Here is a 72089-nt window from a genome sequence, read left to right as displayed (position 1 = left end):
GATTTGAGGTGCAGAAGTGCCCCAAATAAATTATTTACTACATGTTGTTCTGTTTTTCATAGATTCTGCCATGTTTTGCGTTTTCATTGTTTTGCAAATCCCAAGCTTACTTTTTATTTGCAAAAACCTTTTGTCAATCATTAGAAATGGTACATTTTCATGAAAATCTTTATTTTCAGTAGGTAATGAATTATTTTATTAATTGTACTAACCACTCTAATTAGCTTATGACGAGTTTCGTATGAAGGGAGTTTTCAAGTATGCGATGGGAGATGATGAAAGAAGATACATGAGTGTCAAGCGCTCACGCTTGGGGATGCCCCCATGCACCCCAAAAAATATTTAGGGAGACTCAAGCGTCTAATCTTGGGGATGCCCCCGTGCATCCCTTTCTCTATCAACCATCATCAGTTCCTCCATCTCCATGCTTTATTTTTATCACTTCATATGTTATGTGCTATGCTTAGAGCGTCCCGCTCTTTACTTTTTAGTTTGTTTTAGTTTTACTTGATGGTCATAACAAGTCAGAACCTAACCTACCTTGTTTGGGATAGAAACACGCTCCATTCCACTCTAGAACACAACATATGTTTACATGCTTATCTTTTTTGTGTGTTCTTTATCTTTCCATAGCTACTATCATGCTTAGATCTTAGTTTTCATGCTATATATTTTTAAGATCTTTTATTTAGGTTGCTTTTGGAACTCTCGTTATCATGCTTATCTTGTCTAGAGAGTTGGCTTGTTGCACTCAGTTGTGTGTCTTGCATGAGTAGGTAATTAAGATTGCTATTTAAGTATAGTAGTAACTTGCAATAGTTTTGAGGTATTGATTTGAGTAATGTTTGGACTATTGGTGCCAAGAGCTTAAGCCTATTAGTGAGGTGTCGTATTTTGGGAAATCCTTGTGTTTTTCAATAACTAAAAATTAGTTGAGACCTCTAGCTACTAAATTGATCGCTAACCTCTGGAGGGGTTGGAATATATAGAGTACCCTCACATTACCATGAGTCGAGGATGCACAAGCATAACCAAACCCCCAAACACTCCTCCTCAGGGTACTTGTCTCTTTGTGAATTTCCTAACTAGATAGAGAGTTACCGATAATAAGTGTATGAGGTCTTCGGACTAATGTGAGTATTCGATTGTTGGCACTTCCACCATCCATATTTGCTAGCCTCTTCGGTACCGTGCATTGCCCTTTCTCACATTGAGAGTTGGTGCAAACTTCGTCGGTGCATCCAAACCCATGACATGATACGCTCTGTCATACATAAGCCTCATTATATATTTCCTCAAAACAGCCACCATACCTACCTATTAAGGCATTTCCATAGCCTTTCTGAGATACATTGTCATGCAACATCCACCATCTCATGACTTGATCTTCATGTCATACATGATTTTGCTTGATCGTAGAGCCGCATGATAGTTGGGCCTTGCCCATATTATTGCTACATGACGCGCTAGTATCATTGCATATCCTCGTACACCGACAAAGGCATACATTTGCATACATCATGATAGTTTTCACTTGTCTTTATGTTGAGTACTTCTTATAAAGTGTGATGATCTTCTTTTTATTCATGTAAAACATAGAGTGTTGCCCTTAAGTGAGGGAAAGATCCCAAAGAGGACAAACAAAAGATCCCAAAGAGGTCAAATGGGAGATAAAAAGAAAGAGCCAAAGAGGCCAAAAAAATAAGAGAAAAAGAAAAAAAGAAAAAAAAGAGAAGGGGGCAACACTACTATTCCTTTGAAAGATCCACACTCGTACTCCATTGATATATTGGTACTACATAGAGATTATCATTCATGCATAACTATGTGGGGACCCTTACACTACAGAACTTGGTTTGCATATTCCAATGATGATCCTCCTCAAATGAGCTCTAGGTCTTCATGAGCAAACAAGTTGGATGCACCCCCACTAGTTCCATTGGAGAGCTTACCTTAGCTCATATGTGCATCCATTACATGGCAATCCCAACTCCTCACATCATATCTATCATTTGGCTTTCTCTCACCTATGATTGTCCTCATTGATGTGAGCATTTCACACCTTTTTGTCTTCCTTCCCCATCATTATTCTATTTGCCATCCTAAGTGCCGACATATCTTGCTTACGCTCATCCATTGCATGAGTGCTCAAAGTCGAAAGGGAGAGGATCATTTTGACTTGTGCCTGACTAGTGGTCTGGGGACGAGTCAAAATAAGATTCCAAAGGAGACTAAGTGTGAAGTTTAGTAGATTGAGTTCTCAATTAAAAAATATATATTTTATGATCTCAACTCATCTCCCACTTCTTGCACGCAAACACCATTTGGAGACATTCGAGTCACGGACAGCGAGAGCTCTTGCACCTTTATGTTTTTACTTTGCTAAACTCAATACTAGATATAGACTCTTGCTTGTTATTCTCTTCACTTGAATTGCATATCTTACTTGCTTTACTTTGAAGTTCTTTTATGTGTGTTAGCATGTCACCACAGAAATTATTGTGTTATCATTTATCTACTCGAGAACGAGTAGAAATTAAGCTTGGGGGTGTTGATACGTCTCAAACATATCTATAATTTCTGCTTGTTCTATGATCTTTTGGGTGACATTGTTATATGGTTTGCTACACTTTTATATCATTTTACACATACTTGGCTAACCTACTAACTCAGTGCACCCAGTGCCAGTTTCTGTCTGCTGATGTCTATTTTGCACGGGCTTTTACCCAATTTTCCAAAGCCCGAAAAATCCCGAGAAAAACATATAAAAATCAGCGCACCAGAAGCTTCAGGAAGCATGAAAGGGGGCCAGAGGGGTGCCAGGGGCCGCCCTTGTGACCTGTGGGCGCGGCCTAGAGGCCGCCTGGGTGGGTCCCACGCCCTCTGGTGCCCTCCTTTAGCCTATATTTACCCCTTGACGAGGAAACCCCTATACGAGATCCAGAATCGCGAATTTATCCATCGTTCCGCCGCCGCAGCACTTCTGAGATCGGGAGCGTCACGAGACCTCTTTCCGACACCCTACCGGAGAGAGGATTGACCTCTAGGAGCTTCTCCGCCGCCATGGACACTTCCCGGACGTGCCATGAGTAGTCCTCCTTGGACCATGGGTCCATGACCAGTAGCTATGTGATGTATTCTCTCCAATCTTGTGCTTCAATGGTTAGTCCTTGTGAGCTGGCCTACATGATCAAGGCATCTATGTAATTCTCTTGCTATTGCTATGCTTGGTTTGTTGGGATCCGATGGATTATGAGATTATGTTCAGATTTTTATGAGTTATATATTTGATTATCCTTTTATATTATGTTCCTTAGTGATTCATGCATGTTCTCCGTTACTATTTATTGCTTTGGACGAGTAGTAGATTGTAACTCCAAGAGGGAGCGTTATGCATGATTGTGGGCTCATGCCCCTCGATGTCTAGCTTGAGTGACAGAAACATGAGACTAGGGGATGTGTTGTTGCCACTAGGGAGAAACCAACGGTGCTTGTGACCGCGGTTGCAAGGATTGTTTACCTTACGCATAGTTTGTTAATGCAGTTGTGCGTTGCTTTGAGTTTACACTTTGGGTGGGGCTCGCAACTTAATACCGACGAGATGTTTTGGATATATATCTCAAGGTGGATGATTAGTAAGTAGATGCTGATGAACAAATGGTCTACTTCTCTTGGCGTACTGCGCATTACTATTGAACCTCTAACTATCAAGTAGCATAATTAATTAGCATTGCGCTGCGTTCATAATTCTGTCAATTGCCCAACTGTAATTTGTTTACCCAAGCATAGTTGTTTATCGTCTTTTGGGAGAGAGACTTCACTAGTGAACATCATGTAACTCCAGTCCATATCACATCAATGTTTACACCTCCATCATTTACCGTTTTCATTTACTTTTCCGTTGCCATTACTATTACTTTTCCCGCTTGTGTTTTGATCCTTTGCAAACTACAAGGCCGGAGAGATTGACAACCTCTCTGTACTTGTTGGGAGCAAAGTTATTTGTTATGTGTGCAGGTCCACGTCTTCTGCTAGTGCCAGGGTGGGAGACACCTACTTGTTGAGCCTAGGAGTCCTCCTGGTTCGATAAACCTTACTGTCTCCGTGTAAGGGAAAACTTGCTAATGACTACATCTCAAACTTACACTTGGGGTAACCAATGAGGTGTGAGAAGTATATACATCATCTCTTCATCATTGCCCTCTTGGTCTTTTCTTGATTCAGCGGTATTGTTGGATTGAAGCGGCCCGGACCAACATTACTCGTACGCTTATGAGAGACCGGTTTCATCGACTAACATGCAACTTCTTGCATAAAGATGACTGGCGAGTGTCTGTTTCTTCAACTTTATTTGAATCGTATTTGACTGAGGCGGTCCTTGGAGAAGGTTGAATAGCAATTTGCATATCACCGTTGTGGCTATGCGTAAGTAAGATGTGATCATACTAGATACCCATAGCAGCCATGTAAAATTTGCAACAACAAATTAGAGGATGCCTAACTTGTTTTTGCAGGGTATGGATGTGATGTGATATGGCCAAAGACATGATATGATATATTAGATGTATGAGATGATCATGTTGTAATAGTTAAATATCGACTTGCATGTCGATGCTACGGCAACCGGCAGGAGCCATAGGGTTGTCTTTAATTATTTTTACGCTTGGTGATTCTTTGCTTTATCGCTAGTAGTAGATTTAGTAGTAACAACATAGTTAGTGTGACAACCTCGATGGCAGCACAATGATGGAGATCATGGTGTGGTGCCGGTGACGATGGAGATCATCCCGACGATTTGGTGATGGAGATCAAGAAGCACAAGTTCATGGGAATATCATGTCACTTACGATTTTCATGTGACGTTAATCCTTTTATGCACCTTATTTTGCTTAGGGAAACGGTAGCATTATAAGGTGATCCCTCACTAAAATTTCAAGATAAAATTGTGTTCTCCCAAACTGTGCACCATTGCGACAGTTCGTCGTTTCGAGACACCACGTGATGATCGGGTGTAATAAACTCAACGTTCACATACAACGGGTGCAAAACAGTTGCACACGCGGAACACTCAGGTTAAACTTGACGAGCCTAGAATGTACAGACATGGCCTCGGAACACAAGAGACCGAAAGGTCGAGCATGAGTCATGTAGTGGATATGATCAACATGGAGATGTTCACCATTGAAGCTAAACTCAACTCACGTGATGATCGGACTTGAGTTAGTGAATTTAGATCATGTGACACTCGAATGACTAGAGGGATGTCAACTTGAGTGGGAGTTCTTAAGGAATATGATTAATTGAACTTATTATCATGAACATAGTCAAAATGTCTTTGCAAATTATGTTGTAGCTTGCGTTGTAGTTCTACTGTTTTTGATATGTTCCTAGAGAAAACTTAGTTAAAAGATGATAGTAGAAATTATGCGGACTGGGTCTGTAAACTCAGGATTGTCCTCATTGCTGCGCAGAAGGCTTATGTCCTTAATGCACCGCTCGGTGTGCTAAACCGCGAGCGCCGTCTGTGGATGTTGCGAACATCTGACATACACGTTTTTGATGACTATGTGATAGTTTAGTGCATAATGCTTAATGGCTTAGCATTGAAGCACCAAAGACATTTTGAATGTCATAGAACATATGAGATGTTCCAAGAGCTGAAATTGGGATTTCAGGCTCGTGCCCGCATTGAGAACATCTGACATACACATTTTTGATGACTACGTGATAGTTCAGTGCGCAATGCTTAACGGCTTAGACTTGAGGCACCGAAGACGTTTTGAACGTCAAGGAACATATGAGATGTTCCAAGAGTTGAATATGGGATTTCAGGCTCGTGCCCGTGTTGAGAGGTATGGGACCTCCGACAAGATTCTTGGCCTGCGAAGTAAGGGAGAAAATCTCAATCGTTGAGCATGTGCTCAGATTGACTGAGTACTACAATCGCTTGAATCGAGTGGGAGTTGATCTTCCAGATAAGATAGTGATTGACATAGTTCTCTAAAGTCACTACCACCAAGCAACTGAGCTTCGTGATGAACTATAACATGTCAGGGATAGAGATGATGATCCGTGAGTTATTTGTGATGTTTGACACCGCGAAAGTAGAAATCAAGTAGGAGCATCAATTGTTGATGGTTAGTAAAACAACTAGTTTCAAGAAAGGCAAGGGCAAGAAGGGATACTTCATGAAACGACAAACCGGTTGCTGCTCCAGTGAAGAAACCCAAGGTTGAACCCAAACGTGAGACTAAATGCTTCTGTAATGAGGGGAACGGTCACTGAAGCGGAATTACCCTAGATACTTGGTAGATGAGAAGGCTGGCAAAGTCGACAAAAGTATATTGGATATACATGATACTGATGTGTACTTTACTAGTACTCCTAGTAGCACCAGGGTATTAGATACCATGTCGGTTGCTAAGTGTTAGTAACTTGAAATAAAAGCTACAGAATAAACGGATACTAGCAAGGGTGAGGTGATGATGTGTTGCAAGTGCATCTAGTGCCCCTTAGTGATTTTGGTGGTTTGAAGACTTATAGGTTAAGCATCTAATGTGTTTGTGAGTGTACACATGATCTATAAGTCATTGAGGAGTTTGAGATATTTGAAGAATATCGACCCCTAAAAATGTATGCCTTCAGTTGAAGAAAATGGTCTGAAGCTGAAGAAATGAATCGCGAGGAATCTGCGATAGAATTGATATTCCTCATGAAGATACTGATATTGAGAAGTCCGGTGTGTCCTGAAGAAAATCACTCTGAAGAATTTGAAGCATGAAGATTTACACTTTCTGTTTTACTTTCTTCGCATTTGAGTAATAGGAACACCGTACTGTTAAAGGGGGTCGAAGTTACACTATGGAATGAATTTCCTCATGATGCTCAACCCAAGCCTAATCCTACCAAAAGCCTCAAATGAGGAATACGAGTGACATGAGGACTCTCACAGTTGAGGGTTCCGACCGTTTTGATAGCCACGCCAAGTCACTGGTCTTATCCACTCCAATGGTCATATTACTTAAGGGCATTAGTGTCAAATCATGTCGGGATGCTCCGAGGCTATAAATAGCCACCCCCCACAACCACTAGCTGGTTGGCTGCTCCGTTAGAAACTGACACTTGTCATAAGAGCAACCCAATTCCTCAGAGCCTTCGAGAGTAATTCATCAGTGAGGAAATACACCATACATCGAAACCACAAACCAAACCTAGTGATTGAGCATCACTGAAGAAGTTGTTCCTGTGTGGGACTGAAGCCTTTTACCTTTGAGGACTGTGCATCCTCCAGACGGTTAGGCGTCATGGTCTAGAGCTTTCCAGCAGTCAATTGTGGATCGCCGAGTGACCAAGTTTGTGAAGGTTTGCAAGTCTGCCCTGAAGACTTACCACGAGTGTTGGGCGAGGACTGTGTGTCCTTAGCTCAAGGAGAATATGGTAGGGACTGTGTGTCCCGGGACTGTGTGTCCTTTGGTTTCAATACCAAGCCGCTCCAAACCAGATGTACGACTGTCACAGCAATTGGAACTGGGTCATCAACGACTGTCTTCACTGAGAAACGGGTTCTAATTCCTCAACTCCTTGCTTTCCTCGTATTATGTGTTGATGACTTTCACTGCGACTGTTTGAAGAATTTGTTGAAGACTTTCTCTGAATTTCCTCAACCCCAAATTCTTCACGTCAGTTAATCCTCATCTGTATTCTGTGTGCCTACTCACAGTGCAATCTGTTTTCACATTCTTCACTCTGAAATATTGTTGTTGTGAAAGTTTGCACTTCTGATCCTTTACTGTTTCCGCTGTAAGTTAGTCATCAGTGAGGAATTTCCTCAAAAGGAATTTCCTCAGTGATGAAATTCTAAAAATCTCCTACTCACCCCCCCTCTAGTCGATATAACGCACTTTCAATTGGTATCAGAGCAAGGTACTCCCTTGTTCTGTGTGATTTTGGTTTAACCACCTGGAGTTTTAGTTATGTCGACTGCAGGCATGTTTAGGGTGACTGCAGCATGTCCTACCTACGAAGGAAAGAACTTTACCTTCTGGAAGAACAAAATGCAAATGCATCTACAAGCTATTGATAATGATCTCTGGTATATTGTGGAACATGGTGTCCCCATCATCTCTGCTAGTGTCTCTGCTGCTGATGTGAAGAAATTCAAGCAACTCGATTCTCAAGCGAAGAACATCATCTGTGGCCATCTGAGCCCAGGCCAGTTTGGAAGAGTAAGTGCTTTGGGCTCTGCAACACTGATCTGGGAGAGACTGTGCAAGGTAAATGAAGGAGTATCAACCCAGCGTGACTCTCGTGTTGATATTCTTCGCAATCTCTTCAATCGCTTCAAGAGACATGACAATGAAAGCTGCCAAGGCACCTTTGATCGCCTCACTAACATATCAAATGAACTGCAAGCACTGGGAGCTCGAGACATCACCGATCACGAAGTTGTGAAGAAACTGCTGAGATCTTTGGATTCTTCATTTGATACTTTAGTTCTGATGATTCAAGAAAGACCAGACTACAAGATGCTTGATCGAGCTGATATACTTGAAAGGCTAAATACACATGAATTCCAGCTAGAAGAAAAGAGAGATCTATATGGACCAAGCTATTCGGGACCACGTGCACTGAAGGCTAGAGCAATTTCCTCATCTGAAGAAGAAGACACAGATGACAACATTTGTGACCCTGAAGAATTTGGACAGGAGCTTGCAATGCTCGTGAGGAAATTCCAGAGATTTACACGACGTGGCCAGTTCAGTAAATCTTCAAGAAGAGACATGAGGAAATCAGAATCTTCATCTGAGGACTACAAGAAACGAACCTGTCACAAGTGCAAGAAATCAGGTCATTACATTGCTGATTGTCCCCGTTGGGGAAAGGAATCAAAGAAGAAGGAATACAAGGATGACAGTTCTGATGACTCGAAGAAGAAGAAGAAATTTTCAAAATCCTCATCTTCAAAGCCCTCATCACACAAGAAGACTAGTTTCAGAAAGGCTCGGGCACTTATTGGCAAGGAAATGGACTCCGAGGCAGAATCAAACGAATGTGATGAAGAAGAGGGTTCTGATGAAGACTCAGAATCCGTACAGGCTAGTCTTGCACTGGCGACCACTTTCGTCAGCAAGTCAATCTTCAATCTTGAAGAAAATGATAACACCATCCATACTGATGACTATGCTGATGACTTCGCTCCAACCTATTGCTTCATGGCAAAAGGTTCGAAGGTACCAAATAATGCCTCCTCCTCTGATTCAAGTGACTGTCAACCTAATGATTATAAGAAACCCAGTTACAGTAAACTTGCTATCATTGCCACTAAACAACAAACTGCTCTGGAAAAGCTTCAGAAACTGCTAGATAAAAGTGATGATCTGTTGAATGATGAAATGAACCTTACCCAAATCCTCACTGATGATGTGAAAAGTCTTCAGTCTAGATTTGATAATCTTCGGGATCGTTATGATACACTCCTCACTGATCATGAGAAGCTTTCCTATGAATTTCTTCAAAGGAAGCTTGATCTTGAGAAGCTGAGGATGTCTCATGATGATCTTCGTATGGAAAATGATTCATTACTAGCTCAACAGATCAACGCTGGTCAAGTTGAATTTATTCCTCCATGTATTATGCATTGAACGCGAAACTGCTAATTCCTCACCAGAATCATCAAATGCTACCATTGCTACAAATTCTTCAACTGCACCTGTTGTGTCTATTTCCTCACTTGAGGAAAACACAAATGTTACTGATGAAAATGCAGGGTTGAAGGAATTGTACGTGACAGGCATATACAAAAGTCTCAAAGGACATCAAACCCTTTGTGATGTGCTCAAAAAGCAGATCTTGAACAGGAACCCGAGGAAAGAAGGAATTGCCTTTGAGAGGAAATGAAATGTTGATGGATCCTATTGGAAACCTGAGCAGTATCCCAAAACCTCATGGGTTGCTCCTACTGGGTCTCCTTTTGATCCATATAATCTAACTGGCTTTTCATGTGAATTATCCTATTCCTCAGATGAGTCATTTGACTCCAACTATAAACTGTTCAAAAATCAATCTGGTGAAGTATTTGCTCGATATGTTGGAACTAACTGCAGGAATGGCCCTCCCTTGAGGAAAATCTGGGTTCCCAAAAGCTGTCTTGAAAATCTTCAGGTGAATGTCCTCATGACACCACCACCGAAGAATCTGAACCCCAGATCAAATTCCTCAGGAGGACCAAAGTCTTCAAGAGGATCAAAATCCTCAACTAGTCAAAACTATGCTCGTACCCGTGCTAATGCATCTAACGTGCAGGGAAACTACAAGGAATATGAATATGAGCGTTACTCCTCAAATCATTATGTTCATAAATCCTCTAACCAGTTCTCTGCATATTCATATGAGTACTTTAACCCCCCTACTGTTAAGAGAAGTGCATTGGCTTCAATGCCACCTTTCTCATATGGTGCTCGCAGGATGATGAATGCTTTGCCACCCCTTCAGATGTGGGTGGTGAAGAAATCGAACTAATCACTTCTGCAGGTCAGGTCTCCAGATGAAAATCATCATCTGAAGAATTTGCTGGAGACCTGAGGAAATGCTTGATAGGACGCAAGCTAATGATTGATGAAATAGAAATATTTCACACGTCCTTCCATTTCTGTTATGATGAAATTACTGATCTGATGAAATTATTATCATATTCTTCAAATCTGAAGCATATGAGATGGTAAGCTGTACTAATTCATCTGCAGGATGACAAGCCCAAGAATACTGAGTGGGTTCTTGATAGTGGCTGCACACATCACATGACTGGTGATAAAAGCTTACTGATGAATATGCCACTAACTCCATCACCTCTGAAGCAAATCACATCTGCTGACAAAGGTAAAAGCAAGGTATTGGGACTTAGCAAAGTGGCTATTTCCAAGGATAGGCATATGGACAAAGTGATGCTTGTTGAATCCCTTGGTTTTAACCTTATGTCAGTCTCGATGCTTTGTGATCTTGATATGATTGTTATCTTTGGTAGATATAGATGTGTAGTCATCATGGAATCTGACAGATCCAAGTTCTTCGAAGGTGTAAGAAGAGGGGATTTGTACATTGTTGATTTCTCTACAGGTCCTCAACCAGCCACTTGCTTACTAGCAAAAACCTCAGAAGGATGGTTGTGGCACCGAAGACTAGGTCATGCAGGCATGAGGAATTTGCACACGCTTGCGAAGAAGAAGCATGTCATCGGCATCGAATCGTTCAAATTCCTCAAGGATCATCTCTGCGGTGCTTGTGAATCTGGGAAAATGACCAGATCCAAGCATCCCTCTAAGACTATCATGACCACTACACGTCCATTCGAATTGCTTCATATGGATTTATTTGGACCTACTCACTAACCAATGCAGCATCTTTATATGGCTTCGTCATAGTTGATGATTATTCGAGATATACTTGGGTACATATCATAGTGTATAAAACTGAAGTGCAGGAAATCTTCAAACGATTTTCTTCAAGGGCCTCGACGAACTTTGGCATCAAGATCAAACATATCAGGAGTGATAGTGGAACTGAGTTCAAAAACACTGGTCTTGATGATTATCTTGATGAACTTGGTATTACTCATGAATTATCTGCTCCTTATACTCCTCAGCAGAATGGTGTCGTCGAAAGGAAGAACAGGACTCTGGTTGAAATGGCAAGAACTATGCTTGAAGAATATCAGACTCCTCGTCGCTTTTGGACTGAAGCAATCAACACTGCATGCCATATCATCAACGGGGTATATCTTCATAAATTCCTCAAGAAAACCTCATATGAACTCCTTACTGACAAGAAACCCAATGTAAGTTATTTCAAAGTCTTTGGTGCAAAACGTTGGATTAGAGATCCTCACCATAGCTCAAAATTTGCACCTAAGGCACATGAAGGTTTTATGCTCGGTTATGGAAAGGACTCGCACACTTACAGAGTCTTCAACAACTATCACAACAAAGTTGTTGAGACTGTAGATGTGCGGTTTGATGAAACTAATGGCTCGCAAAGAGAGCAATTGCCTTCTGATCCAGATAAGTTGTCTCCTGAGGAAGCAATAAAGCTCAAGCCTACTCAAGACATTGTCCCTACTGAGGAAATTGGTGAAGAAACGATCCCCATCACTGATGAAAATCAAGAACATGCTCCTGAGGAAATTGCACCAGCACCACTTCCTCGGCCTAGACAAAATCCTCAACCAGCTCATCCAAGGATTGCAAACGAAGTAGAACTTGACAAAATCCTCAACGACATCAACATGCCAGGTCCTCTCACTCGCTCAAAAGCTTCACACTTAGTTAACTTTTGTGGGCATTTTTCCTTTGTATCCATCACAGAACCCTCAAAAGTTGCTGGGGCTTTTCTGGAACCGGAGTGGATCCAAGCTATGCAAGACGAACTTCTTCAATTCAAGCTGAATGACGTATGGGAGCTCATCAAACGACCAGATCCTCGCAAGCACAATATCATCGGCACCAAGTGGATTTTCCGAAACAAGCAAGATGAGGACGGTTAAGTGGTGAGGAACAAGGCACGACTTGTAGCCCAAGGCTACACCCAGGTTGAAGGAATAGATTTCGATGAAACTTTTGCACCTGTTGCTAGACTTGAAGCTATTCGAATACTACTTGCTTATGCTAATCATCATAACATCATCGTATATCAAATGGATGTGAAAAGTGCATTCCTCAATGGTAGGCTTGAGGAAGAAGTATATGTTGCTCAGCCCCCAGGTTTTGAGGATCCAAAGAATCCAGACAAAGTCTTCAGACTCAAAAAGGCTCTTTATTGTCTCAAGAAAGCCCCTCGGGCATGGTATGATACATTGAAGGAATTCCTCATGAAGAAAGGCTTCAAACCTGGTTCACTCGATCCAACTCTTTTCACAAAATCCTATGATAATGAGCTATTTGTATGTCAAATATATGTCGATGATATCATATTTGGCTGTATTGACAAACGATACAGTGATGAATTTGCCTACATGATGAGTGAAGAATATCAGATGTCCATGATGGGGGAGCTGAAATTCTTCTTCGGTCTTCAAATTCGTCAACAAAGCAATGGAATCTTCATATCACAGGAGAAATACCTCAAGGAGGTTTTGAGGAAATTCGACATGCATGAATGCAAAGGTGCCAAGACTCTAATGCCTACCAACGGCCACCTCGGCACTGATGAAAATGGTAAAGACTTCGATCAGCAGGTATATCGTTCTATGATTGGCTCTTTATTGTATCTATGTGCATCTAGGCCAGATATAATGCTTAGTGTTTGCATGTGTGCACGTTTTCAAGCAAAACCGAAGGAATCACACCATAAGGCTATGAAACATATTCTTCGATACTTAGCTCACACACCAACACTAGGATTATGGTATCCCAAGGGCTCCAATCTTCATCTGGTAGGATATTCTGGTTCTGACTATGCTGGTGACCGTGTGGATCGCAAGTCAACTTCTGGCACATGCCATTTCCTCGGAAGATCACTAGTTTGCTGGTCCTCAAAGAAGCAGAACTACGTATCACTCTCCACTGCCGAAGCTGAGTACATTGCTGCTGGTTCTTGCTGTGCTCAATTGCTATGGATGAAGCAAACCCTCAAGGACTACGACATCAACATGAAGAATGTGCCTCTCTACTGTGACAATGAGAGTGCTATCAAGATTGCATACAACCCAGTACAGCACTCGAAGACCAAGCACATCCAGATTCGTCATCATTTTCTTCGGGACCATGTCCTCAAGGGCAATATCCTCATCGACCATGTGAAGACTGATGATCAACTGGCAGATATCTTCACTAAGCCCTTGGATGAGAAAAGGTTTTGCAAGTTGCGGTGTGAGCTAAATATCTTAGAATCTTCAAATGTTTTGTAAAAACATGCACACATCCTAACACTTATGCAAAGTTGATGACTTAGATGTGCAACACATGATGAATCGATTTTCTTCAACTAATGAAGAATGTCACTCTGAATGTGAAGAAATTAACAAAGAAATTGATTCTCAGGGCCCTACGACAATTATACGCAGCGTCTGTAATCAACATTCTTATATGGTGGGTCACGCCACCGCCCAATGTGAAATTCCTCAAGTTGATTTTCTTCAAATGTTCTATTTCCTCAAAATGTGTTTTTCTTCAAAAACACTTGATGATTTATCACAAAATCTTCAAGAACACTTGATGACTTTTATTTGACTAGATAGACTGTGATTTCAAGTCCTCAACAGCATTCACTTATTGCTATTTCTTCAAGTTGATATTTCTGCTAAGTGAATGTGATCGGACCCTACTTTCCCTCTATGTTATACTCATCCAGTCTATTCAATTCTTCATATGCGTTCTACTTGAAACTTTGTTCAAAATCCTCACTGCGTCCTTGTCAGCTGATGATTTTGTAACGAAAATCCTCAAATCTTCAAAAATTGATTCTGTAAGACACAGTAACTGAACCCCACTTCCCACGATCGGATAACCACGATCTCCACTATCTCCACCGCATCGTTCGGGAGCCACACGTGTCGTGCGGAGACGTAGAGGCAGGGGCTGGTTGGTCCGAAATTTTCGCGCCAACAATAACTTTTGGCTAAAAATATGTCCTTATCCCCCTCGGCATACTCTTCTTCGCTCCATCGCTCTCCTGCCACAGCATACACCACCGAACCCTAGCGCCATCACTGGTAGTCTCGTCGCTGGTGAGGAAGAGCTTCACTGCCTCGACTTCTCCGTCGCCGGAACCACGCCGGAGTCGGACCATCTTCGTACGCCGCCGCCGTAGACGTCCTCTGTCGCCGGGTTAGGGTGCATTGGACACGCGACCGAAGAGCTTCTCCACACACACCTTTCTGTGTTCTTCGTGCGCACCTTCCAGGGTAAATAAATCCCATTTTTATAGCAAGTTAGATCTAAAATTTTACATCTTCTATGTGAAATCTGTTTTTCCTCAAGAAACGATAAGCACTTGATTCCTTAAACACTGCCTATCACCACATCATTGATGAACTATGATAAGCATCTAAGATTTTCACGAGATTCCTCAACTGTGCGAATTTTCGGATCTGTACAACTCTGGAACCCAAGAACAGTATGCTTAGGAAAATTCCTCAACCACTGGTTATATTCCTCAAACTGTCAAACTTTTTCATTTTCTTCAAATCTGAGAACGCATATGACCTCTCCAAATTCCTCGCAACTATACTCTGTTCACAAGTACACACATGTCAGATGATGAATCTCTCGATTCTCATCACATTAACTCATTTGCAGCGTTTCTGGAAGAAAATCTTGAAGTCTCATCAGAATCCTCAAGAGTTCAATCTCATCAGCAAAATCCTCAACTGATGAAAATGGAGGATAACAGAAAACAGAAGGGAGGAATGAAACTTGAGCAAAACACAGCTGTGGATATCCCTGAGGATATTTACTTGGACTATTGCACGCCTGATGAAAATGAGACAATGTCCAAGAGAAAGATACGGCTGCAGAAGATAGAACGCCGATGGGCGAAGGAATGGAAGGAATACAGGTTTGTGACTCCCAAATATGCGAAGAAATTTGCTCTGAAGCCCCCTGGCAGAAGGGCCCCACTTGAGGATCATCAAGTAGCACATCCCTCAAGCCTCATGACTATTGATGACTATCCAGATGAGAAGGAAAAGCATCTGACTAAGCTCAAGAAGCAGGTAGAAGCTGCAGTGAGGAAATTCAATGAATCCTCACCTGCTGCCTCAGCTGCTGCTATTTCCTCTGTCGCAGAAACCTCTGGCTCAGAAATTCCTCAAATGCATTATGTGCCATCAAAGCCAAGGGCTCCAAAGCCTCAAGAGAAGTCTGCTCAGGCTTCAGTCACAAAACCCTCAGCACCAAAACCCTCAGCACCAAAACCTTCAACACCAAAACCATCAGCGCCAAAGCCCTCAGTACCAATCTCCTCAGCTCCAAAATCCTCACCTCCACCTCCAAAGCCTCAAGAGAAACCAGTACAGAAGCAAGTCATGAAGCCTATGACCGCCAGCTCCAGCTCCTCACTCCCAGCTGCAACCAGCTCGGAGACAAAGTCTTCAACACCTCCTGCGAAGACTTTGGTAACTGCTGAACGTGCAACTCTGCCAAGCCCCAGCAAAATCATCACTGTCCCGTCTGCATCAGAGGGAAGTGATGAATTTGATGATGAAACCCTGCAGGCCATCATCAGAAACAAGCAGGAAAGAGTAGCTCAAGCATCGGGCAGTGTCATTCCTCTGGCAATGGACCCCAAGGTCCTCCTTGACTACATCAACATCTGGTATGAGGACCCAAACACTCCAGTTGATGATCTAAAGCTTCCCCCTGGCAGCAGCCATATGGTGACCACATTCATCAATGAAGCCAAGTGGAAAGAACAGCAGGCCAGGAAGGCCAAAGTTGCAAAGCTTAAAAAGGAGAAATTCCTCAAGCAGAATCTCCTCAAATTGACTCCTGATGCACTGGTGTCAACATAGGCAGAGCTGAAGAAATTGACTGACAAGTACTCCAAGTTGTCATATCGTAAGAGTCTCAAGAGCAATTTCATCAAGCTGGCCACTAAAGCTGTTGATGACTACAACAAGAAGGCCGCACCCCCAGCACCAACTCCTCAGCCCTTGATTAAGGAGCCAGCAGATGGATCTTCTCATGATGAGGAAACTCCTCAAGCTGAGGAAGTACACCAAGAGCGCCGTGTTGATGAACCGGCTATTGAAGAAATCATCATGGAAACTCCAGCTGATGAATTTGCTGCCGCTGATGAGACTGTCCCTGACCCAGCTGCTTCGCCAAAGCAAGCTGATGACTCTGTTCCAGCTGGTTCCTCAATACCAGCTGAAGAATCTATCAAGAGAACCCCTTCACCAAAAGCTTCAACGGTGAAGAAGATGACTCCGTCTGCATCAGACGTGAAGAAAACCAGGCTGCTGAAAAGGAAGCCAAAAAGAGAAAGGCTTCCTCGGCAGAAGAAGAAACAGAGGCAAAGCGCCTCAAAGCACTTGAAGAAACTGCTGCTCTGGACCCTGTGCCCCTGAATGTCGCTCCTTCCTATGAAATGGTCATCATTGATGATCCAGCAAAAAAGGCAGATGAGGAAATGAAAGATGCCGCCTCTGAGGAACACACTGACGAGGAAATTCAGATAGACGACAGTCCTCAGCCTTTCATTCCTTAGAAAGACAATGTCCAAGCATCAGCTGCACCAGCTGATGAAACTGCCTCTGCCACCAAGCTAGCTGAGGAAGAACAAACTGAAAATCCTCAAGCTGCTGAAATTCAACGCTCTGAGCAGAATCCTTAAGATGAGGAACAGGCTGATCCAACTCCTCCAACTGAGCAAGAAGAAGCAATTCATCAGCCTGAAACACAACCAGAGCAAGCACCATCTCCTCAGCCTGAAGTACCAGCTGCTGAAATTCCTCACCCTGAGGAAAATGCTGAGCAAAATGCACCTGACCAAGACAATGCATCTGTCATGCTCAACCCAGAGACTGCCATTGTTGTCTCCCCTCCTGTTCCTCAGCAAAATCTTCAGCCAGTTCAGCGTCAGCCATTCTCCAATCGTCCAAAGTTTCAAAAGGAAAATTTCTTTGAAGAACGCATGTACTTCATTGGAGAGAACCCCTATGACAAGCCTCAAATGAGGCATCTGAAGTTTTGGACTAGGACTCAGATGAATTAATATGCCTCTGTGCTATGTGGACGAAACAAGATATTCCAGCACACGCATATTCCTCATGTTGAACTTGAAGCAATACCGTGCCTGGAGCCAGTCCTCAGTGTACTCCATGATGCAGGTTTACTCCCAATGTGCTCCGACATATCTGACTGGAACAGCGAGCTAATTCTTCAGTTCTATGCCACTCTTCACATATCTGGCAACCCTGAAGACATTAACACTTGGGTGTTTGACTGGATGTCACAAAACACTCACTACAAGGCTCCTGCTACTAAACTCCTCAGAGAACTGCCTGTACCAATTCCCTCAGATGAGGCTGTGAAGCTTTATGGTGAGCGTGAGCTGCCAAATGGAATTATGGAAGTCCTCATGAAGCCTTTGGCTGAAGGAAAATCTCCGAGAACAACCTTCCTCGTCCACGAGCTCAACTACACACCCAGGTCTGTCTACAGAATCCTCTGCAGTGTGCTCGCGCCGATCAAAGGCCATGACGATGAAGAAGATGTTGTAGGCCTCATGAAGAATATCCTATTCAACATCATTCATGGTATTCCTATCAACATCCATGATTTCTTCTTGAGGACTTTGGCCGACAATGTTATGTGCCCTTTTGATCACAAGATATATGCCCCATGGATCATGAGATTCATGAGGACAAGGACAGGCATCAACTTCCACGCTGATTTCCAAAACCATGTTGGTTATATGCCTCCTATCCGGGTCAACAAGAAGACTTTCGAGTGCATTGAAGGAAAAGGCAAATCTGTGATTGAAGAAGGCAGTAGGCCCCTTGATGGCCAGTTCAGAGAGCCAAAAGCTTATTCTTCATGGGATGATACTGAGACTCGTCCGGCAATCCCCGTTCCTCCTCGCGTGATGAATACCAGAGAGCTCCTCCTCAGTCTTCACCAGAAGGTGGATCGCAACCACAAATGGATCAAACGCCAGTTTGGTGTCATTGTGAAAACCCTCACTGAAACACAGAACTCTGTGAAGCTCAACCATCACTATCTGCATGAGGTTTTCGATCGCACCTGGGCTACACTTGCACATCTGAAGACTCAGACTGAGCTTGAAGAAATGAAATTTGAGCGAGACTTCGAATGGTCGTGGCCTCCCAAGAAGAAGTTCAGGCCTATTCCAGTGTCAGACCTTGAAGACAGCTCCTTTTCTTCATTCCGCACTGCTGAAACTGATGAAGAACAGCTCGACACTGCTACCGGTCCAAGGAAGAAGACTACTCCCAAGAAGCATCACAGCTCTTCCTCAACCGCCAAGAAGTGAAGTCTTCACGGACGTTAGTCCTCGGTTTGTCCCTTTTTGTCACTTGATGACAAAGGGGGAGAAACTTGAGAGTTAGTCTTCAAGCGAGATATTTTTGGGGCTTATGAACTATATTTAAGTTACAAACTCTTGGCTCTTCTGAAGTTTTTCTGTAATGAGTTGTAACTTAAGCCCGATGGTACTCTGACGCTTTTGAACGTTTTTCTTCGCATGCTTATTCCTCAAGTTTTAATGCACGCATGCTGGAATTCGTCAGATACCATTTGTCATCATGCATCTTCATTTTCTTCATATGATATGTTACATGTATGCATGATTTATAAGACTCAGGGGGAGATCTCCATGATATAAATCATCAATGTGCATTTGCTGTAAAAAGCAAAATCCTCAAGATATGCACATCTTCACGAGGAGTCTCTATGAATCTTGATTTCAAATTCCTCAAATGAGTATTTACACTTCATATTTTTGATCCCTGTTGAAGACTTAACCTAATTGTCATCAACCACCAAAAAGGGGGAGATTGTAAGTGCATCTAGTGCCCCTTAGTGATTTTGGTGGTTTGAAGACTTATAGGTTAAGTATCTAATGTGTTTGTGAGTGTACACAGGATCTATAAGTCATTGAGTAGTTTGAGATATTTGAAGAATATCGACCCCTAAAAATGTATGCCTTCCGTTGAAGAAAATGGTCTGAAGCTGAAGAAATGAATCGCGAGGAATCTGCGATAGAATTGATATTCCTCATGAAGATACTGATATTGAGAAGTCCGGTATGTCCTGAAGAAAATCACTCTGAAGAATTTGAAGCATGAAGATTTACACTTTCTGTTTTACTTTCTTCGCATTTGAGTAATAGGAACACCGTACTGTTAAAGGGGTCGAAGTTACACTATGGAATGAATTTCCTCATGATGCTCAACCCAAGCCTAATCCTACCAAAAGCCTCAAATGAGGAATACGAGTGACATGAGGACTCTCATAGTTGAGGGTTCCGACCGTTTTGATAGCCACGCCAAGTCACTGGTCTTATCCACTCCAACGGTCATATTACTTAAGGGCATTAGTGTCAAATCATGTTGGGATGCTCCCAGGCTATAAATAGCCACCCCCACAACCACTAGCTGGTTGGATGCTCCGTTAGAAACTGACACTTGTCATAAGAGCAACCCAATTCCTCAGAGCCTTCGAGAGTAATTCATCAGTGAGGAAATACACCATACATCGAAACCACAAACCAAACCTAGTGATTGAGCATCACTGAAGAAGTTGTTCCTATGTGGGACTGAAGCCTTCTACCTTTGAGGACTGTGCATCCTCCAGACGGTTAGGCGTCATGGTCTAGAGCTTTCCAGTAGTCAATTATGGATCGCCGGGTGACCAAGTTTGTGAGGGTTTGGAAGTCTGCCGTGAAGACTTACCACGAGTGTTGGGCGAGGAATGTGTGTCCTTAGCTCAAGGAGAATACGGTAGGGACTGTGTGTCCTTTGGTTTCAATACCAAGCCGCTCCAAACCAGATGTACAACTGTCACAGCAGTTGGAACTGGGTCATCAACGACTGTCTTTACTGAGAAACGGGTTCTAATTCCTCAACTCCTTACTTTCCTCGTATTATGTGTTGATGACTTTCACTGCGACTGTTTGAAGAATTTGTTGAAGACTTTCTCTGAATTTCCTCAACCCCAAATTCTTCACGTCAGTTAATCCTCATCTGTATTATGCGTGCCTGCTCACACTGCAATCTGTTTTCACATTCTTCACTCTGAAATACTGCTGTTGTGAAAGTTTGCACTTCTGATCCTTTACTGTTTCCGCTGTAAGTTAGTCATCAGTGAGGAATTTCCTCAAAAGGAATTTCCTCAGTGATGAAATTCTAAAAATCTCCTATTCACCCCCCCCCCTCTAGTTGATATAACGCACTTTCATGTGTGTTGGAAGAAATTTCAAGGTTGGTGTGATCAAAACATCACACACTCCCTCTACCATCGGGATTAGTGTTGAACATAAATAAATGTTATTTGGTGTTTTCATTGAGAATGAACATGATTAGATCGTGTTTATTGCAATATGATTATTCATTTAAAGAGAATAATGGTTATTCTATTTGCTTTAATAAATACCTTCAATGGTTTATTGAATCTCGATCGTAGTGATACACATGTTCATGATATTTATGCCAAAAGATACAAAGTAGTAATGACAGTACCACTTACTTGTGGCACTGCCGCTTGAGTCATATTGGGATAAAACACATGAAGAAGCTCCATAATGATGGATCTTTGGACTCACTCGTTTTTGAATCGTTTGATCATGTGAACCATGCCTGTTGGTGTAAACGCATGAAGAAACTCCATGCAGATGGATCGTTTGGACTCACTTGATTTTGAATCACTCGAGACATGCAAATCATGGGTAAGATGACTAAAGGCCTCATTTTCTAGTGAGATGGAACAAGAAAGTAACTTATTGGAAGTAATACATTTTGATGTATGCAGTCCAATGAGTGTTGAGGCACACAGTGCATATCGTTTTGTTCTTACTTCACACATGATTTGAGTAGATAATGGTATATTTACTTGATGAAACACAAGTCTGAATTATTGAAAGGTTAAAGTAACTTCAGAGTGAAGTTGAAGATTGTCGTGACAAAAGGATGAAATGTCTACGATATGATCATAGAGATGAATATCTGAGTTGCAAGTTTTGTACACATTTAAGACAATGTGGAAATTGTTTCACAAGTCATGCCACCTGGAACACCATAGTGTGATGGTGTGTGCGAACGTCATAGCCGCGCCCTATTGGATATGGTGCATACTATGATGTCTCTTATCAAATTACCACTATCGTTTTTGGTTAGGCATTAGAGACAACTGCATTCACTTTAAAAAGGGCACCACGTAATTCCGTTGAGATGAGATGACACCATATGAACTATGGTTTAAAAATCTAAGTCGTCGTTTCTTAAAAGTTTGGGACTGCGACGCTTATGTGAAAAAGTTTCAGCCCGGTAAGCTCGAACCCGAAGAGGATAAATGCATCTTCATAGGACACCCAAAGTAGTTGGGTATACCTCCTATGTCGGATCCGGAAGCAAAGTGTTTGTTTCTAGAAACGGGTCATTTCTCGAGAAAAGGTTTCTCTTGAAAGAATTGAGTGGGAGGATGGTGGAAACTTGATGAGGTTGTTGAATCGTCACTTCAACCAATGAGTAACAAGGTGCAGGAAGATGTTCGTGTGGCGCTGACACTAGTTGAAGTGGATAGCCGATGATGGTGATCATGAAGCTTCGGATCAAGTTACTACCAAACCTCGTAGGTCGACAAGGAAACGTACTGCTCCAGAGTAGTATGGTAATCTTGTCTTGGTGGTCATGTTGCTGGACAACAATGAACCTACGAGCTATGGAGAAGCGATGGTGGGCCTGGATTCTGACTAATGGCTAGAGGCCATGAAATCCGAGAGAGGATCCATGTATGAAAACAAAGTGTGGACTTTGGAAGAACTACTTGATGGTCGTAAGGCTGTTAAGGTACAGATGGATCTTTAAAAGGAAGGCGGACGATGATGGTGAATGTCACCATTAAGAAAGCTCGACTTGTCACAAAGATGTTTCCGACAAGTTCAAGGAGTTGACTACGATGAAACTTTCTCACTCGTAGAGATGCTAAGAGTCTGTCAGAATTATGTTACCAGTTGCTACATTATTTATGAAATCTTGCAGATGGATGTCAAAACATAGTTTCCTCGACGATTTCCTTGAGGAAAGGTTGTATGAGATACAACTAGAAGGTTTCGTCAATCCTAAGGATGCTAACAAGTATGCAAGCTCCGGCGATCCTTCTATGGACTGGAGCAAGCATCTCGGAGTTGGAATATACGCTTTGATGAGATGATCAAATCTTTTGGGTTTATACAAGGTTTATGAGAAACTTGTATTTCCAAGAAAGTGAGTGGGAGCACTATAGAATTTCTGATGAGTATATGTGGTTGACATATTGTTGACCGGAAATAATGTAGGATTTCTGGAAAGCATGTAGGGTTGTTTTAAAAGTGTTTTTCAAAGGAGAACCTGGATTGAGCTACTTGAACATTGAGCATCAAGATCTATAGAGATAGATCAAGACGCTTGATAAAACTTTCAAATGAATACGTATCATGACAAGATTTTGAAGGAGTTCAAAATAGACCAGTCAAAGAAAGAATTCTTGGCTGTGTTATAAGGTGTGATTTTGAGTAAGACTCAAACCCGACCACGACAGAACAAAGAGAAAGGATGAAGGTTGTCCCCTATGCCTTAGCCATACGCTCTATAGTATGCTATGTTGTGTACCGCACCTGATGAGTGCCTTGCCATGAGTTTGTCAAGGGGTACAAGAATGATCCAGGAATAGATCACTCGATAGAGGTCAAAGATATCCTTAGTAACTAGTGGAATAAGGAATTTTTCTCGATTATGGAGGTGATAAAAGAGTTCGTCGTAAAGGGTTACGTCGATGCAAGCTTTGACACTAATCCGGATGACTCTTAGTAGTAAACCGGATTCGTATAGTGGAGGAGTCATTTGGAATAGTTCCAAATAGCGCGTGGTAGCAGCATCTACACGATGATATAGAGATTTGTAAAGCACACACGGATCTGAAAGGTTCTGACCCGTTGACTAAAACCTCTCTCACAAGCAAGACATTATCAAACCCGAGAACTGTATGGGTGTTAGATTCATTACAATCACATACTGATGTGAGCTAGATTATTGACTCTAGTGCAAGAGGGAGACTGTTGGAAATATGCCCTAGAGGCAATAATAAATTAGTTATTATTATATTTCCTTGTTCATGATAATCGTTTATTATCCATGCTAAAATTGTATTGATTGGAAACTCAAATACATGTGTGGATACATAGACAACACATTGTCCCTAGTGAGTCTCTAGTTGACTAGCTCATTGATCAAAGATGGTCAAGGTTTCTTGGCCATATACAAGTGTTTTCACTTGATAACGGGATCACATCATTAGGAGAATGATGTGATGGACAAGACCCAAACTATAAACGTAGCATATGATCGTGTGAGTTTATTGCTACTGTTTCTTGCATGTCAATGTATTTGTTCCTATGACCATGAGATCATGTAACTCCCGGAAATCGGAGGAATACCTTGTGTCTATCAAACGTCGCAACGTAACTGGGTGACTATAAAGGTGCTCTACAGGTATCTCCGAAGGTGTCTGTTGGGTTGGCGTGAATCAAGACTGGGATTTGTCACTCCGTATGACGGAGAGGTATCTCGGGGCCCACTCAGTAATACAACATCATAATAAGCCTTGCAAGCAATGTGACTAAAGAGTTAGTCACGTGATCTTGTATTATGGAACGAGTAAAGAGACTTGTCAGTAACGAGATTGACCTAGGTATGTAGATACCGACGATCGAATCTCGGGCAAGTAACATACTGAAGGACAAAGGGAACAACATACGGGATTAACTGAATCCTTGACATAGAGTGTGACAGCCCGAGACCGACATTCCAGAAGATTCCCCTTTTATTCCGTTTCCGTCGTGTGATTATTTTTATTTGTCGCATCATCACCGCATCATGCGCATCATCCGCATTGCATCGGCATTCCGTTGCCGCTGGTTTTCAAAGTTGCATCAGTTATTAGTTGTCGGTTCTCTCCGCAATCGTCGTAGCCCGTTCTGAGCCCGACCACACACGCACGCGCCCGCGGCATCGCCAAAACCTTGTTTTTAAAAGTGTGTGTATCTTATAGAATTTTGGTTCCTTGATCATGTTGTTCTATCAAGATCATGTTGGTTCCTTGATCAATTTAGTTGTTTGTTGTGAATCTTGTCTAGATTTGTCCATATTATCGAATTTTGTTCCCGTTTTCCTACTAAAGTGCTGCCGAAATTTTCCGTGAATTATTTATTGTTTCTCATATCATTCCTCATCTCTTTGCAACCTTCAAGGATCGTTGGTTTCACTCGTTTGTTAAAGAAGCGACTAAGTTTTACCTCTTGCTTTCTCATCCTCTTCCCCTTTCATTCTTGGATCTCGGCTCGAGATCCTCTTGTAGTGTAGGAGAGTTGTGACAGCCCGAGACCGACGTTCCAGAAGATTCCCCTTTTATTCCGTTTTCGTCGTGTGATTATTTTTGTTTGTCGCATCATGATCGCATCATGCGCATCATCCGCATTGCATCGACATTCCGTTGCCGCCAGTTTTCAAAGTTGCATCTATTATTAGTTGTCGGTTCTCTCCGCGTTCGTAATTGCCCGTTCTAAGCCCGACCGCACACGCACGCGCCCGCGGCATCGCCAAAACCTTGTTTTTAAAAGTGTGTGTAATCTTTCTCTGATTGGGTTGAAACTTGGTGTGCGGTCTTATTTAGATATAGATAGGCCGCGTGTCAAATTTCGTCACAATCGGAGTCTGTCTGGTACCCGAACGGTTGACCGTAGCGGCACCGTATTCGGTCTATCGTCAGACGTTTTTTGGTGTTTTAAAATTACGTTGTCGGGTGCCATTTTCCCTCTCATCTCTGGCTAACCTAATCTACACGACCACTTAACCCGTCCCCGCGTGCGAAACCGTCCGGTTTAGATCATGCGGTTGAAACCGGGGCGAAATTCTGCTAAACCTAGCCCCCCCCCATTGTTATAAATAGGACCCCCATGCCATTTTTAGCAGTCCCTCTCTCTCTCTCTCCCTCGAAATCCATGCCCCCCATCAAACCCTAGCCTCCCTCCTCTATCCTCTCTCTTTCAGCTGTCGGGCCCACCTGAGCCCACCTCCGGCCCGCCAAGCCCGCAGCGTCGCATGCCCTCTCTCCCCGTGTCGCCGCCTACAGCCCTTGCCCGAGCAGAGCCAGCCCGTGCCCCGAGCTCCACCCGTGTTCGCTGCCGGATCTGCGCCGCGCCGCCGGTTCCACCTATCAGCCGCCCCAGGACCGCCTCCTCCGCCAGCGACCCGTTGGGCAGCTCCGTCGCCTGTTCCCGCATCGCACGCGCTCCGCCGATCTCGATCTAGAGCGAACCAGATCAGGAGCCCCGTTGACCTGTGCGTGGGTCGCGCCAGCGCACCGAGGCCGTCCGCCTCGACCGGTCTCCCCGTGCGCTTGGATCGAGCGCCCTAGGCCCAGCATCAGTGCCGCCTCGCCCCGGCCCAGTCGCCCGCGCTCCCTGGCCCAGCGCCCCGAGCCGCCTCCAGGCCTCCTCCAGCGCGCCCCTGTACGGCCCACCTCCAGATTTGGGCCGAAGCCCAAGGTGAGCCGTCCCTCCGCCCCTCTATCTAGCGCCATGTGCGTCCTATAGTGTCCAACGCCACTAGTTCAGCCCGTTTAGTATTTTAGGATTTTTCTCTGGGATTTATTATTTCAGGGATATAGGCATATTTCAAAAGCCCGTAGATTTTTAACCGTATGTCGGATCCAGGCGAGTTATATATGAAACTTGATTAGTTTTCCGCGTAGATTTTGCAACTTGCATGCATGTTTGAAATAGTTTGACCGCCGAATGCCTAGTTTTGTGTGTTGTCCCAATAGGGAATTGTTCCGTATTTATTTTCGTGTGTGTCCGGATTGCTCAAAACCCATAGATAAAATGCTCATGTTTTTAGGGACCTTTTCCATGTATTTTAGAGTGGTTGTTTGTATTTTTTTTCTTGTAGGATTCCGTCGCTAGTTTGCTATAACATGTTTAGGACATATTTTCGCATATTCGTGTGCCGTTATTTTTGTTTTGTAACCCCACATATGATACATGTTTTCGGGGTAGAAAAATCCATAGAATTTACCTGTGCATTTAGTTTTAGATTTTGAGCAAGTTAGTGCACGTGTTATTTTGCCATGTTGCCCTTTTGCTTATTTTGTGGGATTTAACCCGTGCATGATAGGAATAAGTTGTCAACTAGAGATTTGCCCTTGGATGTGTAGACTAGCCTCTCGTAATTTTGGTTGCAATAGAAATCCATGTTTAGGTGTGGTTTGCTTGTTCTCAGCTTGCTAGAAAATAGTGCTGATTTGGAGATGCTGAAATATTTCCAAGTCCGGAAATCTGTTATATTTTGTTGCTGTCTTTCCATGAGTTTATCTGGTGATATGTAGCTCTTTTGAGGTTGGTGCAATGGAGTTAGTTGTAGACGTTATGATTCTTTAGCATGATGTCGACTTACATGCCATTTGGAGTCCTGTAGCTTATGGTTTTGTTGCTGTCAATATGCCTTCGGATCGAAAACTGCACTGTCTAAAACTGATATTTTCTCTAAGTCTGAAATTGTGTGTGAGAAGCCATTTTGTGAGTTCTTTTCCAAGTGATCCATGCTTCGATGCTAAATGTTATTAGTAGTATGTTGTAGTGCTTCTTGCCCTCTATCGTCTCATGCCTTGTTTGAGCCTTTTGGATTCTTGTAGCTAGTTGTGCGAGGGCAAAGAAAATGCTATGTGGCTGATTTTGGCACATTGTAGTGATTTCTTGTTTAGCTCGTAGTTGTTGAACCGTTGCTCCATTTTGATCGTGTCCTATATGAAACTTGCTTAGAATCTCGTGTAGTTTTGTATTATTTTGCTGGTTGTGTGTTTTGAAATGTTGTGGATGCCATTTGCACACATTTTGCATTCATGCCATCATATCTTGTAGTGTTTGTATCTTTTGAACCATAGCTCCGTTGGAGATGTTCTCTATGTGTAAATTGATTGTAACGACATGTAGAATCACGTGAACCTATTTATTTTGTTGTTTAACAAACATTTAAAAGTGTTAGTTCAGATATGGACAGAATTATAAATTAACGTATGAGGTCATCTCGGAGATGCTATATTTCATTTCCGACCTCATTTAAAATGCCTACATAGATAGTTCAATTGCGCTTCACCTCTTTCCATGTTTAACCAACATTTAATATTGTCGTGTACTTAATCAGGATATAACTAAATAATTCGTATGTGGAGTTTCGTCAATAGGCAACTAGTTGCATATTGAACTTCACTTAATGTGTAGTGTTTGATTGTTGTGAATTGACATGCCATGTCTTGCATATATTCAACTAATCATGCATCATATGTGGATTGCATCTTGTCGTGCATGTGTCGTGGTGAATATCGTGTGTTGATGCTTGTTTCCGGTTTCCTTCGTCTCGATAGACTTCCGCAAGCGTGTCAGAAAGTGAGGACCCGCTCGACTACATCGGTTCGTTTGCTTCACGAAGTCATTCTTCTTCCAAGCGAGATCTCTGGCAAGATGACCATTTCCCTAGATACCATTACTACCATTGCCATGCTAGTTTTTTTGTTTCTATCGCTATGTCTCGTTGCCTACCACATGTTAAATATCAGCCTCCTAACATTGCCATGAAAACCTTCAACCTGTTCACAACCTAGCAAACCACTGATTGGCTATGTTACCGCTTGCTTTACCATGTGTTAGCGTTGCTAGTTGCAGGTGAAGTTGCTTCCATGTGATAACATGGGTTCCTTGTTATATCACCATATTAATTGTTATTAATTTAATGCACCTATATACTTGGTAAAAGGTGGAAGGCTTGGCCTTTCTAGCCTGGTGTTTTGTTCCACCTTTGCCCCCTTAGTTTTCGGCTACCGTGTTATGTTCCATAATTGAGCGCTCCTAACACGATCGGGGTTGTTATGGGGACACCCTTGATAATTCGTTTTAGATTAAAGCTGGTCTAGCAAGGCCCAACATTGGTACTATATTTTCCCAACATAATATTTTTGTTAATACTGAATGCATAGGGCGTCATGAACCCGAGGAGTAATTTTACATAATACAGGGGGGCAGTGCTGATGGTGTTGGTCCCAAAAGGGAAGCCTGCGGATCCACCACGGGGCAACCCGAGGTATGGTACCTGTAGCCTTTCCCATCCGGTCGTGTCCTGTGAACGAGATACATGGCTCCTATCGGGTTCGTCGACACGTCGGGCGGTCTTGCTGGATTAGTTTTACCTTTGACGAATGTCTTGTGCATCGGGATTCTGGTGATGCTTTGGGAAATCTATTGAGGCTTTCCACTAAGGAGTCCGACGAGATCGCGAGTTTCATGATCGAGGATTTCTATGCGGCTTGTGGTAATTTGTGATGGATTAGTTGGAGCACCCCTTCAGGGTTAAATCTTTTGGAAAGTCGTGCCCGCGGTTATGTGGCAACATGGAAAATTTGTTTAATATTGGTTCTAGATAACTTGAAGTAAACTTAATTAAAACTTGCCAACTGAGTTTGTAACCGTGACTGTCTCTTTCGTGAGTTCCTTCTCCGTTCGAGGACACGATGGGGTTATGTCTGATGTAAGTAGGTGTTCAAGATCATTCATTTGATCATCAGTAGTTCACGTCTGTTATGCATAGATCATCCCCCTCTTTATTCTTGTACCCGTAAGATAGCCACCTCATATATTGCTTAGTCGTTTGCTGCAGCCTCACCACTTAACCATACCTCACCCATTAAGCTTTGCTAGTCTTGATACCTTTGGAAATGGGATTGCTGACTCCCTTGTGGCTCACAGATTACTACAACACCAGTTGCAGGTACAGGTAAAGGTTACTTGACGCGAGCGCGTTGATTGTTCATTTGGAGTTGCTTTTTCTTCTTCTTATTCACCGATCTAGGATGGGTTCCAGGCCGGCATCCTGGGATAGCAAGGATGGACGTCGTTCTCTTTTCTCGTTTGTTTTCGTCCGTAGTCAGACCCTGCTCTTCTTCATGATGTTTATGTATTGTACTGATGTGACTCTGATGTAGCTTGTGGCAAGTGTAAGCCAATTCTATATATATCTCATCTTTTCAGTACATGTACTTGTAACGATATCCATTCTTGTGAAACGACGAGATGCGCTTCTATCCCTGACGAGGCCCACGTGCCAAATTAAGGATAGGATCGCATCTTGGGCGTTACATAGAGGTTCAACCGATAAAGATCTTCGTAGAATATGTCAGAGCCAATATAGGCATCCAGGCCCCCTATTGGTTATTGACTGGAGAGTGCCTCAAGTCATGTCTCCATACTTCTTGAACCCGTAGGGTCTGCACACTTAAGGTTCGGTGATATTTCAGTATAGTTGAGTTATGTATGCTGGTGACCGAAGGTTGTTCGGAGTCCTGGATGAGATCTCGGACGTCACGAGGAGCTCCGGAATGGTTCGGAGGTAAAGATTGATATATAGGAAGTCCTGTTTTGGTCTTTGAAAAAGTTTTGGGCTCATCGGTAGTGTACTGGGAGTGCCGGGAGGGTACCGGGGGACCACCGGGAAGGGTGTGACGACCCAAGGGCTTCATGGGAAGTGAGAGGAGGCACACCAGCCCTTGGTGGGCTGGCCGAAGCCTCCCCTAAGGTCCCATGCGGTTGGAGTGGAGAGATAAGGCAAAAAAGCCTAAAGGTGGAAAGAGTTTCCAAATTAGGAAGGAGTCCTAATAGGAATCCACCTCCCTTGTGGGAGGTGGATTCCTCCCTTGTTTGGTTCGGCCAAACCTGCTTGGAGTAGGGCCAAGGCTGCCTTCTCTCCCCTTCCTCCTATATATATAGAGGGATTTTGAGCGTGGCCCCTAACCCTAATTACCACGTGTTGCCCTCTTTTTCCTCTAGACCTTTTCTCCTCTAGATCTGTTCGGTATAACTTAGCGAAGCTCTGCCAGATCAGCTTCACCACCACCACCATCACGCCGCCGTGGTGGAGAACTCATCTACCTCACCGCCCCTCTTGTTGGATCAATGTAATGCCCCAAGTGTGTAACTTGCCATATTTGGAACCTTCTCTATGTGGGTCCACCTTGTCATTGCAATGAGAGCATAATGCATATGTTATTTCATGTGTCACCTTGCCATGTCTTCCTTTGCATGCATGCATCACTTCCATTCCATTCTTCCTTGTCTTGTGTTTGTGCTTTGTGAGTCCATGTGTGATGTGATGTGATGAATATGTGATGGTGTGGTGTTATGTGAATGATGTGAATGCATTTGAGAGTAGGAGCACTATGTGGATTTTCCCTAGGGTTTAAAACTTCCCACCTCTCTTTTATCTCAAGCCCAATTTCTACTTGGTCCTTCCCTATTTTAAAAATGCCCATGTTTCGGGATATTTTGTGGTGGATGTGAAGTTATGTATTTTTTGTTTTGAATCTATATTTTAAAGGTGCAAATATTCCCAAAACAGATCATATAAATGTTGTTTTTGTAAATATTTAATTGCTCCAAATATTTATTTTCTATTTAATTCAATTAGGTGATAATTTCTTATGACGAGGGGTATGGTTGCTTTATTTTTAGCATCATCAGATTTGCCTAGGGTTTTATTTTCCTTTCTCTGTTTTTTTAATTAGTAAAACCCCTCTCTGCGCCGCCACCATCTCCCTCCATCTCCTCCTTCCCCTAGGTAAGAGCTATGTAGTTTAGGGTTCAGAGAGAGTGCAGAGAAATGCGCCGCCGTCGATCCCATGCGTACGTCGTCTCCGGCGTCGGCAGCCATGTCCGGCGGCTCGGGGCAGGACCCCGCATCCATTCCGGCCGTCGTTGAGGTCGGGGCGCGACCACAGCGACGGGCAGGAGCTCGTCATCGGCGCGTTCCCGGCGACCTCGTTCCCGTCCGTCATTCTGCTTCGGTTCTGCACAACCTTCTTCAGATCAGCACCGTTTCTTTGTCAGGCTCCTTCTTCCCGATTGGCGACCCCTTCTTCTTCCCTATGTGAGCCTAGCTCCTCCTCCCTTCCCCCTCGGTAGATGCAAGTAGAGCTCGTGCCCGAGTCTCTCTGATCGGAGATGTGCTCGATAGTTAGTGTGGTTGCTCCTGTGTGTGGTGAGCTCGGCTCGTGGTTGCTCGGGCATGTGCAGGTAGAAGTGGCATTAGTGGTAGCGTAGGTGTACCCCCCCCCCTCTCTGGCGCAATAGTAGCAGTAGCGAGGCCATGCTCCGGTGACATCTCTGTCGGCATCGCCGTGCAGAGCAGAGCAAGGTGTCATGGTAGTTCACCTTGTAGAGATCCCCTGTTCTGTCAAGTCCCTGATCGTAGCGTAGTGGTAGGTGCAGTGATGTGTTGTTGAATCGGTTGTGGGTTCGAGTCCCAGCGGAAACCCCCCTTTTGTCCTATTTTTCTCTCGGCACAGTAGCACAGCAGTGTGTAGCACCTTATCCTGTCAGACTGCCCTTATCTGTCAAGTGTTTGTTCCATAGCGTAGTGGTTTGAGATGCAGGTGGTGATCAGGGGCTCTGGGTTCGATCCCCCCCCCCCCAAACCTTTTATATTTTTTTGCCTTTTTCTCCTTGTTTTTCATATGCTCACTTGCATCCTTGTTGTGGTAGGCTTGGCACCCTTGTGGTATTTATTTTCTACCCACAATAGTAGGTGTGACTAGTTACTTTTGTTGCTAGCATGATAGGAGTGATATGATAGGCTTGTGTGGTAGTGGATGTGGAGCTATACCATGTGTGGGTGTGTTTAATTGTGTGTGCATGCTATAAGCTAGTGGTGCTTGTGTAGTTATTTTGCTTGCCTCCAAACAGTAGGTGTGTTAGTTATTTTGCTAGCTTCAGAAGAATGCATGTGTAGGTTAGAGTGCAAGTATTTTGGTGAGCTAGATGCCTTGTATGTGAGTGTGTTTAGCATGTGTGTGAGTGTGATATTGTGTGTGCTTGTGTGTGTGTGCCACACACATGCCCAAGACATGAGTGCCTTGATAAGCACTTGTGCAAGTTATATGTGTAGGTGTAGAAGTGCATATGTGAGTGAAGCTAAGATGTGTGTAAAACTAGCATGGTAGGTGTTATTATATGTGGTGCTTGATGTATGTGGTGTGTGATGGTGTGCTAAGGCACATGAGCATGAGGTCTACACCTCATGTGCACCATTGGTGTTGTGGGAATGTGCAAGAGCATGTATAAGTGATGTGCTAGTGGAAGCACATGTGATGATGCACTATTCACTCTATGTGATTCCATGTAGATTTTCTTTTCAAGTTTGTGCCCAATTGTTTTATGCAAGTGCCTATGTATTATATATGTTTTTGGGGTAGAATCATCCCAGGAATCCAATGGTGGGTTCAGATTCCACTTTGGAACACTTTCTGGGAATATCATATTTCAGTTTTGTTCCATGTTTAGAGCTTGGTTCCATGTGATGTGATGAGCCCAAGAGGTTGAATCTTTGTTGTGGCAGTAGAGGGTGAACCCCTCTACAACATGTTGGTTTTGTTGTATGCTTAGGTGTTCATGTGTGCAAGTGGTGCCTAGTCAAAGTAGGCATGTGGCTGAAATTCCAGTTTATATTTTCTGAGAATTTGTTTAAGTTTTCTTCTCCTGTTGTGGTGCTTGTAGAGATCCATGTGTTGGGAATCAGCCTTTGCTATCAACTGGAAAGTTGTAGCTTTTGTGTTTGTCTAGCTCTCTATAAATTTTCATTCCCTTTGGATCCATGTAGATATTGTTTTGGGTGTTGTCAAAACGCTTCAAAGCATAAACAGCTAGTGAGAATCTGGAATTTTCACAAAGTCCCTCAAAACTGATATTTTTGGCCAAGTTAGCAGTTGTGTAACTTTCTGTGTGAAACTCCGTTGTGTGATCTTTTTGCTCATGGTTGTAGTAATTTTGAATAGCTTCTGCCACATATCTTATTTGGCATATTTGGGTGGATGTGGGTGCTTTGCATGTAGCTCTCAAACTGCTATGATGCTGTTTATGGCAGATTGTGTAGTTTTGATGTTTTGATGCTTGTGAGTGCATAGATGATGTTGTGGTGATATTTCTTTGCACCACCCCATACATACTTGTTTGTTTTATGTCTTGGCAACCTGGGAATACCAGAGGTATGCCATTGGAGTGTGTTGTGATGATCTTGTTACGTAGGACTTCATTTCTTGTTTTGTTGTTTCCCGTTGATCCGTAGCTCCGTTCGCTACGTTCTTTATATGTTTTTGCATCGTTTTCACGTGACGCATCTGTTCATGTCATCCTCATGCATGTCAAGGTAGATTATAGTGCAGTTCTGTCCAGGAACTTGTATTTTCTTCTCATGCTTGTGCTAGTGACTAGAATAGAAATGCATGTTCATTTTCATCTCATGCATCATATGCATGTTGCATCTTGTTGTGATGTTGTTCATTAGATGCTATTTTTATGTTGGGTAGCACCGGGATCGGAGAACGAGTACGTGGATCCGGGAGAGTACGTGTAGGACGAACAAGAGCAATTCCAAGCTGAGGACATCACAGGCAAGATGATATGACCTTGATTCCATCTCTAGACTTGTTATGCTAGATTCACGTTTATTCGTCATATGCTCGCTGCCTACCACTGAAATAATTGCTTCCTGATATTGCCATGAAACCCAACCACTTATTCCTTCCTAGCAAATCTTGAATGGCTAAGTAGGCTTGCTCAGCTACTAATGTTAGCGTTGCTAGTTGCAAGTGCAATTGTCTCATGTGATAACATGAGTTTGATATCATTATGTTAAATTTGTTATTTAATTAATGCACCTATATACTTGGTAAATAACGGAAGGCCTAGCCTTTTGTCGGGTGTTTTGTTCCATTATTGGCGCCATAGTTACCGGCTACCGGTGTTTGATTCCATAACTGATCGCTCCTAACACGTTTGGGGTTGTTATGGGGACCCCCTTGATAAATCGTGTAGTGTTCACACTTGTCCGGCAGGACCCAACATTGGTTTTAATCTGCTAATCACTTAATAATAATCTGCATAGGGAAAACCTACCCCGAGGAATTTAATCAACAACCCGGGCCAGTGCTCCTCATCAGTGTTGGTCCCACCTGAGCGATGTCCGGGGCCCCACTGGTCACCCAGAGGTTTAGCCATCCCGACGTCTAGCTCATCCGTCGTGTCCTGAGATTGAGATACGTGGCTCTTATCGGGGTTGTCGACACGATGGGAGGTCCTGCTAGTCTTGTCTTACCTTAGCGATATATCTTGCGTATAGGAATCCCGGTGAAGCTTTGGTTCTCCCTAGAGTTGAGGTTTTCCTCTAAGGAATCCGACGAGATCACGAGATTCGTGATAGAGGATTACTTTGCGGCCCGTGACCGTTTGTGATGGACTAGTTAGAGCACCCCTGTTGTCACAGCCCAAGTTTGCCTTGCTTGCCATTGCATTTCATGCATGCATTCAAATTGCATTGAATCTGGAAATGGAAGTGATCAAGCCAAATGAGTTGAAATTAACAAAAGGCAATAAAAAATATTACCTTAAAAGGAACCAGAAAAATGCTCCAAATATTTCGGAAAATAGTGACAGGGAATAAATTTGTCAAACCAAATTTCTAAGTCACAGGAACATTTTGAAAAGGATTTTTGATTTGATTAAATAACTGTTTGGAATGGAGTTATTTTGTTTTCTTTAAAATAAAAGTTTCAAAAATGTTGAAACTTTTTTGTGGCATTTATTATTTTTATTACTGTCATATAATACTATTTTAGGATTTTATAAAATGATTAAATGTTTTATTAAAATCCTAAATCTAAATGCCAGAAAGAAAATAAAACAAAAATAGAAAAGAAGAGAGAGAGAAACTTACCTAGTGCCTACCTGCTGGCCCAGCCCACCAGGGGGGGCTCCCCTGTCGTCTTCCTCCTCGTGCCAGAAGGCAGAGGAGAAGGAAAGCACGGCGCCCCCTCGCCACCTCCTGCTTCACCGTGGAGCCTTCTCCTGCCTCCACCGCGTCAGCACGAGGCTCTCCTCTCCCTTATCTCCTCCCCTCTCTCCATTCCCCTCCTCTTCTTCGTGTTTCCTCTCCTCTCTCGCCGTCATTGCCGAGCACTGCTCAAGTTCGTCGCCGTCGACCCCGGCAACCCCTTGCTTCCCTGTCGCGCCCTACACCTCCGCCTCGATGAGCTGCTTCTCTCCATCAACAACCCCGAGCTCCAGGGCCTCCGCAGCGTCGCATCGCCGTCTTCCCCATCTCCGGCCGCCGGCAACCTCGAGGCCGATTCGCCCTGCCCCGAGCTTCTCCCTCGTCGTTGTTGCCCCCTTCGGAACCGCCGTGAGCTCCTGCGCCTCCTCCTATGCTCACCCCCTCCGTTCCTGCCCTCTAGCGCCAACCCCCACCATGGCCGACTCCGGCCACCGCCCGAGGTCGTCGCCAGCCTCACTCCGGCCACATTCTGGCCCGTAACTTGGTCAAAATGGATGTTGCGATTCCTCAGCAAGCCGTAGAGCCAAACCGTGACCGAAATGGATGCCCGTAGGGATTTTCCGATGACCTCCGCCGCATCTGTAGTCGCCGGCGTTGAGCCGCCGGTGGTCTCGACCCCCTGTGACAGTGGGTTGACTCCCCTGAGTCACAGACAGGTGGGGCCCAGCCCTGTTTAAATTAAGTCAATCACAAAATTAACTAACTAGATTAATTAACCTAAAGACTCACTGACAGTGGGCCCAGACCCTAATTAGGAATAAAATATTAAAATTAAACTATTCTTAACATGTGTGTCACTGACTAGTGGGCCCTGGCTGTCAGGTTTGACCTGGCCGGCCAGTTGACCAGCTGACATCAGTGCTGATGCAATAATAGTATTTCTGTTTATAAAATAATTCCAGAAAATGCCTAAAACTTCTAAAAATCATAGAAAATAATCTGTAAGTCCAATGAAAATAATTTATATATGAAAAAGGATCAGAATAATCCAAAGAATCTGATTATGACATTTTCATGCATGTTTGAAAAAGTTAACAACACCAAATAGGAAAAATGATGAATAGGGTAAATTTAATAATTAGTTTGGAGTTGGAAATTGATACTTATTTGAATTCCACTTCAATTGTTATGACCAAACATTGGTCAATGCAAATCAGTACCTCAAAATACTAACTCCGTACATGTTGGAACAATTTGTTATGAGCATCAGGTCGAATCAATTATAAGGGTACTTGGAAAAATACCCGGCTTGACGTGATGTTTGAATCCTAATACAAACCAACTTTAACTTAAGAAATGATAGCCACATTAGCCCTGCCACCTTTCATTTCATGTCTTGAGCATGCATCATAGTGTTGCATTTCCGTGAAGTAATGTTGTTCTTTCTTGTTTGCCGGTGTTGTTCCCTCTCGGTAAACGATGTTTCCGACGATGTGACCGTTGACATTGATGAAGACTCATTGCTATCTTTAGACGTGTCAGGCAAGCAAACCCCCCTGGAGCATATTGATATAAACCCACTCTCTCGCTCCTGCTCCCTTTTACTGCATTAGGACAAACACGATTCAACTGTACATGTTATCGGTAGTTGAACCCATTCCTTTTCATGACCTGATTTTGTCACAGTAAATAGTTGAAACCACTTAGCATGAGTAGCAACTGCTTGATCCTTGTTGTGATTACTTATCCATGCTTGTTTACAATGCCTGCTATGCTTAGAGTCGTGTCGGGTCTGATCCATCTGGATGATGAATCAGAATTGTTGGGTTAATGTCCTACAGTGTGAGAGTAAAAGTGCGAATTCGATTTGGTAAAGGTAGCGATGAGAGGCCATGTAGGAGTACATGGTGGGTTGTCTCATTGGGACCGTCCTTAAGAACTGAGTTATGTGTGTGTTATCCAAGACAAGATACTACCACACATTGGGATACTTAATTGACCCTCTCGTCTTATTAATCGCCTAGATCTATGTCCAGGAGTTGCAATTAGTTTCTGGTGTTTGTAGGAAAAGTGTTGGCGGCCGTGTTTAGCTCTGCCCGACGGGGTAGGCTTCACTACGGTAGATACACAGTGGCACGGTGTACCAAGTGGCACCCGGATGGTGGGCTTGGGAACCCTGTGCGCATCGTTTGGGGCCGTAGAGGAAACCTCGGCCGGACTTCCTTGTGGGTTCAGTCTCAAATAGGCGATAAACCTGGACTAGGGTCTTGTGTGGTTAACGGTCGTGGCCGACACCCACGCCAGTGCTTCCGCTTGAAGGTTGCCGAGATGCATGACGTGCATACGGTGCTAAGTGGTGAGAGCATGTGTGAAGAAGTATACCCCTGCAGGGTGATTTAATCTGTTCGAATAGCCGCGTCGTCAGATATGGACTACTTGGAAACATTACGTGGTACATAGACAACTTAAATGGATACTCTAAAACATGCAAGATAAGTGTGAGTGCTATGGAAGGCCTTCTCGTAGGGAGACGAGAGTGGATCCATAGTGGTGTTTGAAATATTTGAATATGTGGACTCGTGTGCGCTATCCCACCTCAAAGAAAGAACTTGTAGTCATAGTACATGTTAGCCAAGAGTCAAAGCTGGCTTGCTGCAATCAAACCCCACAATCCTTTTATTGAAACATGATGCATATGTAGATAGTTCTGATGTAAGACTTGCTGAGTACCTTTGTACTCACGGTTGCTTTATTTATGTTTTTGCAGAGAAGACTTAGACTCATTAAAAGGTTCTACCCAATCTGTTTGACGTTGACCGGAATAGCTTGGGAATCCCAGACAGAGGTTTGGCTCCTTTGGTAGGGTTGTAGTAGCTTTTCAGGGTCTTCCAGCCACTTTTAGTAGATGTCTGTACCCAGACATGATTTGCTTCCCCTTGTTGTTTGTATGACTTGAGTGTCGGGTCACGAGACCCCTGCTTGTAATATCATACTATGTTGACTCTTATGAGTCTTAAATAAATGCTTGAGTCATAGAGTTATGTTGTGATGACATGTTGTATCTACACATATCGTGCATAATGTGTGTATGTTTGAAATGCATTATATGTGTGGGATTCGACACCTAGTTGTTTGCCTTTAGTAGTACTCTTTACAGGGAAATGCCTCTTTGTGATTCCATCGAGCCTTGGTAGTTTGCTACTGCTCAGAACACATTGATTGACCGGCATGTATCCTTCTTTGTTGCTGTGTCTGTCCCCTCGGGGAAATGTCACGCGGTGTAATGGAGTCCTTGTAGCTTGCTACGACTCGTCTACACACGCTGATGACTGACACCTGCTTTGCTGGGTTATGTATGCCTGTCCCTGTACGGTTGTATCGCTGGGGTTTATAACTAGTCATGTCGACCCGGGTTCTTTGTCGTTTGAACGCTAGCAACATATTCATATACGTGGGCCAAAAGGCGCAAACGGTCCCGGCCAAGGTAAGGTGGCAGCCGTGGAGTTTACCGTGCGTGAGGCCGCAAAGTGATGTGATGTGTTGCAGGCTAGGTTCTTATGACTCGGGATTGGGGTCCCGACAGCTTTGGTATCAGAGCTTGACTGCGTGTAGGATAACCAAGCCAAACTGGTCGATGTTGTGTCTAGCAACTCTTTAGTTATATAAGGGAATTGTTTGTGGAAGGGAACGTAAGGCTCATTTACTCATTTCCTTGTGTCATTCTTCTTTCTGAGTCACTCTCTTCTTTATTCTACAGGGTTTAAGAATTAGGCTTTCCCATCTATTCATTAGGATGACGAGTTACTATGTTGGAGACTTATAGGAAAGTTGTTATCTTCAAGGATCAGTGTCTCCATAAGAATTCAATTGTTACGTTGTTAGTTTTCTTGCAGGTTGCCTCATAATTCATGCCCGTACAGCCGTTATGCTGTCCGGGTTTTCCAAAGATCCCAAATAGTCCGATGCGATTGCAAATTCCTTTCTCTTTTCCCAATGTCTTTTGGTCGGACAAAGAACACTAATAATTGTGTTGAGGTACTCTATTACCTCGACGTTTTGTTGAAGTATTAGGAAAACATGTTACTCCGAAAACTACCCAATAGTCTAGATGTGTTTTGGTTTCCAGTGTGATAGTTCTGGCCATCATCTTAAAAAAAACATATCGTGATGTTAAATAGCTTGTAGGTACTCTATTTCTGAGTCTCTGAATCCAATGATCATTCTGCTTATCTCTGTTGATAGTGTTGCTAGTTCCTCTAGAATGATTAGTAACCTTGTTGTAATCCTCAAGGTGCGTGGTATATCATTCTTCCAATACCATGGACCATCTCTGTCAAAAGTTCTTCGTGAACTAAAGATCATAATAAGAGTCCTCATGATGAGTTCCCCACTCCATATTGTGACTCTGTCAACACCGCCTTTCTGCATGGGTTATCTGGAAGAATTATGTTGAACTCGTTCGACATGCTACTCTATGCATCTACAACTCTGAAAATCATGTGCCTTTGAGTTGCCCCTCCTTAGTTGGATTCTGACTTTCATCTATGAGAGGATAGTTAAGAGTAGTTGTGCATCCATGTCATCGATGCAGATTATTCTTTTAGTCTATCAAGTTGTTCTATTCTCGAATGACTGGGAGAAGCAAACTCCAGTACCACATCCATTTCTTGGATTGGGTCAAAGTAGTTGTATTCCGCAGATCGAAATGCTAAACCCGCTTTTGTTCTGTTCTATCTTGGAGTATTACCTTCTTTTTGTCAAGAGTGTTATGAGAATTGCACCATCTCTTATGAGCTCTTGATATAGCGATAAGTTTCTCTATCATTGTTCATTCCTCGGTTTTCGTGTTGGTTGTAACCGGACTATCGACAAGTCAACCATGATGTGTGAAATCAATACTCCTAGCAATGCTATTGCTTGGTAGCTAATGGACAATAATTTCGCTCTTATGGTGATGGTGATTGAATCGTCATCCTAAGATTGAGTGTGCTACCTAGTCCATGTTTCATAGTGCACTTTTCGATCGATGGGTTAGGATTGTGTCAATCCCTCGCTCTATTGATCACATCATCTTGCCCTGAAAAGCAAGATTGTTCCCGAGCTTAATAATATATCGGTGGTTCGTGATTTTCCGAATATCTTCTCGGAAGTATTACTAGGTTGTTTCGTTACTGTTATGATAGAGCTCGTGATCAAGTTGGTTTTCTATAAACCAACCCCTTCTCCAAGAATCTGTATTGGATACTCCGAGCTAGTTGGTTAAGCTAAACAACAACTTGGAGAGTTGGAAGATAAAAGCTTCGCCTAAACTTAGCTCGTTTAAAAGGGATATCTTTCATGTTGTAGGAGTCTTGAAGAAAAATGATATTTTCATCGGTTGATTCATGCGATCAATTGTTGCATATATTATCTTGTCCAATTTTGATTTGAGTATGGGCTATTGTCAAATCAAACTCAGAACCAAAGATTGTAGTAATGGTGTCTTATTCATGGATTTACTTGAGCCTACACTGTTGTATTCTTTGATCTGACCAATGCTATTATCTTGCTCACATAGTTGTGGAAACCCATTTATATGGGTATCTTGATGAATTGTTGTTGAGCCCATCGGCGATATTCTAATTTGTTCCATGATCTATGTTGGACATTAAGCTAGTGCTGGAAACTTTTAAGACATTGTCTTCATGTCTATTCATGAGGTATATGTTAGATGTAAGAAGTGACTTCCTCTAATTCATGTGCATCTGATACAAGTTGCCGCCGTGAATTCGAGAAAAGTTAATTTGTTTCTTTGGAATCATCCCAAGTCAATCATGCACGTGCGAAGTATTCTATGGTTTGATAGACTGATCATCTTCACTCCATATGTATCTCCTAGCACACCAAGCCACTGATTGATTTGTTCAAGGAAAAGAAGTTAAGTGCCATTCCTGAAGGTACCAGACGGACTTGCACATGGCTTCGTCATCCGCAATGATGGTTCCCAAACTAGAACGCGGTAGTGTTTTGTTGTAAGACTTTCCATGTGGTCATCATTGTCTTGGGCAGCGTGTTCACATGTGTCTTGCGATCCAGCTCATGTTTTGGAGTTGTCTTCCCGTAGTTCATTTCCTGAGAATCTCGCAATGTTATCTCGTCGATTTGTGTTGCAAACTTTCTTTTTGGACATGCTGAGTCTGAAGCATCGTGTCACCAACTGGAGCTGAATCTTAGGCAGTTATAATGGTTGGAACTTCCCCAAGAATTATAATATTGGTCTCTATGTAACCCGGTAAAGTGGTGAAATGGCTAACACACCTAGCCGGAAGACATGATATTATAATATCTTGCATCAACAATCTTAGCCATCTTCCGTGTGGTTTTTGTATGACCTATTTTATAAGTTGTTCCTCATGGATCCCCTATGGTCCCGAAGTCCGACCTATACTTGATGCGCTAGATATCAAGCACGATCTATAATTGGGTTGTGCTAGTACATCAAGGAGAACATTAGAAGCGGAGTGTTAAATGTCTCTCGGCCGATCAACCAGATTTTGTTCCCTTGGCACAGAAAGGTGAAATCTGAGGAAGTGTTGTCTTCCTTTGCATCTGCATCCTCCATCACTGTTCATCATGGTAGTATGTTGTGTCACCAGGATCCTTGGCACGGATGTTGGTAAACCTTGATGAATATGGAAATGCTCAAGTTCTTGAGAGCACGCTCAGACGCTAGGTTATATCCTCGGTAATATTTGGAATGTGCCATCCGATCGCCGAGTTGTCCTATAACCCTAGTTTCTTTCCAACATGAGTATGACATTCTTTCAAATTCCTTCAAACAATTAATTGTGAACTGCCTTACTCTGGTATGAAGAGTTTCGATGATCTTAGGATCAAAAGTAATTCTTTTTGCCACTGAGGGGAATAACTCTAAGAGTCACCTTCCTAAGGTGCCCCGTTGTGGTATGAAGGGTAACATAATCCTCGCTACTTTGAAAACCTCGTCACCATCTGTCTTAAGTGTGGATTTGTTGCCTACCAATTGAACCTTTGTCTTATGCCTCACTTCCTCGTTTCTGTCATGAGTGTTGTGTTTCAGCTCAAGGGACGTTCCTATGTTCCATTCTATGAGTTGATCTTGAGTTGCTCGATCTTTGAGGAGATCGAATCTTGTAGAGTCTTCCTGTTCTTTGTTGTCGAGCTAAATGAAGACCCCAAAGACAAAGATGTCAAGATCAACATGATGCGATGACTCAATATCCTCGAGAGGAGCAAATGGATCATGAAGATTGTGATAGTTTAGTGTTCCCTCTTCCTCTTCCCGACTACATTTGAATCTCAGGACGAGATTCTTGTTTAGTGGGGGTGAGTTGTCACAGCCCAAGTTTGCCTTGCTTGCCATTGCATTTCATGCATGCATTCAAATTGCATTGAATCTGGAAATGGAAGTGATCAAGCCAAATGAGTTGAAATTGACAAAAGGCAATAAAAATATTACTTTAAAAGGAACCAGAAAAATGTTCCAAATATTTGGGAAAATAGTGACAGGGAATAAATTTGTCAAACCAAATTTCTAAGTCACAAGAACATTTTGAAAAGGATTTTTGATTTGATTAAATAACTGTTTGGATGGAGTTATTTTGTTTTCTTTAAAATAAAAGTTTCAAAAATGTTGAAACTATTTTGTGGCATTGATTATTTTTATTACTGTCACATAATACTATTTTAGGATTTTATAAAATGATTAAATGTTTTATTAAAATCCTAAATCTAAATGCCAGAAAGAAAATAAAACAAAAATAGAAAAGAAGAGAGAGAGAGAAACTTACCTAGTGCCTACCTGCTGGCCCAGCCCACCAAGGGGGGGGGGGTCTCCCCTGTCGTCTTCCTCCTCGTGCGAGAAGGCAAAGGAGAAGGAAGGCACGGCGCCCCCTCGCCACCTCCTGCTTCGCCGTGGAGCCTTCTCCTGCCTCCACCGCGTCAGCACGAGGCTCTCCTCTCCCTTATCTCCTCCCCTCTCTCCATTCCCCTCCTCTTCTCCGTGTTTCCTCTCCTCTCTCGCCGTCGTTGCCGAGCACTGCTCAAGTTCGTCGTCGTCGACCCCGGCCACCGCTTGCTTCCCTGTCGCGCCCTACACCTCCGCCTCGATGAGCTGCTTCTCTCCATCAACAACCCCGAGCTCCAGGGCCTCTGCAGCATCGCATCACCGTCTTCCCCATCTCCGACCGTCGGCAACCTCGAGGCCGATTCGCCCTGCCCCGAGCTTCTCCTCCGTCGATGTTGCCCCCTTCGGAACCGCCGTGAGCTCCTGCGCCTCCTCCTATGCTCACCCCCTCCGTTCCTGCCCTCTAGCGCCAACCCCCACCATGGCCGACTCCGGCCACCGCCTGAGTTCGTCGCCGGCCTCACTCCGGCCACCTTCTGGCCCGTAACTTGGTCGGAATGGATGCTGCGATTCCTCAGCAAGCCGTAGAGCCAAACCGCGACCGAAATGGATGCCCGTAGGGATTTTCCGATGACCTCCGCCACGTCTGTAGTCGCCGGCGTTGAGCCGCCGGTGGTCTCGACCCCGTGTGACAGTGGGTTGACTCCCCTGAGTCACAGACAGGTGGGGCCGAGCCCTGTTTAAATTAAGTCAATCACAAAATTAACTAACCAGATTAATTAACCTAAAGACTCACTGACAGTGGGCCCAGACCCTAATTAGGAATAAAAGATTAAAATTAAACTGTTCTTAACATGTGTGTCACTGACTAGTGGGCCCTGGCTGTCAGGTTTGACCTGGCCGGCCAGTTGACCTGCTGACGTCAATGCTGATGCAATAATAGTATTTCTGTTTATAAAATAATTCCAGAAAATGCCTAAAACTTCTAAAAATCATAGAAAATAATCTGTAAGTCCAATGAAAATAATTTATATATGAAAAAGGATCAGAAAAATCCAAAGAATCTGATTATGACATTTTCATGCATGTTTGAAAAAGTTAACAACACCAAATAGGCAAAATGATGAATAGGGTAAATTTAATAATTAGTTTGGAGTTGGAAATTGATACTTATTTGAATTCCACTTCAATTGTTATGACCAAACATTGGTCAATGCAAATCAGTACCTCAAAATACTAACTCTGTACATGTTGGAACAATTTGTTATGAGCATTAGGTCGAATAATTATAAGGGTACTTAGAAAGATACCCGGCTTGACGTGATGTTTGAATCCTAATTCAAACCAACTTCAACTTAAGAAATGATAGCCACATTAGCCCTGCCACCTTTCATTTCATGTCTTGAGCATGCATCATAGTGTTGCATTTCCGTGAAGTAATGTTGTTCTTTCTTGTTTGCCGGTGTTGTTCCCTCTCGGTAAACGATGTTTCCGACGATGTGATCATTGACATTGATGAAGACTCATTGCTATCTTCAGACGTGCCAGGCAAGCAAACCCCCCTTGAGCATATTGATATAAACCCACTCTCTCGCTCCTGCTCCCTTTTACTGCATTAGGACAAACACGATTCAACTGTACATGTTATCGGTAGTTGAACCCATTCCTTTGCATGACCTGATTTTGTCACAGTAAATAGTTGAAACCACTTAGCATGAGTAGCAACTGCTTGATCCTTGTTGTGATTACTTATCCATGCTTGTTTACAATGCCTGCTATGCTTAGAGTCGTGTCGGGTCTGATCCATCTGGATGATGAATCAGAATGGTTGGGTTAATGTCCTACAGTGTGAGAGTAAAAGTGTGAATTCGATTTGGTAAAGGTAGCGATGAGAGGCCATGTAGGAGTACATGGTGGGTTGTCTTATTGGGACCGTCCTTAAGAACTGAGTTATGTGTGTGTTATCCAAGACAAGATACTACCACACATTGGGATACTTAATTGACCCTCTCGTCTTATTAATCGCCTAGATCTATGTCCAGGAGTTGCAATTAGTTTTTGGTGTTTGTAGGAAAAGTGTTGGCGGCCGTGTTTAGCTCTGCCCGACGGGGTAGGCTTCACTACGGTAGATACACAGTGGCACGGTGTACGAAGTGGCACCCGGATGGTGGGCTTGGGAACCCTGCGTGCATCGTTTGGGGCCGTAGAGGAAACCTCGGCCGGACTTCCTTGCGGGTTCAGTCTCAAATAGGCGATGAACCTGGACTAGGGTCTTGTGTGGTTAACGGTCGTGGTCGACACCCATGCCAGTGCTTCTGCTTGAAGGTTGCCGAGATGCATGACGTGCATATGGTGCTAAGTGGTGAGAGCATGTGTGAAGAAGTATACCCCTGCAGGGTGATTTAATCTGTTCGAATAGCCGCGTCCTCGGATATGGACTACTTGGAAACATTACGTGGTACATAGACAACTTAAATGGATACTCTAAAACATGCAAGATAAGTGTGAGTGCTATGGAAGGCCTTCTCGTAGGGAGACGAGAGTGGATCCATAGTGGTGTATTGAATTGGGGAATATGTGGACTCGTGTGTGCTATCCCACCTCAAAGAAAGAACTTGTAGTCGTATTACATGTTAGCCAAGAGTCAAAGCTGGCTTGCTGCAATCAAACCCCACAATCCTTTCATTGAAACATGATGCATATGTAGATAGTTCTGATGTAAGACTTGCTGAGTACCTTTGTACTCACGGTTGCTTTATTTATGTTTTTGCAGAGAAGACTTAGACTCATTAAAAGGTTCTATGCAATGTGTTCGACGTTGACCGGAATACCTTGGGAATCCTAGACAGAGGTCTGGCTCCTTTGGTAGGGTCGTAGTAGCTTTTCATGCTCTTCCAGCCACTTTTAGTAGATGTCTGTACCCAGACATGATTTGCTTCCGCTTGTTGTTTGTATGACTTGAGTGTCGGGTCACGAGACCCCTGCTTGTAATATCATACTATGTTGACTCTTATGAGTCTTAAATAAATGCTTGAGTCATAGAGTTATGTTGTGATGCCATGTTGTATCTACACATATCGTGCATAATGTGTGTATGTTTGAAATGCATTTTATGTGTGGGATTCGGCACCTAGTTGTTTGCCTTTAGTAGTACTCTTTACAGGGAAATGCCTCTTTGTGATTCCATCGAGCCTTGGTAGTTTGCTACTGCTCGGAACACATTGATTGACCGGCATGTATCCTTCTTTGCTGCTGTGTCTGTCCCCTTGGGGAAATGTCACGCTGTGTAATGGAGTCCTTGTAGCTTGGTACGACTCGTCTACACACGCTGATGACCAACACCTTCTTTGCTGGGTTATGTATGCCTGTCCCTGTACGGTTGTACCGCTAGGGTTTATAACTAGTCATGTCGACCCGGGTTCTTTGTCGTTTGAACGCTAGCAACATATTCATATACGTGAGCCAAAAGACGCAAACGGTCCCGACCAAGGTAAGGTGGCAGCCGTGGAGTTTACCGTGCGTGAGGCCGCAAAGTGATGTGATGTGTTACAGGCTAGGTTCTTATGACTCAGGATCGGGGTCCCGACACCTGCAGGGTTTAATCTTTCGGAAAGCCGTGCCCGCGGTTATGTGGCAACTTGGAATATTTGTTAACATCTGGTTATAGATAACTTGAATCTAATCTTATAAAATTGCCAACTGTGTGCGTAACCGTGACTGTCCCCTTCAAAGACCTCTCTTCGATGAGGAACACGGTGGTGTTATGGTTGACGTAAGTAGGTGTTCAGGATCACTTAGTGATCAGCTATTAATCGACCGCTAGTATAGACCACCTTCAATACATGTTCTACGTAAGTTAGCCACCATAATGCTTAGGATGCCGCAACCTAAACACTTAACCTTCCTTTCCTAATAACTTGACTAGTTCTGGCACCGAGGTCATAGATTGCTAAGTCCCCGTGGCTCATAGATTCCTTTAACACACCAACAGGTACAGGTACCCCCGAGACAGGTGATCCCGACGGCACGCAGCTGGCGTGGCAATACGATGAGGAGAACGACCGCTTGTACGTGAACTATCCAGAAGATTGAGGCGTGGTCGTGATCGTGGGCAAGCATGCAGGGTAGCATAGTCATTTCTCATGTTTTGTAGTCCGTAGCGGAACTACCTTGTTTGAATGCGTGATGTAAACTCTGATATTATTTATGATATGGCAGTTGAATCCCTAATTGTCATTCTGTTATTATGTATGTGCTATGTTACCGTGCTTGCGAAACGCTTAGATGGGCTTCTTTCCTCTTTGGGGCATCGTTCCCCTAAACCAGAAAGGATCATATCTTAGTCGTTACAAGTTGGTAATCAGAGCCTTATGACCATAGGAGCCTTTGTGTGATCGTACTTGGCCGAGTCGAGTCTAGTAAAATGTTTTGAGTCTTAGTTATATCGGAGACTAGGATTTTTTTTCTCCTCTTCCATGCTCTGGTGAGGTTCCCGACTTAGGAAATCTAATTCTACTCCTCTTCTGGCTCAAAAAAATTTAGGATCACGCGGGTATTTGTGAAATCTATATGATTTCGATGTGACGGAGTTCTGTCTTGGTGCCTCCTGTCTGCCTTGATTTCTTCCAGGGAGTTGAGCTCCAGGGGATTCTTGCGCACATCGCCATCATTCAGATTTCTGAGTATCTAAGAACGAAGGATGTTCGTAATTGCTTCAATACTAGTAGTGGCGAGATAACCCCGATGTCCCCAGTACTGGTGCAGATTGTTCGGGAGTACTGCCATACTTTGTATCATTGTGATCACGAGGGTCTGTTGTAGATGAAGGTCCGAGATTCTGGTTATGTGTTGATGGATGTGATACAGTGGACGGGTTAGTATAGGAGTTGTGTGTGAATATTACTCCTTGTATCCGTGTACCAGATTGCATGACCAGATATTTCGGGAATTCATAGGTGGGATACCAAGTAGTAACTTATAGGACAATCTTCCTACATATGCATGATGTGAGGTTGGGATTCGATATTCAGTGGGTATGTTTGTTCGCGGTCGTCTTACAGCGGTTCTCGTTGTGTATTAAAGAGTCCTTGTAGCTCGCTGTGACTCGGGGATACTTCGTAAGTCGTGTGCACTACCTGCACAAGATGGCTACTGTAATTCGAGCCCGTGCGATCTTATCCCCGAAGATATCGGATGAAATCTCGATCATATGTTTGTTCCGAGCAATTCTAGCTCATACTTGTTTGCAAGTCCTCTTAATTACAATTTTGTCGACCATCACTTTGAGGAAGCATTCTTACTATTTTGTTCGAGTGTAATTGCTATATTCCTGTTCAGATATTCGTGTCATATTGATTCAGCTATACCTTCAATTTATTCTGTGGGCTAATGTGTTGTCCGTCTTCAGGATGGCTCCACCAACTCGTCAGAATCCAGGGCGTGAGGATGTGCCGCCACCACCTCCTCCTCCGGAGAATCCTCCTCTGCCGTCGCCTCCTCCTGGAGAGGCTTGGCAAGCGGTGATGGCTGCTACAAATGCAAACACTCAGATGCTGCCAGAGTTGTTGCAAGAGAGGGGTAATCGGCAGCAAGGCAATTTCCAGCATGGTGGCAATAAGTTTGCTAATCTGAGTCAATTCCTGTCAAATCAGCCGAAGACTTTCACTTCCTGTGACCAGCCGTTTGATGTTGAGGATTGGATCCGCGACATGAACAAGCATTTTGAATGTAGCAGTGTTCGTCCTGAGGATTTCGTCAAGTTTTCTACATTCCAGCTGAAGGGGCAAGCATCTATCTGGTGGCAACAGTTGAAGGATTCTAGGGGTGCTAGAGTGATCACTTGGGATGAGTTCTATCGTGACTTCAGATCCCACTACATTCCGTCCAGCTTCGTGGAGGAAATGCGTGAGAAGTTCAGGCGCTTGAAGCAAGGTGGTAACTCCGTGTACAAGTACAACGTCGAGTTCCACAAGCTAGCCCGGTACGCCTTGCAAGATATCCCTCATCAGAAGAGCAAGATTTATAAGTTCAGAGGTGGCTTGAAAGAAGATTTGCAGTTAGCTCTTGCTTTGCATGATCCTGAGGAGTTCATAAGTTCTACAACTTAGCTCTCAGGGCTGAGGCAGCTTTGCTCAGGGTGGAGAATTCTAAGAAGCGCTTCAGAGATTCCAGCTCCTCTTCCTCTACTCACGTGGTTCAGAAGCAACAGAAGTTTTGGGTGTCTCCTCCTCCTCGTCGGCACTCGCAACAGTTCAAGCATTCTGGTGGTCGTGGTTCTTCCCACCCACCCAACCCAGTCTTGCAACAGAGATTCCAGCAACAGGAGCAAGGGCCTCCTCAGACACAGTACCGTCAGCCAGCAGAGGTTACTTGTCACAAGTGTGGGCAGAAACGTCACTATGCCAACAAGTGCACTTCTCAGCTCTGTCTGCCGCCTCCTCCTCCAGACAAACCTCCAAGCAATGCTCTCGTGAAGTTCAACCCCAGGTCAGCTCGAGTCAACATGGTGAATGCGGCTGAGGCAGAAAACTCGTCAGATGTGATCATGGGTAACCTCCTCGTTAATGATATTCCTGCTAAAGTGTTGTTTGATTCTGGTGCTTCGCATTCGTTCCTCCCCATTCCATTTGCATCCAAGCATAATGTTCACGTTGAAGAGCTTCCTAGACCATTGTCAGTAGTTTCTCCGGGCAAGTTCATGCATCCTAGTACCCATGCTCCAGATGTGTGTGTCAAGATGGGCAGTTATTCTTTTCTGGCTTCTCCATATGTCTTGGGCAAGTCTGACATCGATTTGATCCTTGGTATGGACTGGTTGGCCATGAACAAGGCATCGACTGATTGTGAAGCAAAAAAAGTGAAGCTTACCCACTCTTCGGAGGACGTGATTATATTCGCGGCGCGCGATGATACAATCTGTATGTTCTCTTTGAATGAAAAGGGTGAGATTAATCCTATTTCGCAAGTCCCAGTGGTCTGCGAATATGAAGATGTGTTTCCAGAAGAGCTGCCAGGAGTGCCTCCGCACCGAGAAGTTGAATTTTTCATTGAGCTTGAACCAGGTACTGAGCCTGTGTGCAAATGGCCATACAAATTGGGTCCAGAAGAGTTGAAGGAACTTAAGAGGCAACTCGATGAGCAGGAGCGTTTGGGTCTGATCAGACCGAGCTCGTCTCCGTGGGGATGTGGAGTTCTGTTTGTCAAGAAGAAGGATGGCATGGACCGGTTGTGTGTCGATTACCGTCCATTGAACAAGAAGATAATCAGAAACAAGTATCCACTTCCGAACATAACTGAGTTGTTCGAACAGTTGAAAGGGGCTAAGATCTTCTCCAAGCTCGATCTCATAATGGGCTATCATCAAATTCGCATTCGCAAAGAGGATGAGGATATTCTGAAGACTGCTTCCAGGACTAGTTTTGGCTCGTATGAGTATACGGTCATGTCTTTTGGTCTGGCAAATGCTCCTCCCACATTTTGTCGATTGATGAACTACATATTCTCTCCGTTCAAGAATGACTTCGTCTTGCTATATCTCGACGATATTCTGGTCTTTTCTGAAACTGAGGAAGAACATGAAGAACATCTCAGATTGGTGCTTGATAAGCTGAGGGCGTACAAATTGTGTGCCAAGTTTTCCAAGTGTGAGTTCTGGCCGAAAGAAGTCGTCTATCTTGGTCACATTATCTCTGCCGAGGGCATCAAAGTTGATCCGTCAAAGGTGCGGGCCATTGTTGAATGGGAGCCTCCGCAGAATGTGAAGCAGCTTTGAAGCTTTCTCGGGCTTGCAAGCTATTGTAGAAGGTTCGTTGAGAACTTCTCCAAGATTTCTAAGCCTCTCTCAAGTCTTCTTCAGAAAGGTGTTAAGTATGCTTGGTCTCCAGAGTGCCAGTTGGGCTTCGACACACTCAAAGATAAGCTCACCTCTACTCCAGTCTTGGTTCCTCCAGATGATTCCAAGCCTTACCAACTGTTCTGCGACGCCTCTCTTCAGGGTCTTGGTGCAATTCTGATGCAAGAGAAGAAAGTGGTTGCTTATACCTCCAGGCAGTTGTAGCCAGCGGAGAAGAATTATCGTGTGCATGATCTTGAGCTAGCAACTCTGGTACATGCTCGGATGACTTGGAGACACCTCATGTTGGAACGAAAGGTTGAAGTGTTCACCGATCACAAGAGTCTCAAGTACATATTCACCCAGCCTAACCTCAATCTCCGGCAAACTCGTTGGGTGGAAATGCTCCAAGATTTTAATCCGAGTGTTGAGTACACACCAGGCAAAGCTAATGTCGTGGCAGATGCGTTGAGCAGGAAAGCTTACTGCAACATTCTCATTTTGAAACCTCTCCAGCCTGACCTTTGTGAGTCTTTCAGAAAGCTCAACCTTCAGTTAGTACCTCAAGGATTTCTTGCAAATCTTCAGATCTCTCCTACCTTGGAAGATCAGGTCCGAGCAGCACAGCTTCTTGATGCAATGGTGAAGAAAGTCAAGATTGGCGTGGCAAAGGGTCTTCCCAAATATAAGTGCTTCAGTGTTGATGTCAGAGACACATTGTTCTTTGAGGATTGTCTTGTGTTCCGAAAGCTGATCTCAGAAAGGTAATCATGGAAGAAGCTCATAACTCTCTGCTCTCTATACATCCTAGAAGCTCCAATATGTATCAGGACTTGAAACAGACCTTCTGGTGGACTCGAATGAAGCGTGAGATTGCTCAGTTCGTAAATGAATGTGATATATGTCGAAGGGTGAAAGCAGAGCATCAACATCCAGCAGGTCTTTTGCATCCTTTTCCCATTCCCGAGTGGAAGTTCGATCATATTGAGATGGATTTCGTCACCGGGTTTCCAAAGTCCAAGAAGGGTAATGATGCCATCTTCATCCTCATCGACAAGTTGAGTAAAGTGGCTCTTTTTCTTCCAGTCAAGGAGTCCATTTCGGCAGCTCAGCTGGCACAGTTGTACACTTCCAGGATAGTGTCTTTGCACGGCATGCCTATGATGATTTCTTCGGATCACGGAAGTATCTTCACTTCCAAATTCTGGGACTCTTTTTAGTCTGCGATGGGCACGAAGATACGCTTCAGCACAGCTTTTCATCCTCATACTAGTGGTCAAGTGGAGCGAGTCAATCAAGTTCTTGAGGATATGCTGAGAGCCTGTGTTATCTATTTTGGCATGAAGTGGGAAGATTGCCTGCCTTTCGCTAAGTTCTCGTATAACAACAGTTATCAAGCTAGTTCAGGCAAAGCCCCGTTTGAGATTCTCTATGGCACGAAGAGTCGTACCCCGCTCAACTGGTCCGAGACCGGCGAGCGTCAGATTCTTGGGAATGACTTGATAGAAGAAGCTGAAGAGATGTGTCAGGTCATTCGAGATAATCTTAGAGCAGCTCAGTCCCGTCACAAGAGCTATTATGATAGCAAGCATCGTGACATGTCTTATGAGCTTGATGACTTCGTCAATCTCAAGGTGTCCCCTATGAAGGGTTGATACGTCTCCAACGTATCTATAATTTTTGATGGTTTCATGCTATTATCTTGTCAAACTTTGGATGTTTTGCATGCTTTTTATTTATTTTCTGGGACTAACTTATTAACTCAGTGCCAAGTGCCAGTTCCTGTTTTTTCCATGTTTTTGACCCCTTTCAGAGGAGATTTTGAAACAGAGTCCAAACGGAAGAAAATCCCCAACAAGATTTTTTTGGAACGGAAGAAGATCGGAGAACTTGGGAGCCAAGCCAGAGGAGCTCCAGGGGCCCCACAAGCCCCCACCCCGCGGCCAGGGGGCACGCCATCCAGGCTTGTGGGCCCCCTGGAGGTCCCCTGACCTAGATCTTTTGCCTATATAATCCCATAAATTCCAGAAAAAATCAGGAGATCACCGCAATCGCTTTTCCGCCGCCGCAAGCTTCTGTCTCCGCAAGATCCCATCTGGGGCACGTCCTGGTGCCCTGCCGGAGGGGGGATTCAGACACGGAGGGCTTCTTCATCAACACCATGACCGCTCCGATGATGCGTGAGTAGTTCACCACAGACCTACAGGTCCATAGCTAGTAACTAGATGGCTTCTTCTCTCTCTTGGATCTTCAATACAAAGTTCTCCATGATCTTCATGGAGATCTATCCGATTTAATCTTCTTTTGCGGTGTGTTTGTCGAGATCCGATGAATTGTGGATTTATGATCAGATTATCTATGAATCTTATTTGAGTTTCTTCTGATCTCTCTTATGCATGATTTCATATCCTTGTAATTCTCTTCGAGTTGTGGGTTTTATCTGGCCAACTAGATCTATGATTCTTGCAATGGGAGAAGTGCTTGGTTTGGGGTTCATACCTGCGGTGACCTCACCCAGTGACAGAAGGGGTAGCGAGGCACACATCATGTTGTTGCCATCAAGGGTAAAAAGATGGGGTTTTCATCATTGGTTTGAGATTATCCCTCTACATCATGTCATCTTGCTTAAAGCGTTACTCTGTTCGTCATGAACTCAATACACTAGATGCATGCTGGATAGCGGTCGATGTGTGGAGTAATAGTAGTAGATGCAGAAAGTATCGGTCTACTTGTCTCGGACATGATGCATGTATGCATGATCATTGCCTTAGATATCGTCATGACTTTGCGTGGTTCTATCAATTGCTCGATAATAATTTGTTCACCCACCGTGATACTTGCTATTTTGAGAGAAGCCTCTAGTGAACACTATGGCCCCCAGGGTCTACTCCACACCATATTTTCAGCCTTACACTTTTTACTTCGTTGCACTTTCCACCTTCAGATCTCACTTTGCAAACAATCTTGAAGGGATTGACAACCCCTTTGAAGCGTTGGGTGCAAGCTTGTTTATGTTTGCGCAGGTACTCTAGACTTGATAAGACCCTCCTTCTGGATCGATACCTTGGTTCTCAAATTGAGGGAAATACTTACTGCTCCTGTCCTGCATCACCCTTTCCTATTCAAGGGAAGAACCAACGCAAGCCCAGCCTCTGTCAACGTGTCAACTTCTGGCGCTGTTGTCTGTGGGATAGCAGAAGAATTTCTGGCGCCGTTGTCGGGGAGGAGGATCAAGTCAAGAACTCATCCAAGTAAGTGTCGCAAACTCATCTCTTGCATTTAGTTTGTTTGCTAGTTGCCTCTTGCTAACGGCAGTCCCCGGCAACGACACAAGAAGAATGTTGTTGACGAGTCCCTGACTTGATGCCTTCACGACAACAGAGCCAGAACTGCTCCGAGTTGCTCAACAATTAGCAATTGTCTTGCAATGGCCCACCAGCGTGTGGGTTCACGGCAGTTTTCGAGGGTAGAGTATTCGACCCAAATTTGTTGGTACGCCAGTCAGGAGGTGAGAGAATACTCTCGAGTATTAGCAGTTGAATGTGACAGATTCAACCACACCTGAAAGATTAGTATCTGCAAGCAAAGTATCAGCAGCAAAGTAGGATGATAACAACGGTGTCAGAAACGATCCGTTGACGGCAGACTATTCCTAATTGTCGTATCAATGGCGCCAGAAGTTGCCCGTTGACGGAAATTGTCTTTTCCCATAAACGCCGAGCAAACCAGTATTGTAGCAGGTAGCAGCAGTGTAACGAGTAACAACAGTAGCAAGGAACAGCAGTAGTGACAGCAGTAGCAAGTAGCAGCAGTAGCAAGCGACAGTAGTAACAGCAGTAGCAAGTAGCAACAGTAGTAACAGCAGCAGAGCAAGACAAGTAACAGCAGCAGTGGGACAAACTCGTAGGCAATGGGTCGGTGATTCATTTGGATGATATTCATCATGCAACAGTTATAACACGGAGAGATATGTGGCTAGCTCACGTTCGTCAATGTGATGTAGGCATGCATTCCGTGTGTAGTCATACGTGCTTAGGGAAAAGAACTTGCATGACATCTATTGTCCATCCCTCCCGTGGCAGCGGGGTCCAAAAGGATACTACGGGATATTAAGGTTCTCCTTTTAATAAAGAACTAGAACAACGCATTAGCACTTGGTGAACACATGAACTCCTCAAACTATGGTATTCACCGGGAGTGGTTCCGGTTATTGTCACTCCGGGGTTGCCGGGTCATAACACATAGTAGGTAACTACAACTTGCAAGATCGGATATAAAACACACATATATTGGTGACAACATAATAATTTCAAATCTGAAATCATGGCACTCGGGCCCTAGTGACAAGCATTAAGCATGGCAAAGTAGTAGCAACATGAATCTCAGAACATAGTGGATACTAGGGATCAATCCCCATCAAAACTAACTCGATTACATGATAGATCTCATCCTACTGATCACCGCCCAGCGAGCCTACGAATAGATTACTCACGAACGATCAAGAGCTTCATGGAATTGGAGAGGGAAGAAGGTTGATGATGACGATGGTGACGATTTCCCCTCTCCGGAGCACAAAACGGACTCCAGATCTGTCCTCGAGATGAAGAACAGGATGTGGTGGCGCCTCCGTATCGCAAACGCGACGAAATCTTCTCTTATGATTTTTTTCTGGGCGAAAGTGAATTTATACAGCTGAGTTTGGGGGCGGCAGAGCCACGTCGGCCCCACAATCTTGGTTGCCGCGGCCAGGGGGTGGTCGCGGCAACAGGGCTTGTGGCCCACTGGCCCAAGCCCTGCGGTGGATCTTTGCGCAGGTATTTTTCATATTTTACAGAAAATTCTCCGTAAATTTTCAGGACATTCCGAGAACTTTCATTTCTGCACAAAAACAACACCATGGCAATTCTGCTGAAAACAGCGTCAGTCCGGGTTAGTTCCATTCAAATCATGCAAATTAGAGTCCAAAACAAGGGCAAAAGAGTTTGGAAAAGTAGATACGATGGAGACGTATCAACTCCCCCAACCTTAAAACCTTGCTTGTCCTCAAGCAACTCAGTTGACAAACTGAAAGAGAAAGAAAAACTTTGACAAACTTTGTTTGATCTTGTTGTTGCAACTATGTCTAACTCATAACCAGAATTTCAGCAAGATCACAAGTTAACCACATAAGTAAGTGACACAAAGGTCTCACGGTAAACTAATATCAATGGCATAATCAGCTAGCGAGCAAATAATAATGAGTTTCAGATACCAACAATTCAATCAAAACAAGCATGAAGCAATATGAGTAGGTGGTATCTCGCTAGCTCTTTCTGAGACCGCAAAACATAAATGTAGAGCACTTGTAAAGATCAAGGGCTGACTAAACATTGTAATTCATAGCAACGAAGATCTAATCATAGTCATACTCAATATCAATCAAAAGCAAAGCATAAAAATGACACAGGTGCTCTCTAATTGGTGCTTATATAAGAAGAAGATAACTCAACAGGAAAATAAATAGACAGGTCCTTCGCAGAGGGAAGCATTGATTTGCAGAGGTGCCAGAGCTCAAGCTTTGAAAACACATATAATAATTTTGGGTGGCATGCTTTCATTGTCAATGCAATGACCAAGAGTTCTCAATATCTTCCACGCTATTCATGCTATAGGCGGTTCCCAAACACAAAAGTAAAGTTTTAACTCCCCCACCACCAATCAATAACACTCCACGGCTAGTCGAATCCTTGGGTACCGTCCATACTAACATCAATCCGGGGGGAGTCTTGTTTTACAGTTATGTTTTCGATTTGAGCATGGAACTGGGAATTCCAATTACCGGCCCCTTTCTCGTGAATGATAGTGAATAAACACATATAGAGGATAATACGCCTAGCATGGAAGATATCAATATCCTCCTGTCACCACATGAGCGGTTCGGGCAAGCAAAACAGAATATTTCTTGAAGGTTTAGAGAATGGCACATGCAAATTTACTTGGAACGGTAGGTAAATACCGCACATAGGTAGGTATGGTGGACTCTCATGGAAAAACTTTTGGGTTTATGGAAGTGGATCCACAAGCAGTATTCCGCTTAGTACAAGTGAAGGCTAGCAAAAGACTGGGAAGCGACCAACTAGAGAGCGACAACAGTCATCAGAATGCAATGAGTTTGACTAACATGGAGTGCAAGCATGAACGGGATATAAATCACCATGAACACGAACATCATAGAGGCTATGTTGATTTTGTTTCAACTACATGCATGAACATGCGCCAAGTCAAGCCACTTGAATCATTCAAAGGAGAATACCATCCTATCATACTACATCATAGTCATCTCAAAATCTATGTTGGCATTCAAGACAAACCATTATAAGCTCCTAGCTAAATAAGCATGGCATCATAAACTATAATCTCTAAGTTGTCATTGCAAACATGGTTCTCTCACAACAAAGCTGAGTTTGGGATGACAAGCTAGTCATATTTACAAAAACAAAATAAATAGAGTTCATACCAGCTTTTCCAGTCTCGGTCACTTCATCATATATCATCATTATTGCTTTTCACTTGCACGATCGAACGATGTGAACAATAATAAGCGTGCTCGTGCAATGGACTAAGCTGAATCTGCAGGTAAACACAAAGGAGAAGACAGAGTAATATGGCTCTTTGAAAGCTAAACAGGTATGCATGCAAGAGCCACTAAACATTGTAACCAATATATTCTACCTTGACCCAAAGAAAAAGAAAACTATGTACACGGGAAAACTCCCAACAAGCAAAAGAAGAAAGGAAAATATTTTTTGGTTTTCTCAAAAGGACACAAAAAACAAGAAAACAAGAAAAAAAAATAAACTAGCATGGATAATACAGTGGCAAAGTGTGAACACCGACGAACAAAGTGAAAGCATAAGCATGACTGTAAGGTCGGTGAGAACATGTACTCCCCCAAGCTTAGGCTTTTGGCCTAGCTTGGTCTACTCCCAAGGACGGTCATGGTGAAACCCAAAATCATAATCAGTGTTATACGGGAGCGTTGCAGCCACTGCGTGAATAGCTGCCTCACGAAGACGAGCAGCCGTCGCCTCCCTCTCATACTCCTCTGCCTCTCCTATGGTTATGTAGTATCTTTGTTTAACCTGAAAATCAAATAAAGCGGGAGGAGGAAGGGTAATATGGAAATCATGCTGCCGGTTAAATATCAATCGGTATAGGAGGGATTCATCATCCCTCTCAAGAAACTGGTAGCGTGTCAAAGCGACGCGGTCAAGGAAATCTGTATGGAGCGGGGGATCTCCTGCGCGGCTGGGTACTCCAAGAAAATTTGCTATGCGAGTGGCATAGATGCCGCCAAAGAAATCTCCCTCAATAGCGTTCTTATTCAGCCTCCTTGCTATAATAGCTCCCATGTTGAAGCTTCTGTCACCCGTAACTGCGCTCTTAAGGATACTAAGGTCGAAAGCGCATAGGTGACAATGTTCAACCTTACCGTTAATGCATCTACCTATGAAGAGGGCAAAGTAGTGCAAGGCAGGGAAATGAATGCTTCCGATGGTAGCTTGCGTGATGTCTCTAGTTTCTCCAACAGATATACTAGAGAGAAAAAAATCTCTAACCGAAGATTTAGCAGGATCTTTAAGATTATCCCCATTGGGTATTTTGCAAATCCTATTAAAATCCTCCAAATCCATGGCATAGGATTTATCATACAAATCAAACAGTATGGATGAGTCACGGCCAACTAAAATATTAAATCTATGCACGAAGAGGCAGTGAGCATAGCATACTGTTCACATTTATCTTAGAGGAATTCTTCTAACCCGGCATTGCGGACAAGTGTATCAAAGTCATCTTGAAGCCTACTTCGTCATGAACTCATCAGAAGGCCATTCACATGGTTGTACCGGTGCGTCCCTTAGTTGATAAGGATCGGGATCCCGAATAGAAAGACGGGGACCCTTCTTACTTGAGGAACCACCATAAAACTTCCTCCTGAACATAATTTATCTTTGCTGAAATTTTGAAGTTCAAGAGAAAAGTGAATAAAGACCAACCACACCTTGTAGCAACTACTCCTACTAGTGCCTAGAGACCGTATCACGCGCTAAAACTACTTGGGACAAGCTAAAATCAACATTTCAAGCTCAAGAACACGGTCACCAAGGTAGCAAGAATACGCGAAGGATAAAGCACTAGAGCAAAAACTAATTGGACCAATGGAGGAGTCACTTACCTAGGAGTAATTTCCCCAAAACGTTTCGGAGAATGATGCTTTGAGCAACGAGATCAAAAATCATAGCCAAATGAGCAAGAACACGGGTTTGAGCTGCGAAACAATTTTTTCTGGAGGAAGAAGAAGAGGATGGGAGCAGGAATGAGTGGAGGTGGGCCCTGTGGGCCCCACAAGCTTGCTTGCCGAGGCCAGGGGTGGCCGCGGTGACAGGGCTTGTGGCCCAGTGGGGTGGCCCCCAGGCCAGCTCTCAGTCCTAGTATTTTTCAAATATTCCAGAAAAAAATCATACTAGATTCCCAGGACCATCGGAGAACTTTTATTTCGGGGTACTTTTCTCCGGGACGCTAAGACAGAAAACAGGGAAAACTAAACTAAACCTATCATTTTTCTTCTAAGCAACAGAAAGTGAAAGCTTAAAACAGAGGTATGTGACTCTTTGATTCATCCATTTCATGGTCATCGAAAGAAATCCGTCAATGGGGTTGATCAAATCCTTATGACAAAACTTTCTCGAATTGCAAGAGAGAACGGAGAATTTTTGAATAGCCACTAAGTCACCTCAATGGGGATATGAATCTCCCCAACAAGCAAATCATACTTCATCTTGACACGAGGAATAGGGCATTCAAAGCTCCCAATAAGATTCGATGAAGTTTTTTCGATTGCATTGATGCAATGTACTTGATATCGTTTCTTCGGAAAGTGCACGGTATGCTCATTACCGTTGACATGGAAAGTGACATTGCCTTTGTTGCAATCTATAACAGCCCCTGTAGTGTTTAAAAAGGGTCTTCCGAGGATGACAGCCATGACATCGTCCTCGGGAATATCCAAGATAACAAAGTCTATTAAGATAGTGGTATTAGCAACCACAACAGCCACATCCTCGCAAATGCCAAAAGGAAAAGCGGTTGATTTGTCGGCCATTTGCAGAGAGATTTCAGTGGGTGTCAACTTATCCAATTCAAGTCTACGATAAAGAGAGAGGCATAACACTAACACCGGTTCCAAGGTCACATAAGGCAGTTCTTACGTAGTTTCCTTTAATGGAGCAAGGTATAGTGGGCACTCCGGGATCACCAAGTTTCTTAGGAGTTCCACCTTTGAAAGTGTAATTGGCAAGCATGGTGGAGATCTTAAGAGCTGGTATCTTCCGTTTATTGGTCACGATATCTTTCATGTACTTGGCATACGGAGACATTTTGAGCATATCAACTAACCGCATATGCGGAAAGACGGGTCTTATCATTTCAATAAAGTGCTCAAAATCCTCATCATCCTTTTTCTAGGATGGCTTAGGAGGAAAGGGCATAGGTCTCTGAACCCATGGCTCCCTTTCTTTACCATGCTTCCTAGCAGCGAAGTCATTCTTATCGTATCTCTTAGGTTGTGGGTTATCACGATTAACCGTAGGTTCGATCTCCACATCCTTATCATTGCGAGGTTGAGCATCGTTATGACAATCGTTGTCCATATTATCACCAGGTTCATGTTCATCACCAGATTGTGTTTCTGCATCAGACACAGAAATATCATTTGGTTCTTCAGGTGTGACAGTATTTGGTGAACTAACATGCAGGTTTCTATCATCCTTCTTCTTCTCCTTAGGATGACTGGGCATATCTGCATTAATTCCTTGAGAATCTGGATCAATTCTCTTAGGATGACCCTCAGGATACAAAGGTTCCTGAGTCATTTTGCCTCCTCTAGTAATGACTCTGACATAGTTGTCATTTAATTCATTGAGTAGGTCATTCTGAGCTTTAAGTACTTGTTCTACCTGAGTAGTAATCATAGAGGCATGTTTACTCAGAAGCTTCAGATCATTGACATTTCTGTCTACACAAGCACTTAAATGACTAAGCATACGAGTACTTTGTTCCAAATGTCTGCTAACATAATCATTGTAACTCTGTTGTTTGGCAACAAAGTTGTCAAATTCATCAAAGCATAGGCTAGTAGGTTTATCAAAAGGAATATCACTCTCATCAAACCTACGCAGAGTATTTACTTCCACTACCTGTATCGGGTTATCGAGACCATGGATCTCTTCGATAGGTGGTAGATTTTTCACATCTTCAGATCTAATGCCTTTCTCTTGCATAGATTTCTTGGCTTCTTGCATATCTTCGGGACTGGGGAATAGGATACCTCTTTTCTTCGGAGTTGGCTTAGGAGGTGGTTCGGGAATAGTCCAAGCATTATCGTTGATCAAGATGTTATTCAGTAGAATCTCAGCTTGTTCTATAGTTCGTTCCCTAAAAACACAACCGACACAACTATCTAGGTGGTCTCTAGAAGCATCGGTAAGTCCGTTATAGAAGATATCAAGTATCCCGTTCTTCTTAAGAGGGTGATCAGGCAAAGCATTCTGTAGCTGGACGAGCCTTCCATAAGCTTGTGGGAGACTCTCTTCTTTGAGTTGAGCAAAGTTGTATATTTCCTGCAAGGCAGCTTGCTTCTTATGGGCAGGGAAATATTTCTCACAAAACTAATAGACCATATCTTGGGGACTACTCACACATCCAGGAGCAAGAGAAGTGAACCAGGCTTTAGTGTCATCCTTTAGAGAGAAAGGAAACAGCTTAAGGATATAGTAGTGGCGGATCTTCTCCTCACTCGTGAAAAGGATGGCTATATCGTGTAGAGTATTCGACCAAAATTTGTTGGTACGCCAGTCAGGAGGTGAGAGAATATGCTCGAGTATTAGCAGTTGAATGTGTCAGATTCAACCACACCTGAAAGATTAGTATCTGCAAGCAAAGTATCAGCAGCAAAGCAGGATGATAACAACGGTGTCAGAAACGATCCGTTGACGGCAGACTATTACTAATTGTCGTATCAATGGCGCCAGAAGTTGCCCGTTGACGGAAATTGTCTTTTCTCGTCAACGCCGAGCGAACCAGTATTGTAGCAGGTAGCAGTAGTGTAACAAGTAACAACAGTAGCAAGGAACAGCAGTAGTGACAGCAGTAGCAAGTAGCAGCAGTAGCAAACGACAGTAGTAACAGCAGTAGCAAGTAGCAACAGTGGTAACAGCAGCAGAGCAAGACAAGTAACAGCAGCAGTGGGACAAACTCATAGGCAATGGGTGGGTGATTCGTTTGGATGATATTCATCACGCAACAGTTATAACACGGAGAGATATGTGGCTAACTCCCGTTCGTCAATGTGATGTAGGCATGCATTCCGTGTGTAGTCATACGTGCTTAGGGAAAAGAACTTGCATGACATCTATTGTCCATCCCTCCCGTGGCAGCGGGGTCCAAAAGGATAGTATGGGATATTAAGGTTCTCCTTTTAATAAAGAACCGGAACAACACATTAGCACTTGGTGAACACATGAACTCCTCAAACTATGGTCATCACCGGGAGTGGTTCCAGTTATTGTCACTCCATGGTTGTCGGGTCATAACACATAGTAGGTAACTACAACTTGCAAGATTGGATCTAAAACACACATATATTGGTGACAACATAATAATTTCAGATCTGAAATCATGGCACTCGGGCCCTAGTGACAAGCATTAAGCATGGCAAAGTAGTAGCAACATCAATCTCAGAACATAGTGGATACTAGGGATCAGTCCCCGTCAAAACTAACTCGATTACATGATAGATCTCATCCTACTCATCACCGCCCAGCGAGCCTACGAATAGATTACTCACGAACGATGAAGAGCTTCATGAAATTGGAGAGGGAAGAAGGTTGATAATGACGATGGCAGCGATTTCCCCTCTTCGGAGCCCAAAATGGACTCCAGATCAGTCCTTCAGATGAAGAACAGGATGTGGCGGCGCCTCCGTATTGCAAACGCGACGAAATCTTCTCTTCTGGTTTTTTTTCTGGGCGAAAGTGAATTTATAGAGCTGAGTTTGGGGGCGGCAGAGCCACATGGGCCCCACAAGCTTGGTTGCCGCGGCCAGGGGAGTGGCCGCAACAACAGGGCTTGTGGCCCACTGGCCCATGCCCTCCGGTGGATCTTTGCGCACGTATTTTTCATATTTTCCATAAAAATTCTCCGTAAATTTTCAAGACGTTCCGAAAAGTTTCATTTCTGCACAAAAACAACACCTGTTGGGTAACGTAGCATAAATTCAAAATTTTCCTACGCATATTCAGATCTTCCTATGGAGAGACCAGCAACGAGAGAGGGGTAAGAGCATATTCATACCTTTGAAGATCGCTAAGCGGAAGCGTTGCTAGAATGCGGTTGATGGAGTCGTACTCGCAGCGATTCCGATCTAGTGCCGAACAACGGCACCTCCGTGTTCAACACACGTGCAGCCCGGTGACGTCTCCCGCACCTTGATCCAGCAAGGAGGAGGGAGAGGTTGAGGAAGAACTCCAGCAACACGACGGCGTGGTGTCGATGGAGAGACGAGGTCTCCCGGCAGGGCTTCGCCAAGCATCGGCAGAGAGGAGGAGGAAGAAGAGTAGGGCTGCGCCGAGGGAGAGGGAAAAAGTGCAATCTCCAATGGCCAAAACCCCTCTATATTTATAGGAGGAGGGGGAGGGGTGCGCCACCCCTAGGGTTTCCCCCTTAGGTGGTGCGGCAGCCACCAGATGGGAAGGGGGGCGGCGGCGAGGGCAGGGAAAGGGGGGCGCACCCTAGGTGGGCCTTGGGCCTCATCTGCGCCTAGGGTTTCCCCCCTCCCCCCTTCTCTGGTGCGCATGGGCTGGGTGGGGGCGCACCAGCCCACCAAGGGGCTGGTTCCCTTCCCCACTTAGCCCATCTAGCCTCCCGGGGTCGTTGCCCCCCTTCGGTCGTCCCCCGGGGCCACCTCCGGTGGTCCCGGCGGTCCCGCTACATTACCGGTGACGCCCGAAACACTTCCGGTGTCCAAAACCATCCGTCCTATATATCAATCTTTACCTCCGGACCATTCCGGAGCTCCTCGTGACGTCCGGGATCTCATCCGGGACTCCGAACAACTTTCGGTAACCTCGTATAACAATTCCCTATAACCCTAGCGTCATCGAACCTTAAGTGTGTAGACCCTACGGGTTCGGGAGATAGGTAGACATGACCGAGACATCTCTCTGGCCAATAACGATCAGCGGGGTCTGGATACCCATGGTGGCTCCCACTTGCTCCACGATGATCTAATCGGATGAACCACGATGTCAAGGATTCAATCAATCCCGTATACGATTCCCTTTGTCTGTCGGTATAGAACTTGCCCGAGATTCGATCGTCGGTATACCTATACCTTGTTCAATCTTGTTACCGGTAAGTCTCTTTACTCGTTCCGTAGCACGTCATCGTGTGACTAACTCCTTAGTAACATTGAGCTCATGATGATGTTCTACCGAGTGGGCCCAGAGATACCTCTCCGTCACACGGAGTGACAAATCCCGATCTCGATTCGTACCAACCCAACAGACACTTTCGGAGGTACCCGTAGTGCATCTTTATAGTCACCCAGTTACGTTGTGACGTTTGATACACCCAAAGAACTCCTACCGTATCCGGGAGTGGCACAATATCACGGTCGAAGGAAAAGATACTTGACATTAGAAAAGCATTAGCATACGAACAATACGATCTAGTGCTAGGCTTAGGATTGGGTCTTGTCTATCACATCATTCTCCCAATGATGTGATCCCGTTATCAATGACATCTAATGCCCATGATCAGGAAACCATGATCATCTATTGACTAACGAGCTAGCCAACTAGAGGCTTGCTAGGGACACATTGTGATCTATTTATTCACACATGTATTACTGTTTCCTGTTAATACAATTATAGCATGAACAATAGACGATTATCATGAACAAGGAAATATGATAATAACCATTTTATTATTGCCTCTAGGGCATATTTCCAACAGTCTCCCACTTGCACTAGAGTCAATAATCTAGTTACATTGTGATGTATCGAACACCCATAGCATTATGGTGTTGATCATGTTTTGCTCATGGAAGAGGTTTAGTCAACGGGTCTGCAATATTCAGATCCGTCTGTACTTTACAAATATTTATCACTCCACTCTGGACATGGTCCTGGATGGAGTTGTAGCGGCGCTTGATGTGCTTCCTCTTTCGGTGAAACCTGGGCTCCTTGGCTATGGCAATGGCCCCAGTGTTATCACAAAAGAGTGTCATAGGACCCGACGCGCTTGGAACCACTCCAAGGTCGGTGATGAGCTCCTTCATCCAAATTCCTTCATGAGCCGCTTTTGAAGCAGCTATGTACTCCGCTTCACATGTAGATGCTGCCACGACTTCTTGCTTGCTGCTGCACCAGCTCACTGCCCCACCATTCAACACATATACGTATCCGGTCTGTGACTTAGAGTCATCCGGATCTGTGTCGAAGCTAGCGTCGACGTAACCCTTTACGACGAGCTCTTCGTCACCTCCATAAACGAGAAACATTTCCTTAGTCCTTTTCAGGTACTTAAGGATATTCTTGACCGCTGTCCAGTGTTCCGTACCGGGATCACTTTGGTACCTCCCTACCAAACTTATGGCAAGGTTTATATCAGGTCTGGTACACAGCATGGCATACATTAGAGAGCCCACGGCTGAAGCGTAGGGGACACAACTCATCTTCTCTCTATCTGCTGCCGTGGTCGGCGACTGAGTCTTACTCAATCTCATACCTTGCAAAACTGGCAAGAACCCTTTCTTTGAGTTTTCCATATTGAACTTCTTCAATATCTTGTCGAGGTATGTACTTTGCGAAAGACCTATGAGGCGTCTCGATCTATCTCTATAGATCTTGATGCCTAATATGTATGCAGCTTCTCCAAGGTCCTTCATTGAAAAACTCTTGTTCAAATAGGCCTTTATGCTCTCCAACATCTCTATATTATTCCCCATCAATAATATGTCATCCACATACAGTACGAGGAAAGCTACAGAGCTCCCACTCACTTTCTTCTACAGACAGGCTTCTCCGTAAACCTGTATGAACCCAAACGCTTTAATCACCTCATTAAAGCGAATGTTCCAACTCCGAGATGCTTGCACCAGCCCATAGATGGAGCGCTGGAGCTTGCATACTTTGTTAGAACCCTTAGGGTCGACAAAACCTTCTGGTTGCATCATATACAACTCTTCCTTAAGGTTCCCGTTAAGGAACTCTGTTTTGACGGCCATTTGCCAAATTTCATAATCATAAAAGGCGGCAATTGCTAACATGATTCGCACTGATTTCAACTTCGCTACGGGAGAGAAAGTCTCTTCGTAGTCAACTCCTTGGATTTGTCGAAAACCCTTTGCGACAAGTCGAGCTTTGTAAACGGTTACATTACCGTTTGCATCAGTCTTCTTCTTGAAGATCCATTTATTTTCTATGGCTCGCCGGTCATCGGGCAAGTCCACCAAAGTCCATACTTTGTTCTCATACATGGATCCTATCTCGGATTTCATAGCCTCAAGCCATTTGTTGGAATCCGGGCCCGCCATCGCTTCTTCATAGTTCGAAGGTTCACCGTTGTCTAACAACATGATTTCCATCACAGGGTTGCCGTACCACTCTGGTGCAGAGCGTGCCCTTGTGGACCTTCGCGGTTCAGTAGTAACTTCATCCGAAGCTTCATGATCATCATCATTAACTTCCTCTTCAGTCGGTGTAGGTGCCACAGGAACAACTTCCCGCGCTGCGCTACTTTCCTGTTCGAGAGGGGTGTAATTACCTCATCAAGTTCTACCTTCCTCCCACTTACTTCTTTCGAGAGAAACTCTTTCTCTAGAAAGGATCCGTTCTTGGCAACAAAGGTTTTACCTTCGGATCTAAGATAGAAGGTATACCCAATAGTTTCCTTAGGGTATCCTATGAATACGCATTTCTCCGCTTTGGGTTCGAGCTTTTCTGGTTGAAGTTTCTTCACATAAGCATTGCAGCCCTAAACTTTAAGAAACGACAACTTAGGTTTCTTGCCAAACCACAGTTCATACGGTGTCGTCTCAACGGATTTAGACGGTGCCCTATTTAAAGTGAATGTTGCAGTTTCTAATGCGTATCCCCAAAACGATAGCAGTAAGTCGGTGAGAGACATCATAGATCGTACCATATCTAATAAAGTGCGATTACGGCGTTCAGACACTCGGTTGCGCTGCGGTGTGCCAGGCGGTGTCAGTTGTGAAACGATTCCACACTTCCTTAGGTGTGTGCCAAACTCGTGACTCAAATATTCTCCTCCACGATCAGATCGTAGACATTTAATTTTTCTGTCATGTTGATTCTCAACCTCACTCTGAAATTCCTTGAACTTTTCAAACGTCTCAGATTTGTGCTTCATCAAGTAGATATACCCATACCTACTCAAATCATCGGTGAGAGTGAGAACATAACGATAACCACCGCGAGCTTCAAGGTTCATTGGACCACACACATCAGTATGTATTATTTCCAATAAGTCGGTTGCTCTCTCCATTATTCCTGAGAATGGAGTCTTAGTCATCTTGCCCATCAGGCACGGTTCGCATGTGTCAAATGATTCAAAGTCAAGAGACTCTAATAATCCATCAGTATGGAGCTTCTTCATGCGCTTAACGCCGATATGACCAAGGCGGTAGTGCCACAAGTATGTGGGACTATCATTATCAACTTTGCATCTTTTGGTACTCACACTATGAATACGTGTAACATCACGATCGAGATTCATCAAGAATAAACCATTCACCAGCGGAACATGACCATAAAACATATCACTCATATAAATAGAACAACCATTATTCTCTGACTTAAATGAGTAGCCGTCTCGCATTAAGCAAGACCCTGATACAATGTTCATGCTTAAAGCTAGTACTAAATAACAATTATTAAGGTTTAAAACTAATCCCGACGGTAGATGTAGAGGTAGCGTGCCGACGGCGATCACATCGACCTTTGAACCATTCCCGACGCGCATCGTCACCTCGTCCTTGGCCAGTCTCCGCTTATTCCGTAGTTCCTGCTTTGAGTTGCAAATGTGAGCAACAGCACCGGTATCAAATACCCAGGAGCTACTACGAGCGCTGGTAAGGTACACATCAATAACATGTATATCACATATACCTTTAACGTTGCCGGCCTTCTTGTCCGCTAAGTATTTGGGGCAGTTCCGCTTCCAGTGACCCTTTCCCTTGCAATAGAAGCACTCAGTCTCGGGCTTGGGTCCGTTCTTTTTCTTCTTCCCGGCATCTGGCTTACCGGGTGCGGCAACAGCTTTGCCGTCTTTCTTGAAGTTCTTCTTACCCTTGCCTTTCTTGAAACTAGTGGTCTTGTTGACCATCAACACTTGATGCTCCTTCTTGATTTCTACTTCTGCAGACTTGAGTATCGAGTACAACTCAGGAATGGTCTTCTCCATCCCTTGCATGTTGTAGTTAAGCACAAAGCCTTTGTATCTTGGTGGGAGAGATTGGAGGATTCTGTCAATTATAGCATCATCCGGAAGTTCGACTCCAAGTGAAGTCAGACGACCGTGTAACCCAGACATTTTGAGTATGTGCTCACTGACAGAACTGTTCTCCTCCATCTTACAGCTAAAGAACTTGTCGAAGACTTCGTATCTCTCGACACGGGCATGAGCTTGAAATACTAGCTTCAGCTCCTGGAACATCTCATATGCCCCGTGTTGCTCAAAACGCCTTTGGAGCCCCGTTTCTAAACTGTATAACATGCCACACCTGACCAGAGAGTAGTCATCACTCCGCGTTTGCCAGACGTTCAGAATGTCATGGGCTGCTGCGGGAGTGGGAGGGTCACCTAGCGGTGCATTAAGGACATAAGCCTTTTTAGCTGCTTCGAGGATGAGCTTCAAGTTGCGAACCCAGTCCGCATAGTTGCTACCATCATCTTTCAGCTTGTTTTTCTCTAGGAATGCGTTGAAATTGAGGTTGACGTTGGACATCTACAATATTTATAAAGACAACTTTTAGACTAAGTTCATGACAATTAAGTTCATTTAATCAAATTAAGTATGAACTGCCACTTAAATCGACATCCCTCTAGTCATCTAAGTGATACATGATCCATGTTGACTAACCCGTGTCCGATCATCACGTGAGACGGACTAGTCACCATGGTGAGCAACTTCATGCTGATCGTATTCAACCATATGACTCATGTTCGACCTTTCAGTCTCTTGTATTCGAGGTCATGTCTGTACATGCTAAGCTCGTCGAGTCAACCTAGGTGTTTCGCGTGTGTAAATCTGGCTTACACCCGTTGTATGCGAACGTTAGAATCTATCACACCCGATCATCACGTGGTGCTTCGAGACAACGAACCTTCGCAACGGTGCACACTTAGGGGAATACGTTCTCGAAATTTAAGAGGGATCATCTTATTATGCTACCGTCGTTTTAAGCAATAAGATGTAAAACATGATAAACATCACAATGCAATCATATAGTGACATGATATGGCCATTATCATCTTTGCTCTTTCGATCTCCATCTTCAGGCATCGCATGATCATCATCGTCACCGGCGTGACACCATGATCTCCATCATCGTGTCTCCGTGAAGTCGTCACGCCAACTACTACTATCACTACTACTATGGCTAACCGTTAGCAATGAAGTAAAAGTAGTAAGCACATGGCGTTGCATCTCATACAATAAATTAAGACAACTCCTATGGCTCCTGCCGGTTGTCATACTCATCGACATGCAAGTCGTGAAACCTATTACAATAACATGATCATCTCATACATCATACATGCAACATCACAACTTTGGCCATATCACATCACATGTCAAACCCTGCAAAAACAAGTTAGACGTCCTCTAATTGTTGTTGCAAGTTTTACGTGGCTGATTTGGGTTTCTAGCAAGAACGCCTTCTTACCTACGTGACAGCCACAACGATGATATGCCAAAGCTATTTACCCTTCATAAGGACCCTTTTCATCAAATCCAATCCGACTAGAGTAGGAGAGACAGACACCCGCTAGCCACCTTTATGCACGATGTGCATGTCTGTCGGTGGAACCAGTCTCACGTAAGCGTACGTGTAAAGTCGGTCCAGGCCGCTTCATCCCACAATACCGCCGGAAAAGAATAAGACTAGTAACGGCAAGCAAATTGACAAATCATCGCCCACAACTTTTGTGTTCTACTCGTGCATAGAATCTACGCATAGAAAACCTGGCTCGGATGCCACTGTTGGGTAACGTAGCATAAATTCAAAATTTTCCTACGCATATTCAGATCTTCCTATGGAGAGACCAGCAACGAGAGAGGGGTAAGAGCATCTTCATACCTTTGAAGATCGCTAAGCGGAAGCGTTGCTAGAACACGGTTGATGGAGTCGTACTCGCAGCGATTCCGATCTAGTGCCGAACAACGGCACCTCCGTGTTCAACACACGTGCAACCCAGTGACGTCTCCCGCACCTTGATCCAGCAAGGAGGAGGGAGAGGTTGGGGAAGAACTCCAGCAACACGACGGCATGGTGTCGATGGAGAGACGAGGTCTCCCGGCAGGGCTTCGCCAAGCACCGGCAGAGAGGAGGAGGAAGAAGAGTAGGGCTGCGCCGAGGGAGAGGGAAAAAGTGCAATCTCCAATGGCCAAAACCCCTCAATATTTATAGGAGGAGGGGGAGGGGTGCGCCACCCCTAGGGTTTCCCCCTTAGGTGGTGCGGCATCCACAAGATGGGAAGGGGGGCGGCGGCCAGGGAAGGGAAAGGGGGGGCGCACCCTAGGTGGGCCTTGGGCCTCATCTCCGCCTAGGGTTTCCCCCCTCCCCCCTTCTCTGGTGCGCATGGACTGGGTGGGGGTGCACCAGCCCACCTAGGGGCTTGTTCCCTTCCCCACGTAGCCCATCTAGCCTCCCGGGGTCGTTGCCCCCCTTCGGTGGTCCCCCGGGGCCACCTCCGGTGGTCCCGGCGGTCCCGGTACATTACCGGTGACGCCCGAAACACTTCCGGTGTCCAAAACCATCCGTCCTATATATCAATCTTTGCCACCGGACCATTCTGGAGCTCCTCGTGACGTCCGGGATCTCATCCAGGACTCCGAACAACTTTCGGTAACCTTGTATAACAATTCCCTATAACCCTAGCGTCATCGAACCTTAAGTGTGTAGACCCTACGGGTTCGGGAGACAGGTAGACATGACCGAGACATCTCTCTGGCCAATAACCATCAGCGGGGTCTGGATACCCATGGTGGCTCCCACTTGCTCCACGATGATCTCATCGGATGAACCACGATGTCAAGGATTCAATCAATCCCATATACGATTCCCTTTGTCTGTCGGTATAGAACTTGCCCGAGATTCGATCGTCGGTGTACCTATACGTTGTTCAATCTCGTTACCGGTAATCTCTTTACTCGTTCCGTAGCACGTCATCGTGTGACTAACTCCTTAGTCACATTGAGCTCATGATGATGTTCTACCGAGTGGGCCCAGAGATACCTGTCCGTCACACGGAGTGACAAATCCTGATCTCGATTCGTACCAACCCAACAGACACTTTCGGAGGTACCCGTAGTGCATCTTTATAGTCACCCAGTTACGTTGTGACGTTTGATACACCCAAAGCACTCCTACGGTATCCGGGAGTTGCACAATCTCACGGTCGAAGGAAAAGATACTTGACATTAGAAAAGCATTAGCATACGAACAATACGATCTAGTGCTAGGCTTAGGATTGGGTCTT

The sequence above is a fragment of the Hordeum vulgare genome, chromosome 4H, assembly GCF_904849725.1.
Source record: "Hordeum vulgare subsp. vulgare chromosome 4H, MorexV3_pseudomolecules_assembly, whole genome shotgun sequence".
Classification (NCBI taxonomy): domain Eukaryota; kingdom Viridiplantae; phylum Streptophyta; class Magnoliopsida; order Poales; family Poaceae; genus Hordeum; species Hordeum vulgare.
The sequence above is the reverse complement of the archived record's forward strand: the minus strand, read 5'-3'. Positions refer to the sequence as shown.